Source organism: Camellia sinensis, chromosome 11, assembly GCF_055761805.1.
Source record: "Camellia sinensis isolate YWXY chromosome 11, ASM5576180v1, whole genome shotgun sequence".
In the NCBI taxonomy this organism is placed as follows: Eukaryota; Viridiplantae; Streptophyta; class Magnoliopsida; order Ericales; family Theaceae; genus Camellia; species Camellia sinensis.
In genome coordinates, this window is record NC_138971.1 from 121657377 (window position 1) to 121729465 (window position 72089).

The following is a 72089-nucleotide window of genomic DNA, read 5'->3' on the forward strand; positions in this document are numbered from 1 at the left end:
CTTCGGCCAGCCGGTCCTCTGTCCTGCCTGGGTAGTCCCTCTGCCTCGAGCCCTACTCGTTCAGGTCACTCTGCGCCTCACCATCATAGCAGGAGCCCCCGCCTCCTTACCTCCGCAAACACCCGTCAAGGATGGCATCAAGTGTGTCAAGATGAAGTCTGAATAGTCGTCCTCTACTCAGAAGAATTCGATCTCGAGGCCCACCATGAACTGGATGACCTCCTCAGCGGATAAGCTCTCTGTGGACCGCATGGACTTTGGTGGAGCCATCTAGACGACTGGGTCTGGCACGTCCATAATCTCGCGCAGGAAGCGCTCACCGAAGAACCAAGCCTGGCAAATCGGACCCTCAAGTAGGATATGGTGGCGGGAAACGGTCCATGCGCCAGCAAACTGGCCTCGCACCCCCCCGGCATCAAGGCCCATAGCTGTCACCTGATCTGCAAATAGAAATCGAACAGGGTATTAGTTGCTGTTAGCTGCTAAGTGAACATTTTCAAAGCAGAAATGAAATAACCGTGCTTTCAGAATACCTCATGGGAGCCTACTGTGTCAAAGTACCAGCGGAAGAAGGTGAAAGGCTTGCGAAGCTGACCATAGTATATCCGTGAGTAGGGTACCGTCAACGGAAGCTCCACGATGGGCTTCAGGGCGAGAATCAAGAAGTATGCGTATACCTATAGCTGTAGGGAAAATACAGTGGTATGTGATCAATATAGTATCGAGCAGGTACAGAAAGTGCAAAACAGAAAGCACATGTGTTGAACAGATATAAAGTAGGAGCTGTGAAGAAATAAATGTGAAGTGTAAAGAGAAAACTGAGGTGTGTACCTCCCAAGAGTGCCAGTAGCCTCCAATCAGGCCTCCCCGCAGGTGGGAGGTGGAGCTCATGTATCTGTACAATGTGGTGAGGCCACCTCCGCCCCAGTTATAAAAACGAACCCGAGGAAGGGTCACCAGGGCACTCAGCAAATACAGGCCAACGGTATTCCATCTGTTCGAAAATAAGGTGGTACCGAAAAGAAACATCAGGAAGCCCCTGGCGCACTGCTCAGTCTCCTCTCTTGTCTCGAGCTCAATCTCTCTGAAGCACTCTACAAACGAAGTGTATCTCACCATCCCTGCTCGGTATATCAGTAGGTACGCCCCTAGCAACTCAAACCAGGTCACCTCTCACTCCCCCATATCAATATCAATAGGGATCGTATCACCCCCTACGTCTACTCTAGTGATCATGGCAAAGTCGTAAAGAGTCATCGTTATCTCCCCTGCGGTAGAGAAATGGAAGGAGTTGGTGGTATCCCATCACCTCTCCACCAATGCTCCTAGGAGGGGACGACTCGCGACAACCTGAGTCAAGCTAGAACAAAAGATGCCGAAGCCAAGGCGTGAGACTCGCCCTGTGGTAAAAGAAGACAATGTATGAATGTATCAGATGAAGACAGTGTATGAAATGTATCAGATGAGAGCGATGCATGAAATGCAACCAGGTGTATGAATGCATCAAATGAAAACAGTGCATGGTTAGATAAAGGCAGGGTATAGGATGCAGTAGAGTGGATACAAATACAAAGCAGTGCAAGAAATGCAGTAAACAGGGTACAGTTGGATAAAGCAGTAATGATAGCATATGCGAATAAAAGGGAATACAAGAAATTCAAATAAAGAAAGGCAGAACGTCTGAAAATTGAGTTCTTACCTCAACGACAATGGCCGATAAGTGAGACGCCAGCTCCCTCAACAAAAGGTCCTCCAGCGCACCACGGGTGAACTCGGTGAAGCGTCCGATGCCTTCAGAAGTAGGCAGTATATGTTTCTGTGGGTGATATCGTGCCGCATCGAAAGGCCGAACCCTCGGTGGTAGCGGCTCCGGCTCAGTCTCAAGCTCAAACTCTGCCTCTAAGTCGGCCTCAAGATCAGTTATCGGCTCCTCTACCTCAGGCATAGGTGGAACCACTAGGGGAATCTCTGGGGGAGCCCTGTCATGAGGAACCTCGTTTGTCATCTGAAAATAAGTGCGAAATGGGTGAAAAGTGAAGAAAAAGGGTAAACTTGAAAAAGTCAAACCCTAGGAGAGAGAAAATGGAGGAAAAAGTCAAAGCCGGGAAAAGTGCACAAAACTCGAGAGAAACTTGAGGGAAATGAACCTAGAATGGTGGAAAAGAGGAAAGAAACTCTGAAATTGAATTTCAATCGGTTTAAAGTGAAGTAAACAAAGGGGATTTAGCGAATCAACTTCGCGTAGGGTGTTGGAAAACGCGTATAAAGTGCAAATCTAGAGAGAAACAAGGCCTAGAGAGAGATGGAGAGGATTTTCGAGCAAGGGGAAGTGAGGAAATGAGCCCTAGTGGCTCATACATAAAGGCCCAAGCCGAATTCCCCATATTGCCCTCAATCTGCCATCGATGGCCGGCAAGGCTTATCGATGGCCGGCAGTGTTCATTGTTGGCCGGCACCTGGCCGGCGGCCTTCTCTCATGGCTGACAAGTGGCCGGCAGCTTTCTTGGGGTTCCTGATGCTGTTTTGTGTCCTTGGTTTCCAAGAAGTGAAGGGATTATTCATTGTTTGGTTTAGAATGCCTCTGCGGAAGCTCGAAACTGTGTTTTCGGTGCGCGATGTTCGTTACTTGTCAACATGAACAAGGTGTATCCTTTAAACACATTGTAATTCTTCCGAGAGGTGAATCAGAAGTTGCCTTTGAGTTTGTTTTCGTCAAATCATGCTTTGATATCTTGCATAAAACGTGCATGTCCTATTCGTTCTTACATAGAACATGCAGTTCACTTTATGGCATAGAATATGCATTTCACATATGTTGTTGTAAGACGTGCATTTCATTGGAATTGCATGTGTGCCTTGTGTTCGTTCTTGAATTACGCATGGAATATGTATTCGAATTCTGCATGGAACGTGCACCTGCTTTTACGCATAGAATATGCACTTCTCCCTTCATGCATAGAACATGCTTTTAATTTATCTTGCATAGAACATGCTGTTAATACATTTGCATAGAACATGCCTTAACATTATTGCAATTATGCATAGAACATGCACCCTTAATATGTTATACTTGTTGAGTTTCTTTCTTATGCCGGTACAATATTGTATGTACGGTTCATTCAGTGAAGTTCTAGGTGAAGTCATTCGTGCCCTTCGAATCACATCCTTTTACTCCATTTCCTCGCGCGTGAGACGCGTTAGGACTACTCCTTTTGGTTGAAAACATTTGGGTGCATCCTGGTGTTTACACCACTCCTTTTGGTTAAAAACATTTGGGTGTGTCCCGGCATTTACACCACTCCTTTTGGTTACAAACATTCGGGTGTGTCCCGGTGTTTCACCACTCTTTTTGGTTACAAACATTTGGGTGCGTCCCGGTGTTTACACCCCTCCTTTTGGTTAGAAAACATTTGCGTACGTCTCGGTGTTTACACCACTCCTTTTGGTTAAAAGCGTTCGGGTGCGTCCCGGTGTTTACACCATTCCTTTTGGTTACAAACATTCGGGTGTGTCACGGTGCTTACACCACTCCTTTTGGTTACAAATATTTGGGTGTGTCCCGGTGTTTACACCACTCCTTTTGGTTACAAACATTTGTGTGCGTCCCAATGTTTACACCACTCCTTTTGGTTACAAACATTTAGGTGCGTCCCGGTGTTCACACCAACCCCTTCGGTTCAAACCATTCAGTCGCGTCCCGATGTTCACACCACCATTTTCCTTCCGTTTGCAACACATTAGGATCTCAGTTGAGACCTCGGGTGCACCCGACAGTTGCTCTTCGCCTTTCCTGCGTGTCACGTAGTTAAGTTTGCATAATTTTCTTACATCATTTCTGCATTAAATGTGGTTTGGCTCATAGTTCTTATGCGTGGCGTGTTCATTTACTTATTTCTTTCCATGTTTAGGATGTTGTACCTTGTTTTCGATTTGTTTGAATGTGGCATTTTCATTGCATAACATTTGCATTTAAAATGTTTCATTGCACAGCCTCATTGCGTGATCATAAGTTATGTTCTGGCATCTTGCATACCATTTATATTTTTGCCCCAGAACTACGCTGGTTTGATTCCTTGCAAAGGGATACGAAGGCAGCCTGCAAGCGAAACCGTTTATTTATGTTTTGATTGTTTGTCCAAGTCTTGCAACCTTGTCAAAATGGGTCATCTTTGGGCTTTAACATTCACTCGCGTCATTTCATGACTTCGAGCTCTATCGAAGTAGGGCAACTGTAGACACCCCATTTTTTATGGCCCTTTAAGACTTGGATGTTCTTGCAGGTACATCCGATGATGAGCCTGATTGCTCATCGGGCGTTCAAAGTCCTCAACGGAACGCCGTAGGTTTGAGCTTTCCAAACCCTGCATCCTTTTGTCTCCCTTTTGGACCATGTCTTGGCCTTCCTCCCCTGCAGTCTTTAGTGGCCTGCCAGCCATCTATGAGGGATGCCGACCAGGGCTTTTGGCCTACCGGCCATCATTGATGGTCGGCCGGCCACCAGTGTTTTCTGTAGATATTTTGTGACAACAGTGCCAGCTGGTTGCACAGAGGCTTTCATGTGCCCACGCGTGGAGGGCTGGATCTCTTTGTATGGAATTCATATTTTCTATATATAGGGGGTTCCTCCCCCATTTTTGAGGGTTAGAAATTTTGGAACAAAAAATCTCTCTCTCTTGCAATTTTGTGCTTAGTTGCTTGTTTTCTCTACACTTTTACATACACTACCTTAACCAAAGTTGCTCCTCTTTGGACTGAGGCTATTCGAGACCCTCTTTGAGCTCTAACAAGTGATTTTAGCTTGGTTTGGTGCCTAAACTTGAGCTTTGCTTCAAAGGTATAACACTTGCCTTGTTTACTTTGTTTCAATATACTTGTTTTACCATCCTTTCTTACTATTTTGGGGCTGGTTTTAAACTAAAAAAATTCTATTTTTGTGGCTTAAAAGTGGTGGTTTGAGCCCTTTTTTAGTTAGGGGGTGGTTCACCCTTCTTGCTTTTTAGTTTGTAAGGTTTTTATACCTTTGTTCACCACTTTCAAACCAACTTTTTTGGGTCTTTTAACCACAGAATTTCAGAGGCTTTTCAGTGGTAAAAAACTCATTTTGAAGTCCAAAATTTGAGGGGTTAGCCTCCCCTCCTTGTGTCTCTTTTGCATGCCTAGTTAGCCCCATTATTAGCTTAATGTTTTAGCTTTTTGTGGCTCAAGTCCAGCATGTTTTACACTTTGTTTTGAACTATTTTCCCTCTCTTTTTAGCTTTTTGTTTCATTTGAGCCTTGTATGGCATGGTTGTAATGTAAGTTCCTTCACTAGCTTAGTATTTTAAGGCTTTAACCACCATTGGTTTGAGTTGGTTGCATGTTTTAGTGATTTTATCACTCATTTTCAACACTTAATCATCTCTGCAACCTCCCTCCTTTCTTGGTTTTATTTTTCTTTGAAAGTGGTTCAAACCATTTGCCTGTGTAAAGTATGAAATTGAGGTTTTGTGCTTAATAGTTTAATCCCTTTTTTCATGCCTAAAACAACCTTTGGTTTAAGCCCTCTTTCCATTAGAGGACACTCACCAAAGGACTTAATTGATTAAAGGATGACTTGGTAATCAAAACAAGTAAACAAAATTGATAAGTAAAATACGCAAAATAAGCATCTCTTTGTGTTGCATTGCATGTGTTCAAATCGGACGTTAGTTTGAGCACAAGAAAAATGGGATATTTCATACTCAAAAGTGATGAAATGTGCCATTTTCCTAAGTCTCCATTGCCCTTGATCATGCATGATAGGGTGATGTTCATTTTGGTCTCATTTTGCATTTATTTAACTTGCACAATTGGTTTCACAAGCTATCATGCAATGAAATTGCTTGATTGATGGTTTATGAGCCAAATTTTGCCTATCCTTTCCCTCCTTTGATTTCCCCATGAAAAGGAGAGGCAAAGTGTGCAGATAACCCTTGGAAAAACCCCCATTTTGCTCTGTTTGTACTCTGTTGCAGAATGGTGATCCAATACATCAGTGGCCGGCAAACTACCATCCATGGCCAGCAGTGCACCATAGATGGCTGGCAATACACCTTTTTAGCCGGCAGAGGGCCGGCAACATTCATCCATTGCCGACAGGCCACTGATGAGAACCTCAATTGATTTAGGTAAGATTGAGCAGAAAGGTTCTGGAAATTCTCAACCTTGCAAACAGAGGCTTTCAAAAGCAAAATGGAGGTCTTTTCGGGCCAAAACCGAGCATGTGCATCTTCCACTTCCCGAGGCGGAGCAGTAGTAGCATAGTTTAATGTCTTACATGCTTAGTTCGTGCGCATTTGTGTTGTAAATTAATTAATTAGTTCGCTAGTTAGTTAAAGTGTTGTAATAATTAGTGATTAGCTTAGGTAGTTATTCATTTTGTTTGTAATAATTAGTTAGCTTAATTAGCGTAGCTAATTGGTTAGCTTATTCATTCAGACCCTAATTTGCGAGGGCGTAATGTTGTAATAAGTGTGCTTGCGTACGTGTATATTTTCCAACCCCACGTCTTTCTCCCTTTTATTTAATCACTTTTGATGGTTAGATTAGGGACATATTTCCACTTTGCATATCGCATGCTTGCATCCATTCATTCGTCTTGCATGCACCAAGGCTCGGCGCATCATTCAAACTGCATTGCTATTTCAATACTTCTTTGAATACGCGTTTAATCGCATGTTGTTCAAATCGATTCATATACCATATTAGTAGCCGAGCCTATTAATTGCATATCGCATGTGTTGCATTAGACACTTAACATAGTTCGGATCATGCATCTTTCTAACTAGTTTCTGTTTTGGCTTGGAGTACTCGGTGAGTTTTTACACTTTAGCTTATTTTGCATGAGTGTAAATGTTGCCATGTCTAGCATGCTTACCATGAGGCTATGTACTTAAATGCTAAATTGCATGAATGCCTGTAGATGAAGGCATGTTGTTTGAATTGGAACGATTCAACGAATGTATGTTTTAAGCCCACTTTGTTGAGTGGCAAATCATGTTTTAAGCCCACTATATTTGGTGGCAAATCCGCAATCTTTAAGCTCACTTGAGGTGGCAAATTCAAACCATTTTCATAAACAGACATGAGTTGAATTATTCCAAATTGAGCAAACTAGTCTATATTTGCTTGTGCGCATCACATAGTAATGTTAGCTAATAACCGGAACAAGAGCACATAGCATTTATAAAAGATCATATCATGATTAGTAAAGGCCGATCTTTGATCGGGCGAGCGGGGGTGCTCAATTCATAACCTTTCCCTTTTGTACCTAAGTTCCCGAGCCGAGGCAACGTTGGTGATGACGGACATGTGGCCTTTGGCATGAGTCAAGGTTTCCAAAATAAAATATTTAGGTTGCGACTCTGTATCTGGCAAAGCAGTCCAATTTTGGCACTTTTTTATTCAAAATCAATTTTTCAAAATGATTTGCCAGATTTGGACTCTTTGGTGTTTATCAGTTTCATATTGCACTTGTGAGATTAGATTCAGAACCACAGAAGTCTAAATTGTAGGGCTTCTTTTCAAACCTTCCGAAAGGGGACGCGAAAAGCCGAGCTACAATTTCTGGCGACTCTACTGGGGATTTAAAGAACTTGACTCGAACTCATGATATGACTTTTTATCTACACTTATGTGTTTCTTTGCATTTGCATCGGTGCGCCTAAGTCACAATATTTGCCATCTGCTATTCCTGGACGATTTGCCGGAGGCTTGCTTGGAAAAGCTTGCCAAAAGGTTGACCGGTCGCGGGCTCTGCCATGATGGGAACACAACCCTTGGATCTGGACTACCGTTGTACCGTTTGATCCTCCTTTCACTTCTCGGTGTTAGGTGTGAGAGGTATATTATGTAGTCTTACTGAGGTACTCTTTTTGACCAATCGGCCTAGTTGCATATCAGAAGCCATAGAGACTATTCTAAACTAGGACAGGTTGTTTACTTGAATGCAGGATTGTGTGAAACACTTTGTTTTAAATAGTGAACCCTATCTCCTGACGAAACTAGGACAGGGTAACCCTACCCCACCATAGAGGTGTTTTGGCTCTCACTTGCTTGATATGTGCTTTTAGTGTGAAACTCTGCAAGAATGTATGTATCAGTTACAAGTCTAGGTATTAGTTTTTGGGAGGCAGAATTTAGTATTGAGCATGGTTCTACGGCTTTGATTACATCAGTGTACTAATTAGAATCTGAGCAGAGGTGCTCAATTCATGATTTTCCCCTCTCGTACCTAAGTTCCCGAGCCGAGGCAACTTTGGTGATGACAGACACGTGGCCTTTTGCATGAGTCGGGGTTTCCTAAATTTCCCCAAAATATAATATTTAGGTGGCAACTATGTATCTGGCAAAGCAGTCCAATTTTGGCACTTTTTGATTCAAAATCAATTTTTCAAAACGATTTTCCGAATTTGGACTCTTTGGTGTTTATCAGTTTCACATTGCACTTGTAAGATTAGATTCCAAACCACGGGAGTTTGAACTGTAGGGCTTCTTTTCAAACCTTCTGAAAGGAGGCGCAAAAAGCCGAGCTACAGGAAGCCACTTGGGAGTGCGAATTGGAAGTCCGAGAGAAATATCCGGACTTGTTTGTTGATGTTTAATTTTCTATTGAGATTTCGATCATAATGATGAAAAGTATAAGCATTGTATATGTTTTAAATTATGAGAACATTGTATATGTTATAGTTGTTTTGGAAACATGGATTCTATTTTAGCATTGTATAAGTCTTGAGGATGTGGAATATATTAATGGGTATTGTATTACTTTTGGAGGCATTGCATATGCTAAGCAAACTTTAAAAATGTGGATTAGACTTAACATTGTAAATGTATCAGGAAATTGTAAATTTCATGTTAATATGAGACTTGTGTATCGGGTCGATGAGGATGGATGACCGGGGGATGGGTTATGGTATTGGAATTGTAAGAATAACATTGTCAAAAATGGCCTAATTATGTTTTTGAACTTGATTTGAAAATTTCGAGGACAAAATTCTTTAAGGGAGGAGATTATAGCGATTCCGGGTTTTGACCCGGCCTTTGTTATGTTCTGGACTCAGGCCTCCTGGTTTGGTGTTATTATTTATATCTTTTTTCCATTTTACACCTTGAGTTTGAGTTTTGGAACGTGTTGGGCATGTTTAGAACAGGTTGGTTACTAGATTGTCTAGAATGTTGTTGCCCAGAATTTTGGTCGTCCGCTCGAGCAGGCATTCTTGCACTCGAGCAGAGTTTGCAAACACTCAGTACTTTGCACATCTGCAAAATACTAGAAGGGTGTTTTCTACGCTCGAGCTGGTGTACGCTCGAGCGGTCTTTCTGGTGCTCGAGTAGGTTGTCTGCTGTCTGCATAAATACTGAATGTATGTATTCCGCGCTCGAGCGAGTCTCTTCTTGTGCTCAAGTGGAACCAATCTTTGTGTCTGACGCTTGAGCGAACTGTGCGTATATCAAATCACGAAAGTGACATTTCATATCACTTTTTCATTTCTCTCTCTCTCCAAAACTTTCCAAAATTCTAGATTTGGACCTTCTCACTCTAGAATACTCTCTCTCTCTACATTTTGGCCTAAATCTAGTGATCTCTATACCCTTGTGCCTTTATTAAAAAGTTGGAGCATTCAAGATTTACCTTTTGAACCAAATAGAGTTGGATTTCGACATCTTTGGGGTCTCTCTCTTGCTTGGCTCATCTTCTCTCTTTGAGCTAGGGATGTTCTACACTTTAATATGGTCTTTAACCTAGGTATTTGTTGTTATGTATAAATGGTGAGATTTAAGGGTGACTTGAGAAAACCTAGGGTTGGGTTCAAGTTTAAAAAGAGGGGTTTCCATGTGATGCTATATAATTGGTCATGGGGTTTGGTTTTGAAGTTATCTTGTGTTAAAATAGTTGATTTTAACCTTTGGATCAATATTGGAAAAATGAGAAGTTTTGCCCTAATATATCTTGAATAATTATTTTGTAAAAATAATGTAATTGGTATGAAAGATGCGAAATTAGAAGGATGTATGTATGAATGGTGTAGTTGGATTTTTTAAATCACTTACCTATAGAAATTTGATGAATTATCTGTTTTAAAGATTGTATATCTGTTTAGAAATATCTGTATTGGACTACCGGTGGAGGGTAGCTATGATTGTTGTAGAAATTGTATGAGGATTAGGTGAATTGAAACTAATCATTTATTTGTGTCATTGATTATGACGATATGTTGAGGCATTGAATATGCATAATTAATAGTCATTGAATGTAATGGTGTTTTTAAATACATTGTATATGTATAATGTATTGGGAGGAGAAAGGGGATGTACTACATGTTTTGGGAGGAGATAGAGGATGGACTCCAATGAAAATTAAGTTGGCCGGAGTATCCAAGGTAAAAGTTCCAAAATCATATGTATATGTGGGTGCCGATCCCGCGGACGAAATTTTCGTAAAATGGCAAGGTTGAAGTGCTTATACAGTAGTTATGTTGATTAAGAACCACTGAGTTAGAGTCTCAGTTGGGTTATTTGGAAAATTATAAACTTTATCTATGAATTGGAATGAAATGTACTAATTTGAAATGAATGTATAGGAATGGAATGAGATATCAGTATTGGTACTGCGTGGTCATAGAAAGAATGTGAATTGGTCATGATTGCTGAATATGTTTATATTTGACGCTTATACCTTAGTTAAATCTCATATATTATGATAGATTGTCTCTACTGGGCTTTGACTCACCCTACTTGGGAACCATTTTCAGGTATTGGTGATATGTTACCTCCAAGGACGTAGCTTGGGAGAACTTAGGAGCTGGAGGCTCTATTTTGTTATTTTGTGTTTAAATGTTTATTCAAGATTAGGCTTTATGTCTACAGAGCTTATGACCCTCTTTTGTTGTAACTAAGTAATATCTTGGAAAGATGTAAGCCCGTAGGGCATTATTTTGCTGTTATTAACTAGTATTACATGCTATAGATTCAGGATGAACATTTATGAATGTATGATGCATGTAATATCTTTTGTAACATGAACTCTGATGAATGAAAGCATGTCAATTCTATTATACTCACTACTCCTATGAGTTGGATTATTTGTATTATTTTAGGGGTGTTACACTCCAGAACTAGAATGTTCCTATACATGTTTGGTTCCCTATAAAAGGAGCGAAGGTTCATTTGTCTCACATTCATCCAAAGTGTAAAAGTTCTTTATGTAGTGAATATACAAGCATTCTCTCCACTATCCGTGTGAAAAGTGAGACCTATTTATGTGTGTTAAGTATTTGTTAGTTTAAAGAGTGAATGTTTGCTCTAGTGGTAGAGTTAAAATACATTCTGTTAGAGCATCTCCAGTGGTACCTAGACAAAATTGCCTATAAAAAGGAAGGCTCAAGGAAGGGAGCCTAATGGAAGATTTCGGAAACTCTTAGAAGACTTTAAAAAATATGAGAATGTTGTACATAATTCTAAAATGTGCATGGATAGTTCTAGAGGAGGAAATATTATTGTAATGCGGTAGAAATCTCCATGAAACTTCTATACACCTTAATTAATAAGGGCTCTAGAATGTTCCTAGGCATGTTAGGTTGCCTATATAAGGAGTGAAGGTTCATTTTCCTCATATTCATCCAAAGTGTAAGAGTTCTTTCTATAGTGCACATACAAGCATTCTCTCCACTATCATTGTGAAAAGTAAGACCCATATGTGCATTACCTGCATATACAAGCATTCTCTCCACTATCGGTGCGAAAAGTGAGGCCCATATGTATGTTAAGTGTTTGTTAATTTAGAGAGTAAATGTTTGCTCCAGTGGTAGAACTAAAATACACTCTATGTTAAAGAATATATAGTGGTACCTAAACAAAATTGATTGCCTACAAAGAGGAAGGCTCAAGATTCCAAAAACTCCAAGAAGACTTTAAAGAATATGAGAATGTTGTACATAATTCTAAAATGTGCATAAATAGTTCTAGAGTAGAAAATATTATTGTAATGTTGTAGAAGTCTCCATGAAGTTTCTACACTCCTCTAGAATGTTCCTAGGCATGTTAGGTTGCCTATCTAAGGAGTAAAGGCTCATTTGCCTCAGATTCATCCAAAGTGTAAGAGTTCTTTCTATAGTGAATATACAGGTATTCTCTCCACTATCAATGTACGCTATCTATGTGAAAAGTGCAACCCATTTATGTGTCTTATGTGTTTGTTAGTTTAGAGAGTGAATGCTTGCTCCAATGGTAGAACTAAAATAATCTCTATGTTAGAGCATCTCCAATGGTTTAGTTAAAAAAGTGTGTTAAAATATTTATTATATAGTAAAAAGTGTAAAATGTGACACCCATTTATGTTAGTTTAGAAAGAAGTGTTTGCTAAGTGATATTTATATCCATATATATATATATATATATACACGCTTGTCGGTTTTTATTGTTCACTGCAATTGGGTTTCCAAGCATTAGAGTATGTCATCGTCAAGCATAGTAATTCTTGGAAGTCCCAATTCATTTCCACAAGGATTTATTGTGCAAGTTCAAAGAGTTTATGAAACTTTTGTTTGATACAGAGTTTGATTTGGTCGCAGAAAATTTAATGTGATCGTGAGTAAAAGTTTTAATGAGATTAAGGTTCGGAGATTCACTCACAACAAATCAATGATATTTGCTAACAACTCTTTTTATAAATCAACTGAGATTCATACAAAAGTTGATCTCAATCGGAAAGTTTAACAATTAGTTCATGAAAATATTTTTCAAAAGTGATTTCATAAAAACTTGATTAGCTTAACTTGTCAAAACTAGTAATTTATTCGTAGGGAGTTTTAAGCATTCACTGTATCTGTATCTGAAGTTAACGATAAATCAAAGAATTATACAGAATAAAATACTTTTCCAAATAAAATAACCAATCAAATAAAATAAAACCTTACATTAAAATCATGAAGAATAGTTGGCAAACATCAAACACTTGTTGTAGCTTCCCTCCTTACCTTAGCAAAATGCTAAGCTACTCATAATTAATTACACAAATAAAAAGAAAGAAAATATGAACTAAAAGAGAATGAGTACTTTTTTTAGAGATGAAAGTTACACTCCTGGCTCCGCTTCAACTGAAGCTCCATCGTCTCTATTTATAGGCCAAGAGAAGAACAAAACCAAACAAAAATACAAATCTGTCAATTTACATTTTTCTACAAATAGGTGACTGTTCCACTGACTTTTTGTCCCTCCCAACAACTGAATCATGTTTTCCTCAAAGAATAAGAGTTTTAGGTCTGAAAGTCTTCTTTCCAGGGATATAAAGTATACCTAAATCAGATTTCTGAGTTGAAAGTTATGGCCAACTTAATGAAGCTGGACAGTTTTGTCAACAATGGTGGCTGGAGTTCATCTGAAGTTGCAGCTCGTTTTTGACCTTGCAAAAGCTGGAATTGGAAGTTTTGTAACATTAAAGTTCTAGATCTCTGATATATCTATCTATAGATGCAAACCTTATCTAAATCTGAATTTTAAATCAAAAGTTGTGGCCAAAACAGTGAGGCTGTCCAGAACATATTTTTCATCTTCAGTCTTCATTCCATTCCCTTTTTGCCTATTCACAAACCCAGTATTTTTAAAGAGTGCTTCTATTAGCACTTACCTTTCTTGTTTGGATCCTCCATCTCTTTTATTTTTTTAATTCTAATTTTTTCCAAATATGAAGTTTCATTTTTACCCTCATCCCTAACCTTCTAACCCTAATTTCCCAAACCTTAACCCTAGTCATTCCCATCACCTCAAGCTGCTGCCGTCGCCCACCTTTCCCATCACTATTTGCCATCACCGCAACCACCACTCCCTCTATCGCAACTAGCCACCACCTTCACCGACAAGCACCCCCAACCCCTCCATTGAAGCAAGGTACGTTTGGGTTTAGGTTTCGATTCTCACATTTTTTCAGTAACCAAACAGATTGATCGTTAGATCCGATCGCGATTGAACTTTGGTTCTCTGTGTGGATTTTCAAGTCGTGGTGGTTCAGTGGGGAACAAATTCAGGATGTCACTTGGTTTTCCGTGGTGGTGACGGTGAACTGTGCGGACAACACAAGGGCAAAGAATTTGTAACGGGGATGTTGGTTATGAGGATGTTGTGGTTAACATCAATGTTGTTGGGACCAAACAACTTGGATGTTACTGAAATTGCTGCAACGAATATGAAGCCCGAGCTAAGGCCAATTAGCGCGGTGCCTGTTTGTAGTGATATGGTGTTACCTAATGCGACAAGTAAGAAGAAGGCGATTGGGGTTGGTTTAGGTATGCTACAATTTTGCAGTATAGTTTTTCTTTTCATGGAGTCTTGTTTCCCTCCACAAGCACAATGATCTTTCATTTCTCATTGTTCTTATTGTTTCACCAAAATTTTAGATTTCGGTAAATCTAATCATATCAGTGAAGTGTATCAAGGGGAGTTTGAATCAATTGCCTTCTGCCTGCGTTGGAGACATGGTGATGGCCACCGTGAAAAATGGGTAGCCAGATCTCAAGGTTTGGGTTTGGGGTTAGGGGTATAGCTGGTATTAAGGTGGGGTGTAATGCCCGGATCTTTTAATCCATGTTATAATAACCAATCCTTTATTAATCTCCAAAGTTCAAAGTATAAAGAAAGATTATAGAGAATTAATCAAAGGAAATCTTTTCATAACTCCAGTGTTTATCCTTCTCATAGATGTTACATTTCCCTTTACAACACTAGCGATCATGATAATAATACATTATAGTTCAACCTAAAATATTTGTTATGATAAAAATGAGCTAATGCCCAGTAGAGAATACATTTAACAAGGTATATAAACATTTGATATAATCATGTGTAATCCAAAATATGTAGTTTCAAGACTTTTATTCAAAACAAATCCACATGAGTGTATATATATACGAATATAAAACATTTCCAAACAATCCCACATTTATTAACCAATTCCATATTTTTTTTTGTCCTCACACGGATGGCCAGTGGACACCTCACACTTTTCACATTTGTTGTCCAATCCACATTTTTCCGTCCTTACACAGATGGCTAGTGAGCACCTCAACTCCTTTCACATTTGTCGTCCTCACACGACTTGACACGTGGACACCTCAAAACATTCCCACATTTGTCGTCCTCATACGACTAGGCAAGTGGGCACCTCAATTTCCTCGCATGGGTACCATACACATCACATAACATAACATCTCTATTCAACAAACCCCTAAATTTACCACTTCACAAAATGTCTCAACGCACCCACACAATATTAATTTATTTCCAATTATCTCTTAAACACCAAAATCCATAGCCAGGGTTTTGTAAAATTTAGAATTTTTCCCCATATTCTCTATCAATCCAAGAATCATGAAATCAAAGTTGGTTTTATTCAAGAATATTCAAACATTACAAAAATTATTGAGGCAAAACTTTTCTTTTCATAAATACTCATTAAATCAAATTATTTATTTCATACTATACATATATGTTGAACACTATCACATAATCAAATCAAAATATAGATATACAAGGTTAAAAGTATTTCTACCTCAAAGGTGATGATGAAAAGATGAAAACCCAACTTGACGCTTCAATAAAATCACGAATCAATCAGTAGAAATCTTGATCAAAGCTTGTTCTTCAACTCTCTTGAAGGATCTAAGGTAGTAGAAATGAGAGAAATAAAGTGTTTTGGGGGGTTAGGGTTTCAGAAATGGGTGTTACAGAGAGCGAGGATATGAAAAAGTGAAAGAAAATGGGTATAAGTCAACTTTTAAGTTTGCTGATTCGCGCAGACCACTCGAGCATTCTTTCCACCCGCTCGAGCGTTGAACTCAACCTCACTGTATTTCAGCCTACAAAACAAGATACTGGATGCACCATCTTCACAGCTCGAGTGGCCACTCTGCACAGAGTCAGTTAGTCACACAGGCACAGACTTTAAGACACTCTCAGTAGATCAATCTTATTTCCATTTGTAACCATTTAACCTCTTACATTTATATTTCATTTACTTAAGGTTACAATGTAAATAAGGAAATATCCCCCATTTGGATTCAAAGAAAAATAAAAAAAAATCAAAATCCAATTAAATCAAAAAGTGGTTCTCCTTGTTTTAGTACAAAAATAATTTTTCGACTGAAATTTCTAAATTTGACGTTGAAGTAAAAAGGTTAATACTTCGTAGAAAAATTTTATAAAATCAATTTAGAATATTTAAAATATAATGAACAATTACCACAAAAAACTATTTTTAAAATCATAAGTTTTGAAAAACTCAATTTTTACACTTAGAAAAATTTCAGGTTAAGTAAAATTTTCAATAACAAAACTTTTTAATACAACTTCTATTCTACGAAAGGGAATAAGGGTCGAGTTTCGACCCGAGTCCTTACATGAGGGTTCAAGACACTACTACAAATACAAATAAAGATCACACTTTTTTTGTGTGATGTATGTTTTTTAATCACACCTTTTAAGTTTTATTAAAGTGTGGTCTTTGGAAGTGTGATTAAAAGGAATCATTTTTAATCACACTTTTTAAGTGTTATTAAAAAATGCTTTCATAACACCTTTTAAGTGTGATTAAAAATATTTAGATCATACATTTTAAGTGTGATTAAAAACATTTAGATCACACCTTTTAAGTGTGATTAAAAATATTTAGATCACACATTTTAAGTGTGATTAAAAACATTTAGATCATCTTTTAACTGTGATTAAAAATATTTAGATCACACCTTTTAAGTGTGAATAAAAACATTTTGATCACATCTTTTAAGTGTGATTAAAAACATTTAGATAGTGTGATTAATAACATTTAGATCACATCTTTTAAGTGTGATTAATAACTAATAAAACATGTGATTAAAAAAATAGAATTCGACATATTTGAAGAATAATCAATCTTATTTTTGTACGCGCATTTGAAGAATATAATACACACTATATACTATATTTTGAATCACAACCATATATTGAATGGAATAACATCATATATTTCATAAATGAAAGTTAAATGTTCAAAAGTATGTACAAAGAAATTAATAAAAAGTTTTTTAACTGTGATTACATATATTAAAAAGTAAAAAATAAAAACTTGGAAAAACTAAGTTCTTGAATTCTTTGACCATATTTTGCATCTCTCCAAGAAATTTCTGACTTGAAAAACAAAAAAACAAATTAATTTAGAAACCGCTAGAAGCATATGAAAAACCATACTATTTTTGTAGAGACTGTTCTTGTCTTACAAAAGACAAAATCGAACATTTTCTCATCACACTGACTCTTCATCCCCTGCATCAATAGAAAAAAATAACGAATTTGATTATTACTAGTATAAAATGTTTGTATTACCATATATAAATATGACATATACATATGGAGCATGATTGAACAGTATATATAAACACATATTAGTAAATCATAGCCTTGAAAAGATTTTGTCAAAAAATTATTATAGCAACACATCAACAGAGAGAGTAAACTAAACTAAATCCCAACAAAAATTAAAGCTCAAATCAAGGTAGAGAAAGAAAAGCAATTAATATACCAAGTCAAGATGGGTCAACTCCAAAAGACTAAACAAATGAACAATCCCCCACAGTTCCAGTATTTGAGTGTTGAGCAATTCCACCAAGATTTTAACAATTACGTGCTGGTGTATCTGTTTTCGGAGAAGAAAAAATATAAGTAGAGAGTGGATAGAAAGAGAAGAAAGAGATGAAATGATGAAAGAGAATAGAAGAAAAGAGCACAAAAGAGAACAAGTTTAAAGGAGGGAAAGTCTGGAATAGTTATATAACTACCATGACCCAAATTTGTTTTCAACTTAACCAGAATTAACTCATGGTAATTTGTCCATACACAAAGCAAAGTCGTGAATACACTATCATGTATAACAGTCATAGAAAAGAGAGAAGTGCATATTGCATCATAGCAAAGTGCGTCTGATTGGGCTTGCCTTTCATGCTAACCTAGTTAAGATGAAAGGGTTTTGCTATGATGCAATATGTACTTTTTTTTTTTGTTGTATCATGTGTTGTGCTTTTCATGGTCTTTTCATCAATAAAATTTTCTTTTGCTAATCAAAAAATAAAAAATAAAATGGATAACCGTCATAACGCTAATCACACTTTTCAAGCAAGATAACAATAAACACTGAAGATATAATTTCTATTAAATGTTTGAGGACATGCTATCTTCAAAAAACATAGAAAACCACCATATGATATTTGAAAAATCATTAAAAAAATATAAATAAATTATTTGTTCATCATGGTGAACATATAATTTCTGAAAACAGTGATGTTCAGAAGCCTGTTTTGTAACTTAGCCTTCCAAACCAAAGAAATTGGAGATTTATGATCATAGCACCCAATAAATCAAGTTGATTTTAGCTGTTCCATAATATGTACATAGTTCACTTATGCAAGAATAAATATACGCTTACCATCACTCAATAAATAACTTTTCATGGAGAGTCTCAAGCTACCATCTCAGATTATTTCAATTTTAGAATCACAAATTAGAAGCTATATTTAAAGATAACTCTGAATTGACTTTGTACTCTTACTGAGAACAATGTATCTAGGGTAGTCAACATTTGGCTTGTAACCTATTACCTACCCAACTTTGTCTATTTCTAATTGTTATTAGTGAAAATCAAATGATGCCAAAGGCAAAATAAAAAAATTACAAAATATTTATTTATCATATTTCAAATTGGGTTCATCCTTATATTCATTGTATTGGGTATCATGCAATACAAGAGTGATATACAAGATTGATCTAGTGTGAAGCAATCTCAAATTCTTGAGTGTAAGAGTGATATTTTGCGAAGGTTGTGAGTTTTCCTAAGATGTACTTGAGTTTACTATCTTCCATTGTACAAATGCTTTTGTATGAAGTAAAATTTACACATTTTATGAAATTTGTTATGTTCTTGAAGTGATTATATATTCCTTACCAACTAAAAAAATTGTTTATTAGCAATTTAAAGAACGGAAGCTATATCATACTTACATGTTGGATTTCAACTCATATTCTTTAGTACGAAATTAATCCATTCAACTCGCACTCCATCAAGTTCGGTTTCTGTGTAAGTCTTTTTTCCGTTGAACTACAAGAGGTTATTTAGAAACAATTAGATCATGAAGAAGATGTACAAGTATCATGAATATAATAGTAATAAAAGTTTATAATTTATCTCACATTTTGTTTTCTTAGGATGCTTTGATCTCTAATGAGGTCTTTCATATACCTCATTACATAAAACCCACATTCCACATTTGTAGGTTGTTGCGGGGACTACATGAAAGCATTTTCATTATTATTAGAAACTACATATAAAGTGTTATGATCAAGCTGAACAACCATTAACATAAATATAAGTATGATAAAATTAGAGAAAATAATATTGATTACCTGAACTACTTTCCAAACTGGATTGGTCCTCCTCCTCCTTTGGGTAGTTTCATAAATTTTCAAAGCACTTTATGAAAGAAATTTCAAAAGTCAAAATATTTTTAAACAAACTCAAATTGCTTAAAAATGTACGAACTAGCCAAACTTACGTGTTTATTACAATTTCAAGGCTTGTGTTTATTTTAGAATTAATCGGATCAAGCAAGTACACAATCATCAATGTTAGATCAATGACTAACAATATCCAATGGTACCTACAATTGAACAAGTCACAAGTATGAGCTTAATAAGTTTATTATTGTAGACACCCCATTTTTGACCGTCCTCAAGACTTGGACGTCACCGTTTGAACACTCGGTGATCATCCATGTTTGTGTTCGTTCGGAGTTCCCGGAGGTCTCGGCTACGCGCCTTGTCTCAGGATCTCCGAACTCAACTGTTTAGTGTCTGGTTTTGCACCAAACACTTGTGTTTTGCCTTGGAAGGGCAGGGTAGGGCTTGTGGACCATCCCCACCCACCACCAGCAGTGGCTAGAGGCCACCGGCTAGTTTTTGCTACCACCGGCAATGTATATTTCCCGGTCAGCACTTTTTAGTGCCGGTCGGCACTATTTTTGGCCAAGATGGCATTTTTGGCCGGCCGACTACTGTGCATCTGCTTTTGCAGATATTTTAAGACAGCTGTCTTGCTTTTGCTCCCCTCCATACACGTGTATGGAGGGATCTCCCTCTTATGAAGCTTGTCTTGTAAGCTTTACAAGACAAAAAAGCTTCTATATAGAGAGGGGCTCTCTCTTGGTTGAAGAGGTTGGAGACTTGAGATATTTTGAGAGCTTAAACAGCCATTGTTGAGCTCTGGTTTTAGGGTTAGGGTTAGATACACATCCTATCTCTCTTTCCCTCTCTTTTGTGCTCTAGGTGTTTTGTGTCTTACTATTGCACACAAACACCTAGTGTTTCACCTTGGTCTAGCTACTGAGGTTCTAAGGGACTGAGTTTGAAGTTTTGGTGTTGGATTCAAGCCAAAGAAGGCCATTGGAGCACCATTGTTGAAGGGGTCATCAAGGGTAAGAAACTAACACCTTTATTCCCCATTTTTGCATTGATTTTTTACCTATCTTAGAGCTGTTTTCGTGTTTATTGTATAACACAAAAAAGTTCTGTTTTTAAGTCCTCTTGGTTGTTTATTAAGAGTGTTTTGTGGTTTGGAGGTGTTTGATCCCTCTTAGGCCTTGAAAGGCCTCATTTTGTGCTATTTTGTGCAAGTTTCGAGACTTTGATGTTTGGGCCTCTTCACCACTGAAATCTTGAGGGATTTCAGTGGGGAAGATGGTGCCTTGAAGTCTCTAGAAGGAGAGGGCCACCCCCTCTCCTTGTTGTCCTTGAAAAGGGCATGTTTTGGCCTCTAAAGGGAGCCTATGTTTGAGTGTGTGTTGAGCATGTATAGGCTGTTTTTCATGCTTATATATCCATAATATAACATGATTTTAAATAGGTTTTGGTACTCCATGCATGCTTAGCATAGTTGCCATGTAATGCCTTGTTTATGCCTCAATGTACTTTAGGTTGTTAGCCCTTGTTGGAGCATGTTTTAGGCTTAGATTTGTGAAGGTTTTGTGCCTATCTCGACATGTTTTAGGTCTGTCCATAAGTGTTTGGGTTGATTTTGGCATGCTTAGTATAGCTCCTTTGCATTCCGGCTTGTTAGCCTTGAGTGTGTGCATGTATAGCATGACATCCTTGCATCGATTTGGTGATTTGGGGCCACCCTACATGTTATTTCAGTCCCATTTCCATGCTTGTTTGATTGCCTTGCATGCCTCTTTAATGCTTTGGAAGCATGTGTTGCATGTTCCATATTTTGGCCATTGTGCATGCCTTTGAGATTGAGCCGCTTAGATGCCATCTAAGTAGTCCTTTAGCCTTGTTTTAACATGCTAAAAATCTGTTTTTAGTTGTTTAATGCATGCCATGGTTGTTATGCTAAATGTGCTTCAAGCCCCTTCGACTTGCTCCAAGCACTTAGGCCATTTGTTGTATGTTTAGTTTGACTTGTTGCTTGGTTTGACGCCTTGTATTAACATGAATTTCAGAGCTTATAATGCATGCTATTTTGTCCATGATTGCCCCTTTCAAGTGTGTTTGAGAGTTGTTCAATTTGCGCCTAAGTGTTGGCCTTTCAACATATGTATGTGTGCATGTGTTTTAGTCCCTTGTTTTGGTCATTATGGCTACTGTTTTAGGCCTATTTAGAGTTGCCTAATTCATGTTTAAGTCCATCTTTCCATCTATTTGCATTGCCACATGTATGCTTGTATGCTTGCATAAGAGTATTGCCATGCCATGATGCATCCTTAGCTTGCATGCCTAGGTTGCATTGCATCTTGCATGCATGCCTTGTTCCTTGAATTGGTGATGGGAATTGGGCCTTAATTTGTTTGATTGGTTTGCATTTCATTTGACATGAAAATTGCACACTTGATTCCTTGGGCCATCATGCATGGAAATGCGTGATTGGTGGTCTGAGAATCGAGGCACATGCCCCTTTGAGTCACTACCATGATAAGGGACATGATTGTTGCATACATGCCTTGAATTGTGTTGCCATGCTTTGCCTTGCCCTCTGTTGCTGTCATTTGCAGATTCTGCAGGAACACTCTGCTGACCGGCAGTGTAAAGTGCCGGCCGGCAATAATTTCTCTACCGACAGCTTCATTTTGTGCCGATGGCCACATACCACTGCCGGTGGTAATTCCACTCAGCCGGTGGCACTCCCCAGTGTCCAGGGATGCAGCCCTGAGGTTTTGGCAGCCTCCAAAGAAGTGAAGGAAGGAAAACAGAGGCAGCCTATGCATGGCGGCGCGTTTCCCGAGGCGATTTTCCTGTTTTCTTAGCTTAAGTTATCTTGCTTAGTTGATTAGGAAACTTGTAATATTTAATTAGCTTGCGTAGTTAATTATTTGTATTATTTATTTGGTCCCTCCGAGTGAGGGCAAATCTGTAATAAGTGTGGGTGAGTGTGTGTATGTCTTCCAATCCCCACTTCTTTCTTCCCTTTTATTTACCTGCTTTTGATGGTAGATTAGGGCACGTTTAATTTAGCATACCTTATGCTATGCATGCGTGCATCCATGCATTTGTATTGCATGCATTAGGCTCGGTACATCACGCTAACTGCATTTGTATTTCAATTCAAAATTGAATATGTGATAGTTGATCGCATTTCATATGCCATGCTTAGGTTGGCCGAGCCTATCTAATTGCATCCTGTATGTGTTGCATCAGGCAATCTAACATGAACTAGGACATGCATGTTTGCTAACTAGTTTATTGTTTTGGCACGGAGTACGATGTAAGTATTTATGCTTTAGCATAGCATCCCACATGCGTGTGAGTGTTGCCATGACAGTATGCTTGCCATGTGGCTAAATGCTTATATGATAAACTGCTTGCATGCCCGTGGGTGAAGGTTGGATTGTTTGAGTTGGGAAAACTCATTGAAATCCGTGTTTTAAGCCTACTTGCGAGTAGCAAATTACAAAGTGTTTTTCGAAACAAACGGATATGCAATGCTTATTTCCAAATTAGGCAATCTAGTCTATACTTGTTTGCTGCGTGCATAACATAGTAATTCTAGGCTAACAATTGGTATAAGAACACATAACGTTTTCAAAAATAGATATCACGGTTAGTAGAGGCCGGTCTTCGGACCGGGCGAAAGAGGGTGCTCATAGCTGACCTTCCCCGATCGTACCCAAGCTCCCGAGCCGAGACAACTCCGGTGATGACGGACATGTGGCCTTCGGCACCGAGTCAGGGTTTCCTAAATTCTCCCATAAAAAATATTTAGGTGGCGACTCTGTATCTGGCAAAGCAGTCCATGTTTGGCACTACTTTTTCAAAAATCTGTTTCTCAAAACGATTTGCCAGATTTGGACTCTTTGGTTCAGATTAAGAACCGTGACACAAATCGAGTCCGAACTGTAGCATGAGGCCCCACGCGGGCGCGTCTACAGTTTCTGGCGACTCTGCTGGGGAGTTTAGAGAGCTTGACTCGAACTCGTGATATCCTGTTTTGATTTTGCTTATGTGTTTCTTTGCATTGCATGTGCATTAGTGCGCCTAGGAACACAGTGTTTGCCATCTGCCATTCCTGAACGGTTTGCCGGAGGCTTGTCTTGTCAAGGCATGACCATAAGGCTGACCGGTTATGGGCTCTGACAATATGGGAACACAAACCCCGGTTTTACCGGGGCACCCTTTTCGACCATTCGACCTAGTGCATATTCGGATCCATAGTGACCATTCCAAGTTAGGACAGGCTGCTTACCCGATGTTAGGTTGTTTGAAAACTGCTGCGTGCATAGTGAAACCCTAGCTCCTGACAAAATAGGACAGGGAAACCCTACCCCAACATAAGGGTGTTTTGGCTCTCGCTTACTTGCTACGTGCTTTTAGGGTGTATCTCTACAGGAATATGCATACCAGTTTGCAAATTTGAGTATCGGGCCCGAGGGCACCAGAATCACTATTGTTGAGAATCAGTTGTCGAGAATCAGTTATCCGCAGGTATCAGATTCAGTATTTTGGGAACAGAAATCTGGGGAACAGTAATCAGTAGTGGAGTGCAGTTGTTCGGCTACACCTGTGTTTGATCAGTTTGGGCTGAAATGCTGCCTGTTTTTCCTTTCAGCTCAGAGAGTCAGAGAGTTGATACAGAATAGCCAGTGTTCCCCCTTGCTAAGGCAGGATTTATGGTGGCACAAAATTCAGAAGAAATTGTGGTTATGACGGCAGCATTGAAGCAGGGGACTGCTCCGCAGAGTGAAGCCAGTATCAATATGTCACATCCACCCAGGTCGCCCGTTGTGCACCCGGTCCGGGCTCCCCAGTTATACCAGGCTCGTGAGCCCACCACCTTCGAATTGATAGGGATGATAGGTGACCTCCAGAGGTCCGTGGCCGATCTGGCCTATGGAATGTCGGCTTCACCGCCAGCGGCGCCGTATGCCGGGAATTTCATACCACAGGAGCCCCCGCTACTGGGGTGGATTTTGATAGAGCTCAGCCAGCCAGAGGTGGCTTCCGGCTACAGCCACGACATGCCAGCACCAACCCAGGCCCTTGATCAGGTTGACACCAGAGGAAAGGACAAGGCAAAGGTAGATGCCGATCCTATTGAACAACTGCTGTGAGCAGTCAAGGCTCTGAAAGCCAGAGGGATGAACAAGCAACAAACATTTGCGATCGTGACCAAAGCTGTGGATGATGTTTTCCCCACTCCAATTGAAGGCAGTTCAAGCCAGGCAGAAAATCGGGACGGGCCCCGTCATGCCCAGACAATTCCTGTCGTTCCCAACCCTGTACCGGGAAAAGGCCAAAAAGCCAAGGCAGTGCCAGCCGACCCTTTCGCTAGCACATCTAGCAAGAATCCTCAAACTTCAAAGTATCTGCCCCGAGGGCGCAGGGCCTTTCACGACCTCTACATGCCTTTGTCTAGGGCATTACTGATATTGGCGAAAAATGGGCATCTTAAACCTTTGGAGCCTCGGCCGCTCCCGAAGAATCTCCCCGCCACGCATGACGCTACCTTGTACTGCGCGTACCACCAACAGTCCGGTCACAGTACCGATAGTTGTTTCCGCCTTCGTCATGAAGTGCAGGATTTGATTGATAACAAGGTTATCCTCCCACCCACCTCAGCCAAGTCTGTTACCACCCAGTTGTTGGATTTCGAGGGCTCAGATACCGCGAGTATGTAAAGTGAACCGCCTGCGGGCGACATTTGGTATATTTTGGATGTAGCGTCTGGCACGTATTTTTGAGCATCGGTGAAACTGAGTTTTGTAAATCCTGGCTCGGGTATCGAGTCAGCCTTTTGTTATGAGTCTGTCTCTGTGTTTTGAGTCAGCCTTTTTGCTTAAGGGTCTGTCTTGTTATATTGAGTCAGTCCCCTTTGTATAAAATACCGGGTGATTCTGGGGTTGTTGTCCCGAACACCGTTTTTTGTTTTGTAATTACCTGTTTTTGTTTTTAGTCTGTTCCTGCCAAGGGGCCAGTTATACCAACGAATCTGAATGAAACAGCCGTGGCTATCTCACTTTTGTGCCTGCTTTCAGTATAAGTGCCAGAGGACTTGAATGGACTGACAGTGCATCTCGCCTACTCTCCTGCGCACCAAACTCATTGCATTAGCCAAAGTTCCTCAAAAAAAAAAACCTTTTTAACACTGCGGTGATGAAAACAAAGAGGGAGGAATTCCTCAGGTTTTGCAAATTTTTGGATCATTCTGAGAGAAAGAAAAGCATGCTAAGCCTTTTAATGAATGAAATCATGCTTGTCAGCGTGAGTACTGGGAAGGATCCTGGCTTGATCCAGATTGGTTCCACACTATCTTCGGCGCGAGCGAGTCGTCGCTTTCTTAAAAACTTTCAAAAACAAATGTTTTACGCGGCCCTGTGAAGACCTGTGTGGAACCGCTCTTGCGATTGTGCAGCCTAGGATCGCTCTCAGCCTCAAGACTCGACCTGTCCTTTTCAAGCCTTAAACCCGTTCAGAAAGTTCAACGGACAAACGCCATGAAAGGTCTGTATGGCCAGCTCTGAAGTAGCCCTCGAGCAGGAGGCACCAAAGCCGAATCAGAAAGAGTAGATCTCGCCAGAAGAAGCTCGTGAAGCAACCAGGATGGATTCCTTTGCAAATCATTGCAACAGCCGTTCTCCTAGACACAGAGAGGCTTCAATTTCAAAAACCATTTGACATGGACTTGCTACACTTTTACCCTTTGAGAGGCTCGCTGGGCCGAAAACCCGGAAGGGCGGCCCAGGCAAAAGTTAGAGCAAAAGAAAAAAATAAAAGAAAAGAAAAGAAAAGAAATAAAAAAAAAATGAAAAAATACAAAAAAAGAAAAGCAAAAGAAAAAAGAGAAAAAAGAGAAAAGAAAAAGAAATAGACAAAAGAAAAAGAAGAAGAGCTCGCAAGGTCGAAAACCCGCATCGGGCACCTTGGCAAAAGTTAGAGCCTGAAAAGTGAAGGTTAAAATACCCGAGTGTACCTTAACCGGAACTACGTAAGGCTTGATTCCCATGTTTGGGATACGTAGGCAACTTCATCATGAAGTCCAGCCCCCAACGCTTCCATAGCTTCCTAGTCCATGCAATGGTTTCAACTTCATCCCAAAGTCTGGTCGCCAACACCTTCCAAGGTGACTGTGTCCATATATTTGTTATGACCGTCTTTGTCATCTCTGTGTCCAAGAGTTCGGCCACCACCAATGAAGACTGTCTGCGGATTACTGCGGCCCCATCCAAACAAGGGGCAACTTTCTGTTGCCACCAGTCATCGCAAGCCGCCATTCAAACCAGAGGCAACTTTCCGTTGCCGTGCGGCATTCTTCAAACTAGGGGCAATTTTCCATTGCCTCCGATCCGGGGTTGCGCATCTCAAAGAGTAAGTTCCATGCTCGTTAAGCATCAGCCGTTTGCAAAAATAGTTTTTGAAAATTTTTACTGAGGTTGACTATTTTCTCGAAAACTATCTTATTTTCCAAAACTGGACCATTTTCTTGGACCCAAAAAGGAAAATTTTCAGTGCTTACAGCCTGACTTGCATGGTTTTCAAACCAAAAATCAGATGAGTACGTTAATCCGACTCTCATCTTGATCAAAACTGTTTTAGTGAAAAGCAAAAACGAAAAATGGTCAAAATGGTGAACTAGGGGCACAGTTGAGTCAGGTGTTCTGTCTTTCCCCCGTCATTGACGTACTTGCCAGGAGGGCACTCCACCCACCAAAAGAAGTAGCTGTGAGCTAAAAGCATCGGGCGTGAACCCGCAACTTCCTATTCATTCATTTATCACCTTGGGGAGGGACGAAAAATGAGAGAATAAAGAATAGAGAGGTGTAAGTTGAGAGAAAAGTGAGCCAAAGGGTTTTGAGAGAAAAACCGAGCCCGAGGGCCGAGTGATGTGAGAATCACAAATCAGAAAGGGTGGGAAACAATACCCAGAGAAACTGGCTCCTCGTGATCTGAGGTCCCCCGTCGTTGTTAACGCGTCTGTGTGTCGTGTCTCTTGTTTTTTATTTACCTCAACCTTTGTTTTAGGTCTCTTCCGAGCGTGTCTCGTTGTGTTTAGGTCGTGTACCCTTTCGTTTGAGTCCTCCTCGCTGTGTTCAGTTATAGGCTCGATACCCCGGTTTGAAAAACCCTTATTTAATTTCAAAAATCGTTTATGTTTAGAATATTGTGCCATTCTCTATATTCGATTGTGTTTCAACCCTAGCCGGTTTCACCTTTGAAGGTCGTCTTGTCAGATTGGGCTGTTTTGTTTGAAGTTTGCCGTGTGCAGAATGAAACGAATGCTATGTTACGGGCTGTATGCAGATTAATCCCCAACAGAGTAAGGGTTGTGTGTCCAGAATCAGGCAGTGGGTTGCTTGGGTTATTTTGTTGTTGGCTGTTTAGTTATCTGATTATTACAGTGCAAATGTTCAATTTTCAGACAACCAATCAATTCCATTTACATTGAGGTGTAACATGATGAGATGCGATGCAATACATGAGATATGTAAATGTAAACACTTTTTCAGATAAAAAGTCTGTTCATTTCATTACCTTTTCAAATGTACAAGTTTTGGAAACAAAAATCTGCCTGCGGCAGTACAAGGTAATCTAACTACCAACAAAAGAGGAAACTACAAGAAAAGAAGAAAAATAACAAAAATCTGCATCCATGTCGAGCACTCCGGGAGGCCATCAGTCCGTCCTAGTCCTCTTCCTGGACGAGGGTCCAGGAGCATCATCAGCATCATCGTCAGAGCCCGAGCTAGTGCCGCCTCTGGTCTCCTCCCCTGATGACTCTGCCTCCGCCTCTGACTCCTCGTCATCATCATCGTCTGGGACTGGAGCTCGCGAGCTGCTCCCGACATGAGCGCGCCCCGCCTTGGAGCAGGGGAATACTCGGCCCTCCTCATCTCTCCCTCGAGCCGGGACAGAAGGTCCAGCTGGAGCGCCGCCTGCCATGGGAATCTGGAAAGGAGGCTGAAAAAGTACATAAGAGGGAAATACATTAGTATACTGTGAACAGTTCATCAATGCAGAATGCAGTGTATAAGTACAGTGTGTATGCCGTGAGCAGTTTAATAGTGCAGAATGCAGTGTATAAGTACAGTGTGTATGCCGTGAGCAGTTTAATAGTGCAGAATGCAGTACAGCGTAAGAATGTCGTGAGCAGTTTGTCAGTGTAGAATGCAGTATATGCAGTGTATCAGATACTATGAGATCAGTGTATCAGGTGTTGTGTCGTGCATCAGATTATGTAGAGCAGTGTATGAATGGTTTGAGACCAGTATCGGAAGAACGTACCGGGATGCTGTAGAGGGCCAGGAGGTCAAATGTCCGCTGAAGCATCCCCATCATCGAGGCATTCATCGCCAACGACTGACGGGTGTACTCAGAAGAAGCCTGCAAAAGTATTAGACGCATCAATATTCTGTGGAGTATCAAAAAAAAAAAAAAACTGAAAGGAAATGACTGTACAAAATGCAGTAATACATACCGGAGGTAAATCGGGAACGTCGATGAACTCATGACCAGCGGGTGGAGGGGTGAAAGGGATCTGGTAGGTCGACCCACTCTGCCCTTGGAAAGTCAATGCAGCGGGCAGGGCGCCGCCAGCTCCCCGTCCTCCCTGCACTCCGCCCCTTCCACGGACCTGGGCCCTCCTCGCAGCTCCTGCTCTAACTCCCGCTCCTACTCCAGCCGCTGGCGCCACCGGCCTGGATCCCTCTGCTCGACGGCCGCCGCTCAGAGGTTGCATCAGGTATGCCTGCACATACTCCCGGTAGTCGCCAACGCCTCTGAAGCCGGCCTCCTCCCAGCCAACGGTGTAATCGTCCATCTGCTCGATGGTGAGCCTCTCGGTCTCCCTCATATCCGCCAGAGGGTGAGCCGGGACTATCTGCTCAGGTAACCCTAGGGTCTAGCGTAGGAAACGCTCCCCCAGGTACCAAGCCCGACAAACCGGGCCCTCCAGCAAGATTCGGAAACGCGAGGTCTCCTCCGCACCAGCAAACCGATCCTGCATCGCCGCCGGTAAGGGAGCCCACGGCCGCCATGTGATCTGAAAGTAACAGACAGTTTGTTATCTACTGCTTTGAAATATGTAGTGGAAAAGCGAACCTTAAATGAACTGCAAGTAAAACATACCTCGGCAGGGGTAATGGTATCGAAGTATCGGCGGAAGAAGCCGAATGTCTCCCGTGGCCGCCGGGTGCATCTCCCGTCAAATCGCCGTGAGAAGGGGACGACCAGAGGGGTCTCCGCGACAGGCACGGGAGCGAGCCTAGGAAAGTAGGCGTAAACCCACAACTGCAAGATAAATACCAGTGCATTTTATCAGATAGAGCAGAATGCAGAATAAAACAGAAAAGGCAGAACCGTGTGTTGTGCAGTGTATTGTGTATAGTGTACAGTGTGAGTAGTGTGCAGTCAGTGTAAAGCAGAATGTATGTGTGTGCCGTGTGTACAGTATACAGCGAGTATGAAGTAGACTACAGTGTGTGCAGTATACAGAATACAGAAAATATAGAGCAGAAATGTAAAAAGCGGAGAAGAAGTGTACCTCCCAAGCCCGCCAGTAGCCTCCGAGTAGCTGGCCGCTGCCGCGAGAAGCCGAGCTCATGTATCCATTAAGGGTGGCCAGAGCGGCGCCACCCCAGTCATAGTGCAAAATGTCCCGGACGTCCACCAGTGCGCTGAGAAGACAGAGAGGCACGGTGTTCGCCCGGTCGGCGAAGATGGTCGTCCCGAACAGGAACATGAGGAAGCCGCGAGCATACCTCTCCACGTCCTCCTGGGTCATCTGTGCCTCCTCCTCCAACACGGGCTGGACTCGAAACTGCACCTCAAACCAGGAGTATCGGACGAAACCTGGGCGAGCTAGAGGCGGGGCCTCACCTAGCAGATGGACCTGAGCGGCGGTCCACTCATCCATGTCGATATCAAATGGGATCGGATCCCCCCCTACCCCGATGCCAGTGAGCATCGAGAAATCATAAGGGGTCATCGTCATGTCCCCTGCAGTGGAAAAGTGAAAAGAATCCGTGGTGTCCCACCACCTCTCCGCCAGAGCGGCGAGAAGAGGTCTGCATGTGGAGAGCCTGGAAAGTCCTCGGCAGAAGGCGCCGAAACCCGCTCGATCCACGATGCGCCGGACTGCATCAGGGAGCTCGCCGTACCACTCCCGAGCGCCAGTGTTCCCATACCCGCGGATGGTATGGGAATCCTCCTGTAAACAGAAAATAACAAATTGCAAGACAAGGTTCAAAATGCAGTTTGGGGAACCATACAGATATGGCATGCGTGCAAGTTAGACAGATTTGAACAAAAACCGGGTGCCGGTGTGCTTACAGTGAACTACAACGTGTGATGTGTCAGCATGTTTGGGTGGTTCAGAGTAGATGCAGCATGCGTGCAAGTTAGACAGATTTGAACAAATACCGGGTGCCGGTGTGTTTACAGTGAACTACAACGTGTGATGTGTCAGCATGTTGGGGGGTTCAGAACAGATATAGCATGTGTGAAAATTTAACAGATTCAGACAAGTACCGGGTATCGGTGTGTTTGCAGTGAAATACAGTGTGCGCCGTGTGTTTGGGTGATTCAGGGTTAGTGCAGTGTGTGTGCATGTGTCAGTCTCAAGCAGGTATCAGTTGTATGTATGATTACAGTCAACTACGGTGTACAGCATATCAGTTTTCAGCAGTTAAAGAATACAACTAGCTATGACAGTTTTTGTATCCTACATTGCGGAAAGTAAAACAGAAGAAAGAAAGTTACCTCGGAAGCGCCGAAAGAAAGGTGGGAGGTAGGCTCGCGCAGCAATAGCTCGGGCGCCACGTGCCTCTCAAAGCTCCGGAACAGGCGCAGGCCGTCGGGGGGCAGAACGTGGACCGCTGGCCGGTAGGTCGCCGGGTCGAACGGGCGCTCGTTCAGCGGTAGGAGCTCGACCCCGGGATCCATCTCGTGGTCCGAGGGAGTCCCGCCGCGTGGAATGTCGTCTGCCATATCAGGAATAGTGAGAAAATGGCCGGAGGAAGGAAAACCGGGCCGGAATACGAAGAGTCAACCGAAAAGTCAACTCCCGAGAGGGTCGGAAATGGCCGGAAAGGCCGGAATGTGAAAAGGCACGGGAATGAAGAGGGAGTTGCCCCGTGTGCGTCGCACGCGTCCGTCGCACTGTTTTGTGCATTTCAAACCGTCGCACTGTTTTGTGCGTTTCAATCCCTCGCACTGTTTTGTGCATTTCAAACCCTCGCACTGTTTTGTGCATTTCAAACCGTCGCACTTTTTTGTGCATTTCAAACCCTCGCACTGTTTTGTGCATTTCAAACCGTCGCACTGTTTTGTGCGTTTCAAACCCTCGCACTGTTTTGTGCATTTCAAGCCCTCGCACTGTTTTGTGCATTTCAAACCGTCGCACTGTTTTGTGCATTTCAAACCCTCGCACTGTTTTGTGCATTTCAAACTTGCGCATTGTTTTGTGCATTTCAAATCGTCACGCTGTTTTGTGCAATGTATTCCGTTGCGTGGTTTTGCGCATCTCATTGCATGTTCATTACATTACCTGCGTAGACCGCATGTTTGTAATCTATTTCATCTTGCGTAGACCGCATGTTTTGATTGCGTAGACCGCATGATTATCTAATTTCATTACCTGCGTAGACCGCATGTTTTGATTGCGTAGACCGCATGATTATTTAATTTCTTTACCTGCGTAGACCGCATGTATTGCTTGCGTAGACTGCATATTTTGATTGCGTAGACCGCATGATTATTTAATTTCATTACCTGCGTAGACCGCATGTTTTGATTGCGTAGACCGCATGATTATTCAAATTCATTACCTGCGTAGACCGCATGTTTTGATTGCGTAGACCGCATGATTATCTAATTTCATTACCTACGTAGACCGCATGTTTTGATTGCGTAGACCGCATGATTATTTAATTTCTTTACCTGCGTAGACCGCATGTATTGCTTGCGTAGACCGCATGTTTTGATTGTGTAGACCGCATGATTATTCAAATTCATTACCTGCGTAGACCGCATGTTTTGATTGCGTAGACCGCATGATTATTTAATTTCATTACCTGCGTAGACCGCATGTTTTGATTGCGTAGACCGCATGATTAGTTAAATTCATTACCTGCGTAGACTGCATGTTTTGATTGCGTAGACCGCATGATTAGTTAATTTCATTACCTGCGTAGACCGCATGTTTTGATTGCGTAGACCGCATGATTATTTAATTTCATTACCTGCGTAGACCGCATGTTTTGATTGCGTAGACCGCATGATTATTTAATTTCATTACCTGCGTAGACCGCATGTTTTGATTGTGTAGACCGCATGATTATTTAATTTCATTACCTGTGTAGACCGCATGTTTTGATTACGTAGACCGCATGATTATCTAATTTCTTTACCTGCGTAGACCGCATGTATTGCTTGCGTAGACCGCATTTATTGTTCAATTTCTTTACCTGCGTAGACCGCATGTATTGCTTGCGTAGACCGCATAATTGTTCAATTTCATTACTTGCGTAGACCGCATGATTATTTAATTTCATTACTTGCGTAGACCGCATGTATTACCTGCGTAGACCGCATGTTTTGCCTGCGTAGACCACATTATTGTTCAATTTCTTTACCTGCGTAGACCGCATATAGTGCTTGCGTAGACCGCATAATTGTTCAATTTCATTACTTGTGTAGACCGCATATTTGTTAATTTCATTACCTGCGTAGACCGCATGCTTATGATCAATTTCGTTGCCTGCGTAGACCGCATACTCCATTTACATGTTTGTATTTTCATGGCATTGTCATGCTCCCCACTTGCTTTGCGCTGTCACGCATTTCGAGTACACAACTATTCTTGCATTGTCATGCATATTGCTAACAATATTGTACCTGTTAAGTTTGTTTTCTTTGCAGGCACGATATTGTATGTACGGTTCATTTGAGGCTGGTGCAACCAGACGAGCCGCACAGGTATTGTATCTCCCGAGTGAGACGTATTGAGAATTGCATAATTCTCTTACATCCTTCGTGCATTGTCTTGCATCTTGCCTCTGCCTTTGGGCGCATACCTTGTTTGTCTTGTATGTTTGTCTAAGTCTTCGGCCTTGTCAAAAATGGGTCGTCTCTGGGCTTTGACATTCACTCCCGTCATTGTTATGACTTTCGAGTTATGTCAAAGAGGGGCAACTGTAGACACCCCATTTTTGACCGTCCTCAAGACTTGGACGTCACCGTTTGAACACTCGGTGATCATCCATGTTTGTGTTCGTTCGGAGTTCCCGGAGGTCTCGGCTACGCGCCTTGTCTCAGGATCTCCGAACTCGACTGTTTAGTGTCTGCTTTTGCACCAAAAACTTGTGTCTTGCCTTGGAAGGGCAGGGTAGGGCTTGTGGACCATCCCCACCCACCACCGGCAGTGGCTAGAGGCCACCGGCTGGTTTTTGCTGCCATCGGCAATGTATATTGCCGGCCGGCACATTTTGTTACCGGTCAGCACTTTTTAGTGCCGATCGGCACTATTTTTGGCCAAGATGGCATTTTTGGCCGGCCGACTACTGTGCATCTGCTTTTGCAGATATTTTAAGACAGCTGTCTTGCTTTTGCTCCCCTCCATACACGTGTATGGAGGGATCTCCCTCTTATGAAGCTTGTCTTGTAAGCTTTACAAGACAAAAAAGCTTCTATATAGAGAGGGGCTCTCTCTTGGTTGAAGGGGTTAGAGACTTGAGATATTTTGAGAGCTTAGACAACCATTGTTAAGCTCTGGTTTTAGGGTTAGGGTTAGATACACATCCTATCTCTCTTTCCCTCTCTTTTGTGCTCTAGGTGTTTTGTGTCTTACTATTACACACAAACACCTAGTGTTTCACCTTGGTCTAGCTACTGAGGTTCTAAGGGACTGAGTTTGAAGTTTTGGTGTTGGATTCAAGCCAAAGAAGGCCATTGGAGCACCATTGTTGAAGGGGTCATCAAGGGTAAGAAACTAACACCTTTATTCCCCATTTTTGCATTGATTTTCTACCTATCTTAGAGCTGTTTTCGTGCTTATTGTATAACACAAAAAAGTTTTGTTTTTAAGTCCTCTTGGTTGTTTATTAAGAGTGTTTTGTGGTTTGGAGGTGTTTGATCCATCTTAGGCCTTGAAAGGCCTCATTTTGTGCTATTTTATGCAAGTTTCGAGACTTTGGTGTTTAGGCCTCTTCACCACTGAAATCTTGAGGGATTTCAGTGGGGAAGATGGTGCCTTGAAGTCTCTAGAAGGAGAGGGCCACCCCCTCTCCTTGTTGTCCTTGAAAAGGGCATGTTTTGGCCTCTAAAGGGAGCCTATGTTTGAGTGTGTGTTGAGCATGTACAGGCCGTTTTTCATGCTTATATATCCATAATATAACATGATTTTAAATTGGTTTTGGTACTCCATGCATGCTTAGCATAGTTGCCATGTAATGCCTTGTTTATGCCTCAATGTACTTTAGGTTGTTAGCCCTTGTTGGAGCATGTTTTAGGCTTAGATTTGTGAAGGTTTTGTGCCTATCTCGACATGTTTTAGGTCTGTCCATAAGTGTTTGGGTTGATTTTGGCATGCTTAGTATAGCTCCTTTGCATTCCGGCTTGTTAGCCTTGAGTATGTGCATGTATAGCATGACATCTTTGCATCGATTTGGTGATTTGGGGCCACCCTACATGTTATTTCAGTCCCATTTCCATGCTTGTTTGATTGCCTTGCATGCCTCTTTAATGCTTTGGAAGCATGTGTTGCATGTTCCATGTTTTGGCCATTGTGCATGCCTTTGAGATTGAGCCGCTTAGATGCCATCTAAGTAGTCCTTTAGCCTTGTTTTAACATGCTAAAAATCTGTTTTTAGTTGTTTAATGCATGCCATGGTTGTTATGCTAAATGTGCTTCAAGCCCCTTCGACTTGCTCCAAGCACTTAGGCCATTTGTTGTATGTTTAGTTTGACTTGTTGCTTGGTTTGGCACCTTGTATTAGCATGATTTTCAGAGCTTATGTTGCATGCTTTTAGTCCATGATTACCTTCTTTCAAATGTGTTTGAGAGTTATCCAAGTTGTGCCTAAGTGTTGGCACTTAATCATATGCATGTGTGCATGTGTTTTGGTCTCTTGCTTTGGTCATTTTAGCCACTGTTTTAGGCCTTATTAGGGCTGCCTAAACCATGCCTTAGACCACCTTTCCATTGGTATGAATTCCCTCATGTTTGCTTGTATGCTTGCATAAGTGCCTTGCCATGCCATGTTGCATCCTTAGCTTGTATGCCTAGGTTGCATCACATCTTGCATGCATGCCTTATTCCTTGACTTGGTGATAAGAATTGGGCCTTGTTTGTTTGATTGGTTTGCATTTCATTTGACATGAAAATTGCACACTTGATTCCTTGGGCCATCATGCATGGAAATGCGTGATTGGTGGTCCGAGAATCGAGGCACATGCCCCTTTGAGTCACTACCATGATAAGGGACATGATTGTTGCATACATGCCTTGAATTGTGCTGCCATGCTTTGCCTTGCCCTCTGTTGCTGTCATTTGCAGATTCTGCAGGAACACTCTGCCGACCGGCAGTGTAAAGTGCCGGCCGGAAATAATTTCTCTGCCGACAGCTTCATTTTGTGCCGATGGCCACATACCACTGCCGGTGGTAATTCCACTCAGCCGGTGGCACTCCCCAGTGTCCAGGGATGCAGCCCTGAGGTTTTGGCAGCCTCCAGAGAAGTGAAGGAAGGAAAACAGAGGCAGCCTATGCATGGCGGCGCGTTTCCCGAGGCAATTTTCCTGTTTTCTTAGCTTAAGTTATCTTGCTTAGTTGATTAGGAAACTTGTAATATTTAATTAGCTTGCGTAGTTAATTATTTGTATTATTTATTTGGTCCCTCCTAGTGAGGGCAAATCTGTAATAAGTGTGGGTGAGTGTGTGTATGTCTTCCAATCCCCACTTCTTTCTTCCCTTTTATTTACCTATTTTTGATGGTAGATTAGGGCACGTTTAATTTAGCATGCCTTATGCTATGCATGCGTGCATCCATGCATTTGTATTGCATGCATTAGGCTCGGTACATCACGCTAACTGCATTTGTATTTCAATTCAAAATTGAATATGTGATAGTTGATCGCATTTCATATGCCATGCTTAGGTTGGCCGAGCCTATCTAATTGCATCCTGTATGTGTTGCATCAGGCAATCTAACATGAACTAGGACATGCATGTTTGCTAACTAGTTTATTGTTTTGGCACGGAGTACGATGTAAGTATTTATGCTTTAGCATAGCATCCCACATGCGTGTGAGTGTTGCCATGACAGTATGCTTGCCATGCGGCTAAATGCTTATATGATAAACTGCTTGCATGCCCGTGGGTAAAGGTTGGATTGTTTGAGTTGGGAAAACTCATTGAAATCCGTGTTTTAAGACTACTTGCGAGTAGCAAATTACAAAGTGTTTTTCGAAACAAACGGATATGCAATGCTTATTTCCAAATTAGGCAATCTAGTCTATACTTGTTTGCTGCGTGCATAACATAGTAATTCTAGGCTAACAATTGGTATAAGAACACATAACGTTTTCAAAAATGGATATCACGGTTAGTAGAGGCCGGTCTTCGGACCGGGCGAAAGGGGGTGCTCATAGCTGACCTTCCCCGATCGTACCCAAGCTCCCGAGCCGAGACAACTCCGGTGATGACGGACATGTGGCCTTCGGCACTGAGTCAGGGTTTCCTAAATTCTCCCATAAAAAATATTTAGGTGGCTACTCTGTATCTGGCAAAGCAGTCCATGTTTGGCACTACTTTTTCAAAAATCTGTTTCTCAAAACGATTTGCCAGATTTGGACTCTTTGGTTCAGATTAAGAACCGTGACACAAATAGAGTCCGAACTGTAGCATGAGGCCCACGCGGGCGCGTCTACAATTATCATTTGAACACATGAAATAAATAGTTTTAGATAATTATCCAATATTATAAGGAATTAAAATCAATTGCTCTAGCATAGCCTCCTCTAATCTTCTTGCAAGCAACACTGATTTTGATTTCTCCCCATCCATAGTTTTTCTACTAACGATACAAGGGTTAACAAATACAAATTGTTTCCTCCAATTGGAAACCTTCAACTCTTGATGGAGATGACCAATAAAAGAAACAAATGTTAATTAAATTCGTAATTCATAAAATCTACAGAAATAGCTATTGATGTAGCAAATTTTCCTTACCTTATGTACAACATGATACATGTAACAGATAATTCTTTTACATGACATATGTACTCCATGTCTACTTTTTGAAGTTGGATATTGATCTCCACCCCAAATATGTCTTTCTCTAGTGGAATGTCTATGGCTTCATCATACTTGATATGCTCGACTAATGAAACAAAAGATTGAATGGACTCTTGATATTTTCCACATTCAACATTAATTGAAACTCTCTAAGTTTAAAATTTTCAAAATAAACAAATATAAGCCAACTTTGATTTTAAGAAAGTGTAATAAAGTTTCTAAGTTTGAATATTTTACCTCATCACCGACCAATACAAGATTTTTGGGCCAAGCAACAAAAAATCCCACTGCTTCTCCAACAATGAGCATCTCATCTGAGATAGGTATAGGAAGAGGGGCATCTTTTTGAATAACAACTTCAATAGACACACGTACATTGGATTCTCCTAATGGCACTGTATGAATGGCTTCATTGGGTTCAATTCTCTCATACACCGTGCCATGTGCAACAGTATTTTCAATGGAACCTACCGCGAGTTTACACGGTTTGCCCTGTAACACACAAAGTTAACAATGGAACTTCTAAGAATATCACTAATGATATTATAAATTATAACATCAATATATAAAAACTACACACCTTTCTCTTATTTTGTTTAGGATCTTGAGGTGGAATGTCGTCCTTACTTCTCACTCTATTTTCTGGTAAGATAGAATCATCCTGAAAAATGCCTCTACCACCACTTTTTAACGTGTTTGAACATTTGCCCTATAACAAATACACAGATAACAACAAAAACACTAATAAAATCACTAACAATATTAGAAAATATAACAACTTTAGGTGTTCTAAATGCTACACACCTTTATAATCTTTTGGGTAAGAGCTTGAGGTGGAATATCATCCTTAGTTCTCACTCTGTTTTCTGTTGAGAGAAAATCACGCTGAAAATTTCCTTCATAACCACTTCTCAAGGCATTTGAACTAACATGTTCAGATTCTGGTGTATGTGGTATTTGTTGTTCCACTACACTAAGCCTAGCTTGCAATTGTACCACCACTGCCTCAAGATCATTACATTTCTTCTCCCAATGTGACTGATTCCCACGTCTAGGCAAGTGAAAGTAGGTGCTATGTGTGACAGAATTTCCTACACCCCTTACTCGACTAGAAGATTCAGGAGTACCCAATGCCATAGTAAGAATGCCATTGCATCCTTTAGTCTTTAAACTCCCATCACTTTTTTGTTTGGTCAACTCATCCTATAATAGTACATTATTTGAGTGGAGGGTAATTTCTTGAAGGTTGAGTGTTGGGGAAAAACCAAATGAGGGTTAAGTGCTGGTGAGAACATACAAGAGGGTCAAGTGATGTGAGCCATATGGTGAGGTTTACTGTTTTAAATGTTTTTAACTTACATGTTGCTGTGCGGGTTGCCAATTTGGTTTCTATATAGGGATGGTGGGTTGAGAGATGGTGTGCCCTTATATATTGAGTGAGTGTTGTAAGCTGTGGGTTGAGTGAACTAGTTTCAAAAACTTTCTAACTGTTTACTGCAGGTACTTATGGTTGGTTCTTATAATAGAGATTTTTCATTGTGGGTCAAGTGAAGGAAGACCTAAATTGTTTGTTGCATTGGAGGATTTTCTCATTGTTATTACTCTTTGATTTCATTTGGTTGAATCTGTGTGGGTGGTCCTAACAAGTCATGCTGAAACTTGGAAGTATAAAGTTATAGGGAATGCAAACTTGAACCAGGTTGCAATTGGCGCCAGTTCAATGAATGGAGTATGCTTGACAGTTGTCTTTTTATTTTATTTTGTTGGTGCTACACAATTGGATAGGAAGTATGGAGTTGAATTCCAACTGGTTTTATGCTCATGTTCTAAGGCTTCTACCTATTCCCTTGCGGGTTGTGCTTGGGGTCTTATTTTATTTTCTCAAACTCTTGGTTTCTTGTATATTGGTGTATGTGGTTGCTATGGAAAAACATAGCATTGATTGGCTTCTTTTGTGTGTGCCTCTGATCTTGGTTATGGAGGCAGCCAGTCTGCTAGCTAGACTTATTCACCCAAAAAAAAAAAAAAACTAAGTGCAGCAATAGCAGCAGCAACTAAGTGCTGCAACAGTAGCAACAGCAATAGCAAAGGCATTAACAAACCAAAACAAATCCTTATTTGAAGTGCATTACTATCCATTTATGTTTGAATTTAGTGTAATTTATCCTTATCTAAAACTGAAATGTATTAGTAGATGGGAACATCCATATGGTATTTGGTCCTTTTTTTTTTTATAACTTTCTCCTTAATGGTGAATGTACTTTAAGGGAACAAGATATGAACAATTGTGGAGAAGGTGGTTTGGAAATACTCTTCTGATCCTGGAGAACGCTCGTGATCCTCTTCTGGTCACCTGAAAAGAAATAGACACTCCGTCGGGGGTGTCGAAATTAGCACTCCGACGGACAAGTCAGTAACCACACTCAGGAATGCTTATATTCTAAGTTAAGCACTGTAATTCTCACATACCTTTCTTAGTCTGTTGTTCCTTTATTTATACTTGTTTCCTGGGCCTCATGGCCAGGCCCACTTGTCACTCATCATCCTCTTATTTACTCGACTCCATGGTTCAGTATCTGTTCGGCCCATCTATTATATTCGGCATCCTTATCGTGCAGAGTAGAGCCATGTAATATATGTCTTCTAGAGTATGCTTCTGATTATTCCAATTATTCGGCTCCCACAATTGCCCCCCAAACACCTCGCTAGCATCAGTTAGTCGGCGTGTTTGGCTAGAAGTCAAAAAATTCGGCAGTTAATCCTTTTCCCGATGCGTGTCAGAACGCATACGTGCTTTTTGGTCATTGTAATGCTTTCCCGCCCCATTCGTGCTTCTCTCGCATTTATTACGATTTGAAACTTAAGTCCCTTCGAAAAACATACTTTTTTGAATATTTGAACTTCCTGGACTGCCAATCGGTATCTCTTCTTCGACGCGTTTTCTGCAACTCTTATCCGTTCTCTCCTTGTCTCCTTTGCCTTTCGTAAGTTTTCTTCTCCTCTCCTTGCAATCCTATTTTTCGTATTTATTTTTGATTTAGGATATCCTTGAGTTCTTGCTAGAATGGCTAAGCATTTGAAAGACCTCCTTTCCGAGGGTCGAATTTCTAGGTTCCGAAAACATTTTTCTATTCCTGAGGATGTCCATCTTGCTCTAGAAACAGACAATACCCTTCATATGGAGAGGGATGACCAAAATACAATCGTCTTCCCTCTCCTATCTATTGCAGAGGGCGGAGTTCGTTTTCCCCTACACCCATTTTTTAGGGCCGTCCTCCGCTATTGGAGCCTGATTCCTTCGCAACCCAATGTAAACTTCTTTCAAATCGTAATAGGAATCGTAGAGTTGAACCGGCGTCTCAAGATCAACCTCGGCATTCCGACGATTCGGCACTGCTATGCTTTAGCCAAATCCTCCGGTCGGCTTGGGCGCTACTTTCTCAGGGCCAAGGACACCGACCATCACTTGGTGACGATGCTTGCCAGCTCTGACAAACAAGTTGACGATGTAATGGTCAATGTCCAAGGTAACTGGGAATTCGGCAAGGGCGAAGATCGCCTGGACCCTATTCCTAGACGGCGGGGTGAACCAGGTTGCCATATAACTCCGTGTTTGTTGATCTTTCTTTTATGCGGTGTTTTCTCCAAGCCTTACCCTTTATTCTTGCAGGCAATAGAGTTGAAGAGGATTTTGACCTCGGCTAACGACGCAGTCTTGCGGAAATTAAGACAACACTAAAGTACTTTGGCCGTCCGAACGTGTAGAAGCAAGGGAGAGCCGCCCATATTCTCCTGTGGTACGAGCCTACTTATACCACATTCTCAGCCGCGGACGATATTCCGATCCTAACCGGTGAACAGCACCTTACAGCTCTTGTCTTTCCCAGCTTCAAGACCCTCAGGCAAATTGGTCTTGAAGCTTCTGATTCGGAGCAAGACTTAGAACAAGTGGTCAAAGTAGTTGCCAAATCAACGAAAGTGTTCGCTACGGAGGCCGAAGAAGTCGACGAAGCCCTCAAATCAGCGTTTGCGGCAGCCGATCTTAACGAGCCTAACTCTCTGTCCACTTGGGTCGGGCGGAGTTTTCCTTCGGAGACATTTTTACAAACTTGGGAGATCTACCTGGCGCTTTTTCTAAAGGCATGGCTGGGGAAAATCTCACGCAAATTGTGAGAAAGAAAAATGCTGAGAGAATGGCCGCCCGAAAGAAAGTCGAGGCCGCTCGTTATGAGCCTACCCCAGTTGAATCTATACAACCGGTTACTGGAGAAGAAACGGCTCAAGTTGTTGTGGCCGAGACGGAGGGAGCTGAATAGCAGGTTACGGAAGAACGGCTGGTTTCAAAAGAGCGGGGCGAAAAACGTTCCGCCGAGGGAGAGGCCGGCTCAGAGGATAGCCCTGCAGACAAACGGCCTCGCTTAGAGGAGTCAGACGTGGTTGCCCCCTTCGTTGTTCAACCAAAGATCAAAGACACGCCAATCTCCGCTGACGCATCTGCCATGAAGGATCCAGCCGTGGCGTTGAGCTTGGCCACCTCAGTTTCGCTACAGGCTGACAAGGCTGCCTTTCGAGAAGAGCCGAATTTGGTAGCTATAGCGTTCGCTGTCCAGTCAGCCCTTCTGGTATGTATACGATACTTTCATTTTTGCTCGTTTGGTTTGGTTTGCGTACGACGTTGCTTGATGTGGTGATCCAAACTTGTTTTGCAGACGGTTGGAAGGATAGCCGAACTAGGCTGCCGGCAGCATGATGCCATTAAAAGAATTGGCCGCTTAAAGTTTGAAGCTGAGGGTGAAAGAAGTAGGGCCGAGTTCGAGGCGATGAGAGCCACAATGGAAAGTGCTCGAGCCGAAGCTGAAAATGAGAGGGCTCAGACTGCTGACCAGCTCAGATCCGAAGCCGAGGATAGGGTGAATGCGAGCGAGGAGTCGCTCAGGTTAACCCAGGAGGCGCTTTCCAAGGTAGAGGCCGAGTTAGAAGAATTGAAGGTGGCCAAGGAAAAAGCCGAATCTGAAGCTTCTACGGTGCTAGAAGCTGGGAAAAGCACCGCCTTGAAGGAATACGTAGATGAGGTCCGCAAATTCGAGAATCGGGGATTCAAACATGGGTGGCTCAAAGCCCTTCCTTCCGCTGGAGTTACATTGGGCTTGCCAATTCCATACGAGCAAGTGGACGTTGAGCCACTTGAGTCTGATCCCGAGGATTGATCTGGGAGACATTCTAGTTTTATTAGGTATCTTTAATTTCGTTGTACGTTTTTGTTTAGTGGATCCTTGTTAGTTCAAGGTAATTTTCATGTATAAATTAGTTACTATCTGTGCTCAATTTATTAATGAAAATTTCCTTCCCATTTCACTGTTATTTGTACGAAGTTTCTGATATTAATGAAGAGTTTTGCCTTCCACTACTTTGGATAAAATGATTACTGTCTGTTGTGCCTTCTAACCAGCGATTGGAATCAGTGTAATCTTGGCAATTATATTTATTAAACTTTAATTTATCCGAGCAAGTAAACGGACTCTTGGTGCTGAATAGGACTAGTAAATCGATTCGTGAAGCGGCTGCGGCACTCAAGCCGGATAGATTGATGAATCTGCCCTTGCCCCAGCTGGTTCACGAACATTAAACGCCGAATCATACAATATTGATTAGTCGATTCGTGAAACGACTGCGACACTCAAGCCGGATAGATTGATGAATCTGCCCTTGTCCCAACTGGTTCGCGAACATTAAACGCCGAATCATACAATATTGACTAGTCGATTCGTGAAGCGATTGCGGCACTCAAGCCGGATAGAATGATGAATCTGCCCTTGCCCCAGCTGGTTCGCGAACATTAAACGCTGAATCATAAAATATTGATTAGTCAATTCGTGAAGCGGCTGCGGCACTCAAGCCGGATAGATTGATGAATCTACCCTTGCCCCAATTGGTTTGCGAACATTAAACGCCAAATCATACAATATTGACTAGTCGATTCGTGAAGTGGCTGCGGCACTCAAGGCAGATAGATTGATGAATCTGCCCTTGCCCCAGCTGGTTCGCAAACATTAAACGCCGAATCATAAAATATTGATTAGTCGATTTGTGAAGCGACTGCGGCACTCAAGCCGAATAGATTGATGAATCTGCCCTTGCCCCAGGTGGTTCGCGAACATTAAACGCCGAATCATACAATATTGACTAGTCGATCCGTAAAGCGGCTGCAGCACTCAAACCGGATAGATTGATGAATCTGCCATTTCCCCAGCTGGTTCGCGAACATTAAACGCCGAATAACAGTGTATGATAGGGGCACGACTGGGTCGGCACCGGGCTGTTGAGGTTTCGATATTAATGAGATTGCCTCGGTGGCGCTGCCCTCGTATGGAATAAATGAATGAAGGTCCTATTTACGTGCTCAGTGAGCAACTCAGTTCAGGTCTTTGATGAAGAATAAACGAAAGCGAATGTTGAATAGACTCTTTTTTAACAGTAAAGGGGAAGCGAGGATGCTAGCGGAGTTGGAAGGAAACATGAATCGAAGTGGCGAACCTTCGCGGGCGGGAGGCAAGACTTCGAGGGATCGGGAGAGACGTGGATCTTCTCGTCGTCGAAGTAGGTCGCCTAGGGGGGACAAGGAGCCACAGGGCAAATCCCCGCAACCTCGTTCTGGAAAGGAGCTCGGTGCGAAGCCACGCCCATTGAGCTTCGCAGTCTTCGTGGGGAATAGACCCATGACAAATGCGGACTCGATCGTTTGAGATTCAAGTGTGGCGGTCGAATTTGCTCGATAGATTTTTCCTTCCGAGGTCCAGCAGTCGATGGTAGGTCGGCAGGACTTCAAAGTGTTTCGTGAAGGCATTCATGGTGCGGTGAAGGGGCTTTACACCGCCTACGAAATCGGTATACGTCTCTGTGCTGCCCGCCGAGAAAGAGAGAAGAGGGATGAATGCATCCGAAACTTGGACGCTCGCGCGGAAGAGGCTAAACGTGAGCTAAGGAAGGTCAAGGCCAATCACGGACAACCCGTCGGACAAGCTAACCCAATCGTGGAAGAAAGGGTCACCCAACGGCTTATCAGTACCACGCTCGCCGATCGAGATACTACGAGCATGTTCGCGATTGAATCCGCGAAGGGGAGGGCCTATGAAAAAGGCTTCCACGATGGCCGGAAAGTCAGGATACAGAAGACCAAGGAAAAACTCGCTGAGGAAGTTTGCCGATGCGAAAATCGTGGATTTAAGCACGGTTGGATCAAGGTGCTTCAGGCCGAAGAAGCTCTCCGAGCAATGGGCGTCAACTCGGCATTGCCACTGTACCAACGTAACCATCTTCCGTTTGCTGCCTTTGAAGTCGAGTAGAGTGAAGATGAGGGAGACGTTGTGTAAAAACACTCAATGTAACGTTTGAACGCGGATCACGTTCATAACTATGTAATTATTGCCTGATTGAATAAAATGTCCTGTTTTAAAAGTTTCATTATAATTTGCATTCGGCACACACGTGTTTGCATATGTTTCATTTATAAACATTGACCGGCCCGAGTCAGCTAGTCATTTTAATTCCGAACGGTTATATGCCGACTTGTCATGAGCACTCTTCATTAAATATATATTTCGCATGTGTTACGTGCGGTCAATCGCGCCGATGAGGCTCCAAATTCGGAGGCTCAACCGGCCCAAAGGCGTCATGCGCCAGGGGCTCCGAATCCGGAGACAGTCGGCGCATGGAGTGGCTGTGGCTAATATCGCTCGGCGTCCATCTTTTAGAGTTCAATGTTAATGAAATCGCCTCGAGGCCACCGCAAGGTGTTTCGAAATAAATCGCCTCAGATTTTTTTCTCTAGAGACTTCGCTTACTGTGCTCAGACTCGATTTAAAACGATTTTGTTGCGTGGGGTTAAATAAGTGTGAATGTCGAATGGAGTTTTTCTTCAGCAGCAGAGGAGAAGCTCGGACTCTGGCTGAGCTTGATATTGTAATGAATCGCAACAGAGAACCCACTCGCACAGGAGGTATGGCATTCAAAAGACGAGAAAAACGTCAGCCTCTAAGTCGTCAAAGCAGATCACCTCAATGGGACAAACAGCAATGGCGAAGTTCTCCGCAATCGCGACCAAGAAATGAGGCTGACGTAGCGCCGCAACCGTTGGGTATTATTGTTTTCGTGGGGAATTCCTTCCTTGTCTTGGATCTTGGCCTTGACGTTGTCTATGGTGTCAAAGGTCCCAGCCTCAAGGGTGATTATCTCGTCGGTGTGAATCATGGATTCTAGCACGGCCAGATCAGAGCATTTCAAGTTGCGGGTGCTCTCTGATCAATGGGCGTTGATTCGGCACTACCGCTTGTCCCAACCCGATGCCGTATGAGAATAGATATTGTAATGCTTCGAACGTAGATTGCATTTTTTGTAATTACTGTTTAATCGAATAAAATGTTTCATTCTAGAAGTTTATCTCATTCTGAATTTTTGTATGCTTAATTAAGCATCTTATTTTGAATGCTGGAACGTTTTGTCTTGTTCACGCGGTTGTACTAGTTCAACCTACATATCCCTGCTTCGATGTGTAAATGTTTTCATTCTAGAGGGCACTCCGAATTCGGAATATTACTCGGCCCTTGAGCGCCGCTCGATGACACTGGTCAATCAAATTTGGAGGCTTTATCAGCCCAAAGACGTCGTGCGTCGATGGGGCTCCGAATCCGGAGACTGGCCAATCGTGACATCCACGAGGGGTGCTCCAAATCCGAAAGCTTTTTCGGCCCAAAGACATCATGTGCCGATGGGGCATCGAATCCGGAGGCTTTAATCGGCCAATCGTGATATCCACGAAGGGCACTCCGAATCCGGAGACTTTATTGGGCCAATCGTGACATCCACGAAGGGCGCTCTGAATCCGGAGGCTTTGTCGGCCAATCGTGATATCCACGAAGGGCACTCCGAATCCGGAGACTTTGTCGGCCCAAAGACGTCATGCGCCGATGGGGCTCCGAATCCAGAGGCTTTAATCGGCCAATCGTGATATCCACGAAGGGCGCTCCGAATCTAGAGACTTTATTGGGCCAGTCGTGACATCCACAAAGGGCGCTCCAAATCTGGAGGCTTTGTCGGCCAATCGTGATATCCACAAAAGGCACTCCAAATCCGGAGACTTTATTGGGCCAATCGTCACATCCACGAAGGGCACTCCGAATCTGGAGGCTTTGTCGGCCAATCGTGATATCCACGAAGGGCGCTCCGAATCCGGAGACTTTATTGGCCCAAAGGCGTCATGCGCCGATGGGGCTCCGAATTCGGAGACTTTAATCGGCCAATCGTGATATCCACGAAGGGCGCTCCGAATCCAGAGGCTTTGTCAGCCAATCGTGATATCCACAAAGGGCACTCCGAATCCGGAGACTTTATTGGGCCAATCGTGACATCCACGAAGGGTGCTCCGAATCCGGAGGCTTTGTCGGCCAATCGTGATATCCACGAAGGGCGCTCTGAATCCGGAGACTTTATTTGGAATACTTTTGAGCTGGATTTCACGGTGAGTAAACAGGAATCTTTACATTACTTACAAAATTGGAAAGTGTACATGGTGAGCCATTCAAAACCAATATCATTCCCCACAGGTCGGGTTTAATGATGGAATTTGCACAAATACGTTAGGAACAAGGCCGCGGGCCTAACTTTCCATCAACCGGCCCCCTATCATCTGGAAATACCTTCAGGAGCAACTTTTCCGGCGAGTAGCGGCGCAGCTAGACGCGTTGAGCATACGTCTTAGGAAGCTGCTGCTGGTATTGCCTAGAGCTTCCGTGGCTTGTCGTCAGGGAGCCGTCCGACATCAATAAGACTATCTCGATTCGACACTTCAGTGGAGTTGACCTGTGTCTCCGTTGGTGTCTTTCCAGAAAGGAGATAGCATGCTTGTGCGGATTGCCGGGAACCACGGATTTGCTCAACACCATGTTCGGTCGAGAAGCGTAGCAGCTGATGATAGGTGCTTGGCACGGCCCGAATAGTATGCAGCCAAGTTCTCCCCATGATAAGGTTATACGGCGAAGGGAGCTTGACGACCATGAATTCCACATCCACTGTTTGAGAGCCCGCCCAAACGGGTAACGTGATTTTCCCCAATGGGTACTCTGGATTTGCGTTGAAGCCGAATAATGGATGAGAAGCCGGAGACAGGTCTGATTCGTTGAAGCCGAGTTTGAGGAAGGTCTCGTAGTACATGACCTCCGAAGTGCTTCCCTGGTCTATGAGGACGCGTTCGACAGTAAATCGATTCACGTGTAGTTCAATGACCAATGGATCAATATGGGGGAGCGTTATGTCGATAAGATCGGAATCGTCGAAGATGATACTTGGAGCTTCATGAGGCTGTTTCGCTTGTGTGCGTTGCCTCTGGGGGGCTGAATGGATTGAGTGTATGGTACATGGTGTTGGAAGGCTGTATATCATATGTATAACACTGAGGGGAGGTGACTCTTGCCGAAGGGCAACAATTTTGATTGTGCTCTTCCGGACGTGTTACTGGAGCCGACCATCTTGCACAATTTCTCGAGGTGGTCTTTCAAGGCATAGCAACTGTCCGTATCATGACCATGATCTTTGTGATATTCACAACGCCTGTCCCGTCTTCTTGTGTCAGGAGGTCCCACCATGTTGGACGGCCATTTGAAGAACGGAAGATGTTAGATTTTGGTCATAATCGAGCTGATTGGCTCTGACAGCTCCGTATATTTCTTGTCGGCGCGCTTTATGCGCCTGCTATCGACCTGCAGTTGCTCATTTTCCTGGTGCGAGCATTGATCGCTAGATCAGCGAGAGTCCCATCACCTGTCTCGTTTAGCCCACTGTCGTGGTTCAGGGCTCGGAGGTGGTGCGAAACTTATTAGCTGAGCAATTTCGGGAGGGGCCGTTTTGTTGGACACGTGTCCGGCTTTAACCCACAAGGCGTCATCTTCCACTTTGCAGTATTCCTTTACTTTCTTCATCAACCCCCAGACTGTTTTGGGGGGTCTTCTAGTCAAGGAACTGCGGAGGGCACTATCTGGGTGTAATCCCATTTTGAAGGCAGTGATGGCCATGGAGTCGTTACAAGCATCGTCAACAAGATTAAAGCATTCCCAATATCGCGCCGAATATGCTCTTAGTGTTTCTCCTGGCAGGATTTGCATTGCCCAGAGAGAGTCAGCTTGCTTCGGTTGGACTTCGCTGGTGATGAATCTAGCCCTGAAGGATTTTTGTAGTTGGTGGAAGGTTTTGATCAAAGCCAACTCCAGTTTATAATACCACCTGACCGCCAATGGTCCCAAACTGCTAGGAAATATTCGGCACATGAGGGCCTCGTCGTCTGCATGCAATGTCATGGCCTGCTTGTAGTGACGGATGTGGTTGGTGGGGTCTGATTTGCCGTCGTATAAGGTGAACGACGGTACTTTGAATTTCTTGGGTAGCGCAGCCTTTACAATCCGTCGTACGAAGGGATCGTGTTAGTCTTCGTCCGAACTATTCCTTCTTCGCTTGTGCATTGCACGGGGACTTTCTTCGGAAGAACTGGTGGTTTTGTGTCATCCCTTCTTCCTGGGCTCTGAGGATAATGAGTCGGAGTCGCTATCAGTGTCTTGTCGTGCTCGAGGTTGTCGACCACCTGCCTTCGGAAGTCGTTTTGGATTTGGGCGCGCAGCTTGCTTGGACTTCGCCATTTCCAAGGCCAAATCTTCACAAAGACGTTCGTTCTCAGCGATCATGTTTTCTAACCTCTGTTCATTTTGCTTTGCTTATTCCATGATCGCCTGCATTGTCTCGTGCTCCGAAGTCGAGGGTGAGGCAAAATTCAAGGCACGTCTTGTGGCGATAGTCTCTATTCCAAGCAAGTTTGTTGGAGTGGTTTCCTCTTGCGGTATAGGGTCGACAGTGACTGTCGAAGGATCTTCCGTCACGCTCGCCATGGATGTGCTTGAGTATTCCCACAGACGGCGCCAATTGTGGAGAAGGTGGTTTTGAAATACTCTTCTGATCTTGGAGAACGCTCGTGATCCTCTTCCGGTCACCTAAAAAGGAATAGACACTCCGTCGGGGGTGCCGGAATTAGCACTCCGACGGACAAGTCAGTAACCACACTCAGGAATGCTTATATTCTAAGTTAAGCACTACAATTCTCACATACCTTTCTTAGTCTGTTGTTCCTTTATTTGTACTTGTTTCCTGGGCCTCATGGCCAGGCCCACTTGTCACTCATCGTCCTCTTATTTACTCGGCTCCATGGTTCAGTATCTGTTCGGCCCATCTATTATATTCGGCATCCTTATCGTGTAGAGTAGAGCCGTGTAATATATGTCTTCTAGAGTATGCTTCTGATTATTCCAATTATTCGGCTCCCACAACAATATTCTGTGAACATAATATGGAATGTGTGTGCACCATTACATTAATTTAAGAGTTTCAACTAGTGTATATATAATTCAAGAGCATTTAGATAACCCAGTGATTGGGACTTTACCCAGGTTTCAATTCCTACCCCTATGTAACGAAGTTCGTCTTTTTGACAGAAAAATAAAAAATGAAAGGACAAAAACTAGTATAATTCATATACGAGAGCAACGCGGGAGGTAACTCAATGATCAGGGAGATCATATGGCTGCAAGAGAAGAAACAATCAGGTTTTCATTTTTTCTTGTTTGTGTCCCCATGAGACTGCCTGCTTAACACTTTCAGAAATGCTTTCAGTTTGCCTTACTGGTAAAATATATTACTTTTCAATCATTTGAAAATGCAGTAGTGTATTGATTACTGTGGGAACTAGTATCATGCATTTTGAAGTACATGGAAACAATGAATGAGCAATTTGAATTAACCATGATGTTAATTTTGAGATTAAGTTATTCTTTTATAATGTAATCAAAACTGATTGTGGTCCTGTTTTATGGTCAAATGTCATACACTATGCAAGTGATACCAGCAAAGGTCTGTTCTCTGTGGTTTAGCTGGGAGGGGGAGGGGTGTGTGAGAACAAAGCCTTATTTTAAGGATGCTTTGAAGACAAATTGAAAAACTTAAAAATAACAGAAAGATAATAAATTTGTTGGATTTAAGATGTGAGAGAGTGTGGAAACTCTCAATTGGTTGCATTTGGGGATTTGAATCTTATTTTTAACAACTATAGAACAGGAATGTTTATACGGGGCCACATAACCTTTATCTGATCTATGAATAATTGCAAAGTCAAAAAAAGAAAAAATAATAATAATTCCACAAGGTCTAAACAATCTACGCAAAGTGGGCTGCCTAACACTACTAGGAAAGGTGCAGGCTTTAAACACTGCTAGGAAATGCCCCAGGGCTCAAAGTGGGCTGCCTAACTCACTTAGGTGGTTTGCCTCCCAAAAGAGGCAGCAACTTGCAGCAGCAGTAGTAACAACTAAGTGCTTAATGGTCTTCTAGCTACCATTATAAATTTGAGTGGAGAGTAATTTCTTAAGGGTTGAGTGTTGGGGAGAAACCAAATGAGGGTTGAGTGTTGTTCTTGAGGGTTGAGTGCTGGTGAGAACATACAGGAGGGTCAAGTGATGTGAGCCATATGGTGAGGTTTATTGTTTTAAACGTTTTTAACTTACATGTTGTTGTGCAGGTTGCCAATCTGGTTTCTATATAAGGATGGTGGGTTGAGAGATGTTGTGCCCTTATATATTGAGTGAGTGTTGTAAGCTGTGGGTTGAGTGAACTAGTTTCAAAAACTTTCTAACTGTTTACTGCAAGTACTTATGGCTGGGTACAGTGGTACAGAGTTGCTGGCTATGGAGCTTTCCGGCCGGTGAATATTCTCGGTAGGTGTAAAGCTCAGGTGTGGGAGTGTAGCACAGGTGAATATCCTCAGAGGAGCGTGCAGCACAGGTGGAAAGCACAGGTGTGGGCGTGTAGCACAGGTAGGTGCTGGGTGTTGTCAGGCGTGGGTGTGCAGTAGGTAGGCGTTGGGAGTTGAGGCTGCACAGGTGGTTAGCTTTAATTTGAAAAATAGCAGTGGGCGGGAAAGCTTTGGTGTTTGGTGTTGGGTTTTGATTTGGCTTGGTCTTTGTGGCCAGATTTTGTGGGTTTGTTGTATTTTATTTTTAGTTAAGTCCTTCTTAACTTTTTTTTTGTTTTTTGTATAAAAAAAAAATCGTGAGGCCGAGGGGTTGGTTGTATGGATGCGAGTAGTAGTAGTAGGGGTAATTTGTACTTTCCGAATCTCTCTCGATGCATGCCTTCTTCCTGTACCTTTAATTTCATGTTGTTAATGAAATTTTTACTTTGCTGATCAAAAAAAAAAAAAAAGTACTTATGGCTAGGTTGAGTGAGTGTTGTAAATATAACATTGATTGGCTTCTTTTGTGTGCGCTTCTGATCTTGGTTGTGGAGGCAACCACTCTGCTAGGTAGCCTTATTCACCCAAAAAAAAAAAAAACTAAGTGCAGCAATAGCAGCAGCAACTAAGTGCTGCAACAGCAGCAGCAACAAACCAAAACCGATTGTGGTCCCTGTTTTATGGTCAAATGTCATACACTATGCAAGTGATACCAGCAAAGGTCTGTTCTCTGTGGTTTAGTTGGGAGGGGGAGGGGTGTGTGAGAACAAAGCCTTCTTTTAAGGGTGCTTTCGAGACAAATTGAAAAACTTAAAAATAAAAGAAAGATAATAAATTTGTTGGATTTAATATATGAGAGAGAGTGAAACTCTCAATTGGTTGCATTTGGGGATTTGAATCTTATTTTTAACAACTATAGAATAGGAATGTTTGTACGGGCCGACATAACCTTTATCTGATCTATGAATAATTGCAAAGTCAAAAAAAGAAAAAAAATAATAATTTCACACTACAAAAAAATTGATTTTTTGCGACGGTAAAATACCGTCGCTAATACTCTTAATGCCGTCGCTAATACTTTTTGCGACGGCAAAATGACTTTTTGCGACGGCAAGAGAGGGTCGCAACTGGAGGGGTTGCAAAAGAGTTTTTGCGACGGTAAGTGCCGTCGCTAATGTTTTGCGACGGCATTTTTTACCTTTTTGCGACGGTACCGTGCAGTCGCTAATAACGTTTGAAATTTCTTAACTTTTTTGCGACGGCCCTATTTTACCGTCGCTAAAAATGTTATTTGAGACGGCAAAAAACACCGTCGCTAATAATTTTTTTTTTTAAAAAAACACTGTTTTTGCGACGGTGTGGTGCCATCGCAAAAAGTATAAAAAATATGAAATTTTCTATTTTTTGCGACAGTGTAATGCCGTCGCAAAAAATATTAAAAAATAATAAAATTTTTATTTTAAATAATAAAATTTCTATTTTTTGCGACAGTATAATATCGTCGCAAAAAGTAAAACATATAACAAAATTAATAAAAATATTAAAAATTTCTATTTTTTCCGACGGTGGTGCCGTCTCTCACTCTCTAAGAGCTGATTATTTACATTCCATTCACAAAAACATCATAACAGAAAATAAAAATAAAAATTGATCAAGCCATCAAATTCAATATTTTACAAAGAATAATTAAACTGTACATGTTCAAATTCAATATTCAATTGAGTGAAATCAAGCCAGTAGTAATTTTGTATGTGGAAGCTCAGGGCTGTAATCCTCTTGTCAATCCGCTCAATCAATTCCTTGCCACCACCCTCTAGTTTTAACATTTGTTGTGCACACCTCAGTGCAAAAAAGAAAAGGGCCTAGATCTCAATTGGATAACCATATATTCCCTGTTCCAAATGTAATTGAAAAACAGAAGTTATAATCTAATATATGAAAGCAAGCTAAGTGGTAATTGAGAAATGATACTGTCAATTTGCCAAAAAAGTGTTAAGACTCAAGCAAGCACCACTCCGTGCCATGCAGTTCATGCTGCCATAAAAACTCCAAAATTGGATCAGACCAAGCTCAATTAAAATTGGGTCAAACATGCTCAAATAATGCCAAGAATGCAAGTTGGACCTTTTGATAAGTATTATTAGTAGTCCACTCTATCTATTGTTGTAAAATGCAATATATATATATATATATATATATATAAAGCCTCAAAAAAATAGTTACGGCCTGAGAAACTCAGATCTATTTGTAAATGTGATTAGGAGTCCACTTTTAAAAATAAAAGGTCTGTCTCAAGCACAACATATGAATGAAATTGAAGAACATCAATATAATAATAGTAACTAGACGATGAGTTTCAACGAATATATAAAATACAAAGGAATAGATTAATAAATACACACAACAAATATATAAATGAGATTTAAGCTTCTATTCTCGAATCTCGAATGCTTCTTTGTTTCTCATTCAACACAAAGAAATAAATAAATAAAATTTTGTTGTCAGCTATTTAACTCCCCAAACCTGGAACTCTGCAATTGACTTAAAGGATTGAAGTGAAATTACCAAAATGTCCCCTTCATCTCATCCCATGATATTTCATTGGTAAAATATAAATAATTAAAAAACTTGATACATGTACCAAATTTTTAATTCAAAAAAATATTTAAAAATTAAGATGTTTAGTATAGATCAAAATTAATGTAAGATGAACCATACTCAAAATGAATCTAATTTATACTTTTATTTTATGAATACTTATTTAAGTATGTAATATTATTGAAATGATAAATGACAATATCATAATACTAAAATATTTGTGTAGCATACTTTTCTCTTTCACAAAAATATAAAATACTAAAATATTTATGGAAAAGAACTACTACATGTCATTACCAAAATAAAATTATATTGAAATAAGATTCCAATTGATGAATCTTAAAATAAGACATGTCTAATCATAATATGGAGAAAATTATTACATCCATAGCCATTGCTTGAATCTTAAAATAAGACATGTCTAATGATAATATGGAGAAAATTATTACATCCTTAGTCATTGCGTTCATTGCTCTTATTAATAACAACAATAAGTACATAAAAAGTATTTAGGTGTATAAAGTATATACCATATATACTTGTATAAATTCTTATAAATATATACAAGTTACCTCACAAAATTACATAAATACTCACAAATATACGTAAATTGTGATTTTTCAAAATTTTATAGATCAACTTACATTTGTGAAAACTTACGCAATCTTATAAGATAACTTACGTAAATACATATGGTATGCACTTCCACAATTAAAAATTGTCCAAAAAGAATTACATGGCTATAATATTAGGAGTCCAATTCCCTCTAGTTGGTAAAGCCAATTAAACTCTGAAATTTAACATCTTTTTATATTGGTATTATTTTATCAAATATCAAGCGTTGATGTAGTCAGGTCCAGGTAATATTGTATGGAGCTCATCTCACCGGAAAATCCACTCATCTCATGGCCATAGGTTAGCTCCCTCGTGACTTTTATCATCTCTTTTATGTTAAAATGTATATTTTATATATATATATATATATATATATATATATATATATTAATATGCCTTCAGACCATGCATTCCTGGAAACAGTTCATTTCATTTTTTCTAGACTTGCATATATGGCATTCATATTAATATTCATCTTTCAAAAGTACCAACTGCGAACATGATGACAGTAACACAAGTTCTACATTAATGACAAAAATAGTACTTTCACACATTAATAGCACTAACAAAGTAAAAGCCTATAGAGGTTGCAATGCGAATCCAATTAAAAACAACATAGAGAAAGAAGTTACGGACTTGTATGGGTGCTTTAGCAGCACAAGAAACATTTCCGCTTCACCGAGACTCCCAATCCTTAAGCTTCTTGCTTCCTTTGGGTTTTGCTATAGGTGCATTCATTCCGGCCATTTTTGCATTGTACTTTGCCCGAAGAGGATCATTGTATGTCCACCTGTATAACCAACCAAAGAATAATTAAGAAAAACGGTTCGTATAAATATGATCCTACAAACCAAAACTTATGAAAATTTATGAAAATTTGCCTTGGATATTAACTACAAATGAAACACAGTGCTTATGAAACAAATTCACTTCATCTTAATTAACACTATTGGCTTAGGTAGTGAATAATCCCAGCTAAGGGAGTGAGTGAATAAGGAAAATATAGGCAGGCCAAGGGACGGACTATGCTGCTACCAAGTGAGAGTGATCGAGTGAAGGCATGCTGGCCGAGTGGTGTGCTTGGTTGCTCCTTTGCATACCCTATGGCTATGTTTGGATTTAGAATTTGGGTAGGGATTTGTGACAAGCATGAGTGATGTCAAACATGTAATAAATATAAGTATTCAACATGTTTTAAATAAGAAAAAGGTGGGAAATTTTCCAAACAAAATAAATCAATATTATGTAGGCAAGCTCCAACAATTACAGGATGTTTGAAAAAAACCATTAGGGACCAAACCTTGAGCAAACATTGTTGTATAACCACTTCCTCTCCACAAAGGAATGACGAAGTACCGGCTACAAGAAGAGTTTAAGTTAGAACAATTAAAAAGGAGGAAAGAAGACTTATCTACAAAAAAAAGGCCAAGTAATGGGACATACCAAGTTGGCGCTCTGTGCTCCAACAAATGATACAAATTTGCTTTCATGGAAGTACCAATGTGACCTCTTCCCAAGTGATACTGACATAACAAATCCCACCCAAAAGAATGAATAAGTAAATGAATGAAAACAATCAAGGTACAAATTTGATCCACTGACAATGACAAAAATACCATGAATGTGCGATGATGAAAAGTAGAGCAGCTATAAATAATCTGATACGAAGTCATAGTCCAAGCAAAATTTCAGAAAAATCCTTTTCAAATGATACTGAGAAACAACATTCAGAAGTTATTTTAAGGATTCAGTTGGATATTCATGGGGATTTGGCTGACTTACAAAATATGCTTCCAGTTCGGCCTGCAAATTTGAAAGGCCGGTTCAAAAACCATGTCTAATGAAAGATCCCACAATAGTGTTAATGAAAGTAGGCAAAATGTACAGGAAAAAATTGTAATAAAAAATTGTAATAATGTGTGTGTGTATGAAAACCCCCTATATCCGAAATCCCGACACAGAGAGAGAGAGAGATACCCTTTGAAATCGGCGGTGAGGGAAGATCGCCGGTGAGGGAGGAGTGGCGGTGAGGGGCGAGCAACCGTCAACGTCGTTTGTGAGAGAGAGAGAGAGGGAGGCAGCAGCGGCGGTAAGGGAGGAGGATCGACAGTGAGGTACGAGCGACGGTGAGGGAGGATCGGGAGTGAGGGAGGATCGGCGGTGACGGATGATCGGCGCCGTCGTTGTGTGAAAGAGAGAGAGGAAGGCGAAACCCTAGATGGAGAGAGAGACAGAGAGCGAGCAGGAGGAGAGGAGGCGGCTTGTTGTGTTTGTGTTGTGTGTGTGTTCTCAAACAAAACCCTATACACACCCACACCCACACCCACAAATGTTACAGTTAATGTATTTTTTATTAAAATAAAAAATTATTAAAATAATTTTTATAGTTGATGAATTTTTTTTTTTTCATTTGGTAAAGTTAAAAATTTATTTGTTTTATATTTATTTTTTTTCATTTGGTAAAGTTACATTTTTTATTTTATTTTATTTTTTTTTTGAGATTGGGGTTGCTATTGTCAAAAAATTTTATTTTTCGTTAAAATATATATTTTTTCTAGTAAATGAATTTTTTTTAAAAAATTTCTTTTTTTTTTAGTTACGAAGATTGAAAATTTATTTGTTTCATTTTTATTTTAATGAAAAAAAATATATATTTTTTTTATTTGGTAGAAGTAGGGGCAATATTTTAATGAAAAAAATGTGAAAGAGAGATGGTGGTGGTTGTGGTGATAGCGAAAGAAATTAGTGGTGAAGTTGTGGTAGAGAAAGAAATTAGTGGTGAAGTTGTGAAAGAGAGATGGTGGTGGTGGTGGTGATAGCGAAAGAGACATAGAGAGAAGACACATGAGAGAGATAGAAAGAAGAAAGATGAACGAGAGACACACAGACAGACAGACAAACAGACAGATAGACAAACAGACAGAGAAAGAAGAGTGATGAGTAAAAGAGAGAAAGAGAAGAGTGGTGGTAGTTAAATGGCATTTGCAGTAGTGGTAAATGTGGTAGAGAAAATGGGTGGTGAGAAAGAGAGATGAGTGAGAGACGAATAGAGAAAAGAGATAGAGAGACAGAGAAAGAGACAGAATGATGAGCGAGAAAGAGACAAAGTGGTCGCTAAAAATGCATTTTCTTGTAGTGGATCGATAAATCGAAAGGAAGCTCAATAAATAAAGAAGACAGATAATTCAAAACTCTTTTCAAAACTTAATTCAAATCATTTTTTTAAATATTTTAAAAATATTTTAATTTTGTGAGAGACAAATAAAGAAGAGAGATAGAGAGAGAGAGAGACAGAGATAGAGTGATGAGCGAGAGAGAGAGAGATAGACAAAGTGGTTGCTAAAAGTGTATTTTCTTATAGTGGATCGATAAATCGAGAAGGAGCTCGATAAATAGAGAAGATGGGAGTAAGAGAGCGAACAAGGCGAACATAGTGAGGGAGAAATAGACAAATAAACAAGTAGACAGAGAGAGAGTGAGAGAAGAGTGATGAGTGAGAGAGAGAAACAAGAGATAAGCGAGAGATAGACAAAAAGAAAGAGAAATAGAGCGAAAAGAGATGAGCGAGAGAGAGAGACAGAAAAAGAGAGAGACAGAAAGAGAAGAGAAATGAGCGAGAGAGATAGAAAGATAAGAGAGAGAGAGAAAAAAGAAATGAGAGAGATAGAGAGAAGAGAGATAGGCGAGAGACACAGAGAGAATGAGAGAGAGAAACAGGCAGACATAGAAAGAAGAGTGATAAGTGAAAGAGATAAAGAGAAGAGAGAGAGAGAGAGAGATAGAGACAGAGAGACAGGAAGATGAAAAAATGAATGAAAAGAGAAATGGTATATCAAAAGAGTAAGACGACATTGTTTTTTTTAATTTTTTTGCGACAGAAAAATACCGTTGAATTTATTCAAACCATTTTGTGACTGTATATATATGAAGCTATCTCAAAACCACAATCACTATGCTAGGTTAGAGTTTTCCAAAAACTCTTTTGAGAAAATTAAACTTTCTTGTTTTCCGTGTTATATTGTTTTTACTGAATTTTTAAAATATTTTAAGTATTTTTTAAAATTTTTAGACACACCTAACATAAATACACCTAAAAATTAAAAAAATTGTAAAAAAAATCTTTTAAAAATTCACTAAATACCAAAAATACAATAATTCAATACATTTTTTTGTATTTTTATGTATTTATTAATTTTTAAAAAAATTTTTTCATAATTTTTTTATTTTGTAGATACATCTAAGTAAGGTACATCTAAAAAAAATATTTAAAATTTTAAAAATATTCACTAAAAAAAACACGAAAGTCATTTTTTGCGACGGCAGAAAATGCCGTCTCAAAAAGCAGAGTATTTGCGACGGCACCATTTACCGTCTCAAAAAAGCAGAGCATTTGCGACGGCACTATTTGCCGTCTCAAAAAATGAGAGTATTTGCGACGGTATTTAGTGCCGTCGCAAATGCTCTGCTTTTTTGAGACGGCAAATGATGCCGTCGCAAATACTCTGCTTTTTTGAGACGGCATTTTCTGCCGTCGCAAAAAGTGACTTTTTGAGACGGCAAGTGTGCCGTCGCAAATAGTTCCGTCTCATATACCCAGTTTTCTTGTAGTGTCACAAGGTCTAAACAATCTATGCAAAGTGGGCTGCCTAACACTGCTAGGAAAGGTGCAGGCTTTAAACACTACTAGAAAAAACCCCAGGGCTCAAAGTGGGCTGCCTAACTCACTTAGGTGGTTTGCCTCCCAAAAGAGGCAGCAACTGGCAGCAGCAGCAGCAAAAACTGCTCTGCAGCAGTAGTAACAACTAAGTGCTTAAATTGGGACTTAGGAACACATTGAGAGAATTGGTTAGGCCTCTAAAGATTCATCTCTTGTTCTCTCAAAAAGGTGTTCAGTCCATTAGAATTCCATTTTTTTTTTTTTTCCTCTAATGGTATGTCCCTTGGGTTCTAGAACTTCTTGGTGAGAAGAAACTCTAACAATTATCCCTTATGCTGTGTTTGGTTGGGGGATTTGGGGAGAGATTTGGAAAGGGAAAGGGAAAAGGTGTGTGAAACTATGTGAAATGTAGGTATATTTTTTTCACATTTCACCTACCTTTTCCATTTCCCTTTCCAAATCCCTCCTCAAATCCCTCAACTAAACACAGCATTAGTTGATCTATTTTTCTGGAATCTGCCACGTGTTGATGAGAAGAAAATCTTCGAAAATGATCATTTTTTATGGATAAATGCTATGCCATCTAAACATCTTTCTTTTAAGGATGTGACCTTTCATCTATTAACAAAAAAAAAAAGAGTACTAATTAGTTGAAAAAGAATTCCAGTATGAACAGAACGTAAGGTGACAATTCAGAAACGACAAATAATAGAATTCCAAAGGAGAGATCCGTGTGGAGAGACAATAGTTGCCTTCTACTTAAAAATTAATAGTATATTTAAGATGTTAATGCTAACCTGCTTCCATTATCCATCCTGGAAGGATACTTAATAGTCGGTTAATTTATATGTATGTGTTTGTCATGCCTTGGTGTCTTTTAGTATGCTAATGTTGTTTAGTGTTTATCTTTATCATGCTGAGACTTTCATAGATATATTTATATAATATATATACATGCATAAATACATAAAATATATGCAAGTAATTAAATAGTGCAAACAAATTCTTTTTGTAATTCCATGTCAACAACAATTAAATTAAACTGGAGATGAAGAATTAATGAGAACTGAACTGGACTGAGAATCTGTAAAATTAATAGCTCATGTCTATTACAAGCTACTTGCACTGCTTAATTACTTGGGTTTTTGGAGTTATTATTATTAATGAATTTTTTTCTGTTTGTTGGAGTACCCTTCCTTACTCACACCAGTTTGTCTAAAAAATATCTGAATGTCCCCATTGTTTAACCTGCTATTTATTGAAGTTTTATATCTGGATGAAGAGGCTGACATAAAAAAAAAGGCACAACAACCAGCATGAAGGTTTAATGAAATAAGAATCTAACATAGGCAATGGAGCTCCAACGTTGGCGACTTGAGGAAGAACAAAGATTAGAAGAGGCACGACTTTCTGAGGAAGCTGCATTGGCAATTGTAGAGAATGAGAAAGCGAAGTGTACGGCAGCCATGGAGACAACTGAAGCAGCTCAAAGGATTGCAGAATTGGAATCACAACGAAGAATAAATGCTGAAATGAATATCATTGGGGAAGCAGAGTATAAGAAGAATGTATTAGATAGATTGGTCCCAAATGATGTTAGGTATAGGAAATACACTATTGAGGAGATTGAAGTAGCAACAGATTTTTTTGATGAATCTCGCAAGATTGAGGAAGGAGGTTATGGCCCAGTTTTTAAATGTTGTCTTGATCATACACCTGTTGCAGTAAAGGTTTTATGTCCAAACGCTGCTCAAGGGAGAGAGAATTTCAACAAGAGGTGATGATAGGAAAAACAAAACTTAGTAATTTATACCTAAAATGAACTCCAAAATAAAATTGATCAGGTACTTTCATGATAGAAATCCAAACACGGCTTAAATTAATGAGTGGAAAATCAAGCAACAAGCTCTACTTTAGATTTAATGTGATCTTTCTTTTTCCTTGTCAAATTAAATTAATATTAATATTGTAGGTTGAAGTACTAAGCTGCATGCGACATCCCAACATGGTACTACTCCTAGGAGCTTGTCCAGAATATGGTTGTCTAGTCTATGTGTACATGGCTAATGGTAGTTTAGAAGACCATATCTTCAGACGGGGGAACAACCCTTCTTTGTCTTGGCAACTTAGGTTTCGAATTGCAGCAGAGATTGCCACAGGCATGCTCTTTCTCCACCAGACCAAGCCAGAGCCATTGGTGCACCGTGATCTCAAACCTGCCAATATTTTGTTGGATCACAACTACGTTAGTAAGATTAGTGATGTTGGATTAGCTAGGCTTGTTCCTCCCTCTGTAGCTGACGATGTAACACAGTATCGAATGACATCAACTGCTAGAACCTTTTGCTACATTGATCCAGAGTATCAACAAACTGGAATGCTTGGTATTAAATCTGATGTATATTCACTGGGGATCATGCTTTTACAACTGATAACAGCAAAGCCAGCTATGGGCTTGGCTCACTAAGTTGGACGGTCTATAGAGAAAGGAACATTTGTTGAGATGTTAGACCCTACTGCCCCAGATTGGCCTATCAAAGTGGCCTTATGTTTTGCAAAGATAGCAGTCCAATGTGCAGAGTTAAGGCGGAAAGACAGACCAGATCTTGGCAAGGTTGTTATGCCAGAGCTTGATAGATTAAGAGACTTTGGTGAAGAACAGATGAGCCATTTCTTGTTGGGTGCTAGTGGGACTGCTAGTGCAATCCTATCCCCCAAACATAACGATGTTTCCATGGCACAGGTTAGTGTTAGTGCAACTAAAGAAAGTTCATAATTATTTAGAATTTGGAAATTTGGTAGACAATCTCATATGTATGAAGTAGCATTGTCCATATATACTTTACTATATATATCATATTGTCATTTATTTAGCACTTTAATGGAATTTTTCTCCATTATTAAAATTCACAAGTGAAAAATCTTTTAGAACTCTTTGAAAAGACGGGGAATGATACTATCAAAAGAATCATTGATGTCAGTAGTGTTATAGACATATCAGTTGATTGTTGGTTCACAAATGACAACAAAATTCTGCAGTAGCGTTTAACATTGTGTTATGAAGTAATTGTGTTTCTTGGATAATCTTGTGTGTTTTTAAGGTACAAATCTGGAATTCCTTGCTTGCTCCACCATATTATTTTTGTCTTTTTTCTTCTTGTTCATTGTTTTTAGTAAAGGGGAGTTTGGTTTATCATTGCAAGAGTTTGTTAGCATGAACACTTTAATTATCATGTCATTGCTTGTGTGGTTTCTGATCTTGGTTTAGTTGATTGAGCTTCCTTTGTCAATTCATGACAAAAAGAGGGAGTGATGTTGTCCGGTGCATGTGTCTTAGGATTTCAAGTATTCATGTCTTAGGATTTCAAGTTTTCATGCCATGGGTCGGTCGGGTGCATGTGTCTTAGGTTTCATCTATTCATGCTACATGTTTTTAAAATCTTCAAGTCGCATTTATTCATGTTTTCTATCTCATGCTTCAAGATAATCTTGTCATATGTTTATTATTTTTTTCATATACTCTTGTGGGACTAATAGCTGTTTTGGAGATTGTGGCATTAATAGTTGTTTTGCAGATCTTGACCGTCAGAAAGAAGTTTGTTTTTGTTGGCTGTAATGGGTTGGGGTGTTTAGATTTTATTTGTTAGGTGTGTTTTGTCACGACATTGCCAAATAGGGAGATTGTTAGGTTTTTATTCTTGGCAATCTCGTTTGACAAAACTCCTTTCAGTTGTAATTTTATTCGCTCTTGTATTTCAGTGAGGATATGAGTTTTAGATGCGAATCCAACCCGAATTGTGCCTTGCAGAGAAGTATGTGATGATAATGCTTTCAAGTTTGCCACTTCGCTGATTATGACGAGGATCGAGCTGCCCGGTCAGCTCGCGGGGGTCCAGGGGGCAACGCCCCTTAGCGGGTTCGGGGCAGCGCCACGGCGGGGTCGAGGGGCAACGCCCCCGAAGCAAAATGCAAAAATGCATTCAAAGTTACTTGTCCGCTCGAGCGGAGAATGCTGGGTTTCAAAAGTTTGTTCGCCTGCAAAAATACTGGATGTTGTTTTTTCTCGCTCGAGCGGAACTTTCCGCGCTCGAGCGTAGGTACGCTCGAGCGGCCATTCTGGCGGTCGAGCGGAGATCGCGGGACAGTTTTCTATAAATACGTGTTTCAGTCCAAATCTAGGATTACTTCTCCAGATCTTCTTTTTGGATTCTAAGGTTTATATCTGGGGATATTTTGCTAGTTTTCTTTAATGTTTTGATTGAGTATTCAACTCATGGTTTAAAGAGTATACATCAAAGGATTATTTGTTTGTTCTACACAAAAGAGAGAGTTGTTCTTCGGTGGATTTTGAAAAATTTGAGCCTGAAGCTTTGGTGGATTCCGGAGTGGCTCATCGTCAAGACAATTTCAAGGTGAAGACAGGGTTGGAAGAGGCACATAGAGGTTGGTTCAATTCGGGCATGGATTCGCTAGGTAATTTAGTGTATACCTGTGTAATTCCTTTATATCTTCTTAGTGGATTGTTTTGTGGCTGTTGCCCGTGGTTTTTTATCACAATTGGAGGTGCTCCAATTGTGATTTTTCCACGTTAAAATCGTTGTGTCGATTTGTCTTGATTGTTTGATTGGGATTGTTTTATTACTTTAAATTGATACATAATCACAAATCAATATTTAGCGGATTTCTATGCCAAACTCTTAAGATTGAGGTTCACAATATAAAGATTTCCTGGAAAGGAAGAGCTTACATTCCAACTTAGAACTAGAATTTTGCCTTGCATCTATTTAGCTTATACGAAGCATCAGTTCTTTGAGTCTAATGAAGGCATAGGAACCCAGCTTGAACGTGGAAAGGGGGGTATTGAAAACTTACCTACAGATTTCACTACTTGTCATCAACTTATGTGTGGTTTATACACATCAATGTGCACAAGATCTACAAAGCACTATATCCAGAAGTTGCACTTACTAGATTCAAGATTGCTTATTTAGAGTGTGCATGCACAAGAGATGAGTGGGGAGGAGGCATCTCTGCGATTGAAATATGTATTGATTGTAACTTTTTATATCAGCTTTTTTTTTTACGTGTGCTATTATTGAGCCACCATTCAAACAGGCCGTAGATGGGTTTTCAAATCTGTAGATGGATATTATTACTTCTTTCCATTAAGATTTTTTTCTTAGGTTGTTTTAGCTTTTGATGAGCTTCATTGGAAAAATTGCAAAATCAGTCAAAGAAACTGATACCAAGCTGCAGACCTACAACAGCAGAAAGCAATAGTATACCTATGCCAGAATCTAGGTTGTCTGATCCTAAAACGTACACTAGCATTAGCAATATCCAGTTTAAGGAACAACTACTTTTATCTAGGGCTGTAAAAGCCACAACAGCCAAGGTTAGATCCAATGTTCATTATATGTCAATAACAAATCGCACATTTTACAATCCAAGTAACATTTGGAAACTTCAAGGCAACAATCAGTGATTGGCCAATTAGTGTAGTAGTGCCAGAAGCCAATCATATTACATATGAAGTATTGTAACCAAATTAAAGGAAATAGAGAAGCAATATAAACACTATTTTCCCAGATATTGTTCTGTTTGTGTCAATTAAATATATTATACATATATTTACACATATATATATATATATATATGTGTAGTCACTTGTGTAATGGAGTTGCATATTCTACAAAGCAACTAACATATACCCACCTCCTGTAAAGCCTGCCAACCATTAACAAAAACCTAACCAATTTCAACTTTGATTTACAGACACGTATCATTACCACCCGAAGACCCTCATTCACAATGAAAACCTATATCTATAAAATTTCACTAATAAAAATCATAATCATAAATATATACACACAGAAGGGGCATAAAAAATAGAGAACTCACCAGAAATTTCAAAAGGTTTTTGATTTCAAAAGACAAATTTAAGTAACTTCAATGGTGGTTCAAAGCTGTGAGTAACTTCAATGGTGGTTCAGAGCTGACGAAACAGGGCTTCGTTTCAGAAACAGAAGGCAAGGAGAAGGAGAAGGAGAAGAGACATGTGTTTTTGTGAAATTCGATCTTGCTAGGGAATGAAAGAGACGTCTCTCTCACTCATGGGCATGGGTAGAATAAAGGCGCGAATTGTATAGTATATTTTATATAAAAATCAAATTGAAATGTTTATGGAGTGTGATTAAATATATATATATATATATATATATAATCACATTTATTTAAAAAGTGTGAAAAAGTGTGAACAAAAATAAATATTATTGTAGTAGTGTATATATAATTATACTTTAATTAGAAGGTGTAATTAAAATATATATATATATATATGGGTAAATTACATTGACACCCCCTGAGGTTTATATTTATTACAATTCCTCCCTCACGTTTTGGAAATTACATCTCCCTCCTAAAGGTTTAAAGTTTCATTACAGATTCCCCCCGGCAATTTGATTTTTTTAAATACTAATTTTGCCCTCACTGGTAAATTATATTGACACCCCTCACATTTTAGAAACAACAATCCCCTCCCTAAGGTTTAAAGTATCATTGCCTCCTCCGTTAGTATTAGTTGGAAAAAAAAAATTCATTGAAAAAAAATTAATTTAAAAAAATTTTACTAGTAAAATTTTTAAATTTCTGTTTAAAAACCAATGTAAACTTATTTTTTGAATTTACATGTTTTCCTCAAATTTACAAATTGAGACAACCATTTATAAATAAAAAAAATTGTCAAACAAGTTTTTATGACAGTTTTTAAAATTTTTGTAAATATAAATTGAAAATTGAAAATGAAATGTAAGGGTCTGTTTGGTAACGTTTACGTTTTCAGTTTATATTTACAAAAATTTTATCTGGTTTTTGTTTATTTTGTTGTTTATTTTTAGAAAAACATAAACTACAAACACGTTTGGTAATTTACAAAATGTTTAAAAAAATTTAAAAATATAAAAAAGAGTGAGAAATGGCAAGTGGCGGAGGAAAACGGTGGTGGAAAGTGGTGACGGTGGGTGGTGGGTAGCGGGTGGTGGTGGGTGGTGGCGAGTGGGTGGTGGTGGTGGTGGTGGTAGTGGTGGCAGGTGGTGGGTGGCGGTGACAGGTGGGTGGCGGATAGCGGGTGGTGGTGGGTGGTGGCGGGTGGTAGTGGTAGGTAGGTGGGTGACGGTGGCGGGTGGTAGCGAGTAGGTGGTAGTGGCAGATGGCAAGTTGCGGTGGGTGGTGGTGGCGAGTAGGTGGCGGGTGGTGATGGTGGGTGGGTGAGTGGGTGGCGGTGGCGGGTGGTAGCAAGTGGGTAGTGGTGGTGGTGGTGGTGGTGGTGGCGGGTGATGGGTGGTGGGTGGCGATGGCAGATGGGTGGCGGGTGGGTAGTGGGTGGTGATGGCGGGTGGGTGGCAAGTGACTGGTGGTGGTGAGTGGCTGGTGGTGATGGGTGGTGGATGGTAGTGGCTGGTGGGTAGTGAGTGGTGGTAGCGGGTAGGTGGTGGGTAGTGGTAGCGGGCGGTGGATGGTGGTGGCGGGCGGTGGATGGTGGATGGTAGTGGCGGGTGGTGGGTGGTGGCGGGTGGATGGCAGGTGGGTGGGTGGTGGTGGTAGGAGGTGGTGGTGGCGGGGGGTGAGGTGGGTGGTGGTGGCGAGTGGGTGGCAGGTGGGTGGTGGGTGGTGGGTGGTGGGTGGGCGGTGAGTGGTGGTGATAGGGAGTGGGTGGTGGTGGCGAAAGACGGTGGTAGAAAATGGTGGCAGGTGGTGGCTAGTGTTGGGTGGTAAAAAAAAAAAGTTGAAAGCTCAAAACGGAAACACATTTTTTGAGTTTACATTTTTTGGCTAAATTTATAAACTGAGACCACTGATTTATAAATCAAAAATTTACCAAACAAGCTTTTATTTGAATTTTTTAAATTTTTGTAAATATAAACAGAAAACTGAAAACGTAAGTGTTACCAAATAGCACTAGCAAACAGGCTTTAGATGGTAAAAATGTCGTAAAATTAACAAATAATTAAATAAGTTACCAACGTAAAAAATGACTTATCAAAATATTCTTAAGCCATATATGGTTTGATTTTTAGAAATTTTTTTTTAAAAATTAAAAATTAATTTGGTTAAGAAATAAAAAATAAAAAATAATTATCATTCAAGGGTAAAAAATAATTGTCATTTTAATTTTTGGGCAGGTTATATACATACGTATGGCTGTTTCAATTTAATTTGTAAAAAATTATTTCTAACCACTCGAAAGATAAAAATTATATAAAAATGATAATTATTTTTATTTTTTATTTCTTAAACAAATTAATTTTTAATTTTTAATTTTTTTTTCTAAAAATCAAACCATACATAGCCTAAGAATCTTTTGATAAGTCATTTCTTTTATTGGTAACTTATTTGATTATTTGTTAATTTTACGATATTTTTACCATCTAAAGGCTGTTTAGTAACCATTTCGTTTTCAGTTTCCAATTTATATTTACAAAAATTTAAAAAACTGTCATAAAAACTTGTTTGATAATTTTTTTGATTTATAAATGGTTGTCTCAGTTTGTAAATTTGAAAAAAAATATATATATTCACAAAATGAGTTTATGTTGATTTTTAAACAAAAATTTAAAAATTTTACTAACAAATTTTTTTTTCAATTAATTTTTTTTCCAATTAATTTTTTTTCAATGAATTTTTTTTCAACTAATACTAACCGAGGTGGCAATTGGTAATCTACTTTAAACCTTAAGAAGGGGATTGTAATTTTTAAAATGTGAGGGGTGTCAATATAATTTACCCAGTGAGGGCAAAATTGGTATTTAAAAAAATTAAATTGCTGAGGGGAGAATCTGTAATGAAACTTTAAACCTCAGGGAAGGAGATGTAATTTCCAAAACGTGAGGGGGGAACTATAATAAATATAAACCTCAGGGGGTGTCAGTGTAATTTACCCTATATATATATATATATATATATAATCACACTTAATTAGAAAGTGACATAAAAAATAAATATTATCACACTCAATCGGATTAAGTGTGATTAAAAATTTGAGAATTGTATATTTTATATAAAAATCAATTTGAAATATTTTATACAATCGCACCTATTTAGGAAGTGTGATTAAAAAGTAGTAATGTATATATAATCACAATTTAATTAGAATGTGTGATTAAAAAATATATAAATAATCACACTTTAATTAGAATGTGTGATTAAAAAATATATATAATCACGCTCATTTAAAAAGTATGATTAAAAAGTAGTAGTGTATATATAATCACACTTTAATTAGAATGTGTGATTAAAAAATAGATATAATCACACTCATTTAAAAAGTGTGATTAAAAAGTAGTAGTGTATATATAATCACACTTTAATTAGAAGGTATGATTAAAAAATATATATATATAATCACACTTATTTAAAAAGTGTGATTAAAAAGTAATAGTGTATATATAATCACACTTTAATTAGAAGATGTGATTAAAAAATATAAAAATAATCACACGTTAATTAGAATGTATGATTAAAATATATATAAATAATCACACTTATTTAAAAAGTGTGATAAAAAGTAATGGTGTATATATAATCACACTTTAATTAGAATGTGTGATTAAAAATATATATAAATAATCACACTTTAATTAGAATGTGTGATTAAAATAAATATATATATATATATATATATATAATCACACTCATTTAAAAAGTGTGATTAAAAAGTAATAGTGTATATAATCACATTTTAATTAGAAGGTGTGATTAAAAAATATATAAATAATCACACTTTAATTAGAATGTGTGATTAAAAAATATAGATATAATCACACTTATTTAAAAAGTGTGATTAAAAAGTAATAGTATATATGTAATCACACTTTAAGTAGAAGGTGTGATTAAAAAAATGTATGTATAATCACACTTAATTGACAAAGTGATATAAAAAATAAATGTTATTATTCAATCAAATTAAGTGTGATTAAAATATCAATCTAATTTTTTTTATCACACTTTTAATAAAAGTGAGATTTTTTTTTTTTATCAAATTGTAATTTTTAACTATTTTTGTAATAGTGAAAAGGAAAAGAGAGGAGATTCATTTTAGTGGGTGAAAGTTCAAAGAAATGGGAGGCTAAAGTAAAGAGGTAGGTACCAATAGTGGTTTTCTTTTCAAATGGTTGCCTTCTTTTGTCTCTTTCATTTTCTTTCTAAAAATTGCAAATTAACCCAAACTTTTATTTATTTACAAGTTATTTTGCAAACAGTAAAATTAATTTATTAAATTCATAACTATAAATAAAATGAGAGAATTAATATTATAAAAGTGTATTAATACCTAAAAATAATAGAATAATTATACACTTCTAAGCATTTATCAATATATATATATATATATATATTTATGCATAGATAGAATAAAAAAATAAATCTTTTGGGGGTATGATAGGTCATTTTTCACACCAAAAATAAATTCTTACTAAAACCTTAATTCAATATAATAGTGATTTCGTTCGAATATCAATCCACAGAGACTAAAAACAAAATTATTTAAAGATTAGAAAATTAATTCATAATTAATTCGAATCAAATGAATATTTTGATTTTAATATAAAATTAACTAAAAATAATTATTAAACAAAAAAAAAAGATTGAGATAGAATTGAAGCAAAAAATAATTTGAGTGGATTTTAAATGGACCGACCATTTTTACACTTCTATATACAAGTGAAATTAATTAGACTGCATTGATAACAGGCTCCTATATACACAAGTGAAACCAATTAGACTGCGTTGATAACAGAGGCGGATGTGAAATCCAACAACAGCGCAACAGGTCACTAAAAGAAGTAAAAGAATATAGAGGTTAAACAATCTTCAAATTTATGATATATATATATATATATATCCAGAGCAAGATTATTCAGAAAAAAAAATTATTAATCTATTTTTCATGAAGAACACACTTTCTGTTCAAGATTATTCAGAAAAAAATATTAATCTATTTTTCATGAAGAACATGCTTTCTACTCAAGGGATTTAGGAAGTAAAATATTTTGAACTATCCTTTATATACTAACATGTTGAGCATATGGCATTTTGACTAAATTTTACTCAAAATTATTGTAATTTCTTAGAGGTGCAAGTGGGCTTATGTTTGGTACAAGTGAAAATTGTGACATGAAATATAATTCTCACACTCACTTGTACCTCTCCAGTCTAGTCTAACCTTACTTTAAATTATTCTCACTCACTTGGATTGGATTTATCTCGTATTCACATCTCAACATAAGAGAATTCGAGAGGCTTGTAAAGGGTCTTATTTTGATGATTCGAACTGTTCATTTTGTTGGACCCTTAATGTATATCATATATGAAAAAATTATGTCAATCTAATAATTATAATATCTTCGTTTTAATGTGTTTCTCCCTAAAAAAGTGGATGGTCTATTTAAAAAAATATACATTTGCCATTAATTTTTTCTGAAACAAAATGTGATAAAACAAAATGTGGATGGTCTAATTTTTTGCGTCGGCACAAATTTGCCGACGCAAAAGGTCTATGCCGACTCAAAAGGTCTAATTTTTTGCGTCGGCACAAATTTACCGACGCAAAAGGTCTATGCCGACTCAAAAGGTCTATCTTTTGCGTCGGTAAATTCAACCGACTCAAATAATACTATCAAATATTAATTTTTTGTGTCGGCCAACGGTGCCGACACTAAAGGTTTGGTATTTGAGTCGGTAACTCTGTGCCGTCTCAAAAAGGCTACCTTTTACGACGGTAAAATTTGCCGACTCAAAAAACCGACTCAAAAGACCCTTTCTTTAGTAGTGATTGGATTTATCTACTTCTTTTTTTTATAAATGATATACATTAAAATCCTATAAAATAAATTGTTCGTATTATTAAAATGGGATCCATAATAAACCTAACATGTCCTTCAAATTTTTTAATATTAAAATGTGAAAATGAGAAAATCCATATCCATTCAATTCCCCATTTACTTTATTTTACTAGTGATCCAAATAACATACTGGGCCAGTTGCTACAATAATTGAAGAGTATGGATTCTGTCCAGTCCGGAATCAGACTAGACCATGTTGTTGGATCCATGGGGGCCCACCACGGGTCTCGTTTTGATAATCTGAACCGTTTAATGTGTAGAAATCATCGAGTACTATATGTCTGTAAAAAATCACATTGATCGGATATCGATAGCTATGTGATCAAAACAGTTTTTTGTCAACCGTTAATTTGTTTACCGTCTAAATTTTTTAATACGAAACTGATTTGATCATATAGCTATTGATATCCGATCAATGTGATTTTTTACAAATATATAGTACTCGACGAGTTCTACATATTGAACTATTCAGATTATCAAAACGGGACCCGTAATAAACCTCCACAAATCTAATAATACAATTCAATCCTATTCAAATTTCGAACTGGACAAAAACCATACCCATAATTGAAATATCACATGAATTTGATAGGATGCATATGCAATGGCACAAAACTGCTCCACACAAGACGACAAAGAAAGAAAGCTGATATTTCACCAAATACGAAAATGTCTTCCACAAGCTGCCATGC

At 39.9% G+C, this 72089-nt stretch overlaps 1 protein-coding gene, 2 long non-coding RNA genes and 1 pseudogene across 3 annotated transcripts; 1 reads left to right on the top strand and 3 right to left on the bottom strand.

The window, feature by feature from the left end:
* Window positions 1-18869: 18869 nt before the first annotated feature.
* On the bottom strand, window positions 18870-19716 carry LOC145803226 (uncharacterized). Its single transcript, XR_014345352.1, has 3 exons — window positions 19590-19716; window positions 19441-19507; window positions 18870-19323 (listed from the first exon to the last, which is right to left on the bottom strand). It is a non-coding gene; the product is annotated as an uncharacterized LOC145803226 (long non-coding RNA).
* Window positions 19717-37521: 17805 nt separating this feature from the next.
* On the bottom strand, window positions 37522-39822 carry LOC114296432 (uncharacterized). The gene is made up of 3 exons (XM_082896525.1): window positions 38616-39822; window positions 38392-38520; window positions 37522-38303 (listed from the first exon to the last, which is right to left on the bottom strand). The coding sequence occupies exons 1-3, from the start codon at window positions 38946-38948 to the stop codon at window positions 37947-37949; spliced, it is 819 nt and encodes a 272-aa protein (XP_082752651.1). The 5' UTR covers window positions 38949-39822; the 3' UTR covers window positions 37522-37946.
* A 16464-nt stretch (window positions 39823-56286) lies between these two features.
* LOC145803227 (uncharacterized) lies at window positions 56287-57139 on the bottom strand. The gene is made up of 3 exons (XR_014345353.1): window positions 56821-57139; window positions 56626-56646; window positions 56287-56366 (listed from the first exon to the last, which is right to left on the bottom strand). It is a non-coding gene; the product is annotated as an uncharacterized LOC145803227 (long non-coding RNA).
* A 3713-nt stretch (window positions 57140-60852) lies between these two features.
* Window positions 60853-64985, top strand: LOC114296430 (U-box domain-containing protein 34 pseudogene; annotated as a pseudogene).
* The last annotated feature ends 7104 nt before the right edge of the window (window positions 64986-72089 follow it).

Bases quoted from the DNA above. Each gene is read 5' to 3' on its own strand.
- LOC114296432 (XM_082896525.1), bottom strand. From the start codon at position 38,948: ATGGCATTGGGTACTCCTGAATCTTCTAGTCGAGTAAGGGGTGTAGGA. The intron at 38,521-38,615 runs GTGTGTAGCATT...TATTTGTTATAG, and splicing joins TTACCCAAAAGATTATAAAG to GGCAAATGTTCAAACACGTT. The intron at 38,304-38,391 runs GTGTGTAGTTTT...TGTGTGTTACAG, and splicing joins CTAAACAAAATAAGAGAAAG to GGCAAACCGTGTAAACTCGC.